This window comes from Solanum pennellii, chromosome 1, assembly GCF_001406875.1.
Source record: "Solanum pennellii chromosome 1, SPENNV200".
Taxonomy (NCBI): domain Eukaryota; kingdom Viridiplantae; phylum Streptophyta; class Magnoliopsida; order Solanales; family Solanaceae; genus Solanum; species Solanum pennellii.
The window spans coordinates 90,444,243-90,516,331 of NC_028637.1; the positions used below are offsets into that span (position 1 = coordinate 90,444,243).

Genomic DNA, 72,089 nt, shown 5'->3' on the forward strand with positions numbered 1-72,089 from the left:
AAGCAAGCAAGATAAATACTGCACTTAAAAACATTATGATGAAATAGGTAATACTAGCGACAATACTAATAAACTAGAAATAAATACTGCAAACTACTAGGATTCAAGCAATCCAACCAGTCTCATTTAGCAGGTGACACCTCGCAAGACTCTCCTGTAAAAGAGATGAGGTCCGAGACAACACGAAGAATTTCATTCACTGCTGTTGAGCTTGCCGACTGAGGGCACCTCCATATCCAACTTGGCCACCATGAGCTCCATTTGGTGGAGCAGAACTTCGTGAGTTATCCCATAGCTAGAGATTCCACTAGCATCAGCATAGCCACTGTTCATGTAACCCTCAGCACCTGATTGCATGTCTGCAGCAGCACCACCTCCAACAAGTGAGTTACCACTAGGAACACTACTGGCACGCAACAGCACCATAACCTGATTGATTTCCAGCATAACCCCCATAACGATAACCTTGATCCCATATCTTGTGGTTCCGGTTGGAGATTGACCAGATCTTACACTAGCAGGTCCACCACCAGCAGTAGCAACATTTGCAGCACCCCCAAGGGGAAGTAAATCATCTACTTCCCTGAATAGTGGACATATACAACCCATTTTACACATGTATAACAGGTATGCCGGTTGTATATATATATATTTTTTTAAACAGAACCTAAAAAGGGTACTTCCAGTTTCATTTCAAGATTTGAAGCAACGTGTACATAGAGAACAAGAAAGAAAGAAAATAGATACTGTAAATCATAAGGTGAATTGAGTTGTCAAAACAATACTAGAACAACTAAGCAAAATAAAATTGAAAGAAAAAAGTTGTAAAGGTGTAGGCTTTTTAGCCAGAAAGATACAGAATAAAATTAGTATCACTTGTTTGAGAAGTAAAGATTTCATTTTTACCAATACAACTTACAGAGTGAGAGAGGCTTAGAGAAATCCAAGAAGCTTTGGAGGGATTGCTTTTTGGGACCTCCTCTTTTTCCTTTGCTACCTTTATAAAGCTGCTATCATGATATGGACACCCTTTGAAGTGAACCAAATGATCAACCTCCAATTATTCTAAATCCCCTGTTATTTTTGTCTCTTTCTCTTTCAAACTCTCATTGCCTCATTTATACAAACACTTGGTGTGCCATTATAAAATGAAGTGTAACTTCAGCTATTTCGTCCTAATCATAATTGCACTCTCCTTATCACGTGTTAATTGTAGGCCATTGATATTAAATCAACAATCTATACACAACAAATTGAGTACAAATAAGGTAATTCTCGAAATCTTTTGCCTTTTGATTTCTTCGCATTCGAATGGAGTACTAAACAAGTTCATTTTTTTCAGGGAAATATGAGCATAAAAGGAGAAAGACAAATGAAGATAGTAGAAGAAAATAGTAATGTGAGTAACGAAGAGATGAAATCGATAGGATCTAGTCCTCCAAGCTGTGACCACAAATGCTATGGATGTATGCCTTGTGAAGCCATACAAGTACCCACCAACACAGGTCGAGTGGGAGTTCAGTACACTAATTATGAACCTGAAGGATGGAAATGCAAGTGTGGCCCTGCATTCTACACTCCTTCCCATTATAAAATGAAGTGTAACTTCAGCTATTTCGTCCTAATCAGGCTGTATATCAACTTCATTTCTTGCATACTTGCTTCCCTTTCACTCGAACAAGATGAAGCTGACTCGATGAATACCTTATCTAACCCTTTAGTGCACAAATTTTAAACATATCCACTACTGCAATATTTAGTAAAATCCCAAAAATATTGCAACCAAAGGCTCCCTAACAGATTGGTCAAAAGGAAATTGATAAAGTAAAATAGTCAGGGTAATGCAATGGTAGTAATGCTAAGGGCTTTTCTTTTAGCAGAGAAAGGGAAGCAAGCAGGTGTTCCTACAGTTGACTTGGGTTGTGAATGCAATAATCCTGACTGGATAATGAAGAAAATAGTAAATAAAAAAAATATTTCGTACTACATAGATGTAGATAACTTTTCAATTCAAACGCAAGAAACCTTAGTATAACTGAAATCACATATTTTAAGACGTGGTGTTGGGATTCCATCAAGTTCAAAGTAGACAAGTAAAGTGAACGGACAGAATAAAAGAGTAAGTTGGATTAATTGATAAGATGATGAAACATTGATATAAGAGCCAGAGGTGAAAATAACAAGAATAATTCAAACACACATCAATCAATTACTAACAGAGAGCTTTTGTGGAGCTTGAATCTCTACTATGCATTCAACATTAATCTATACTATCACTAAATCTTAAAGAAATGGCAACAAAGGAGCAATATGTTTGAAGCAAGAATCCTAGTAGCAGACATAATTCTATCTGTAAAGGATTCTCAATCCATTATATGCTTAAACGAGGAACTCAAACAGTGATTAAAGCACTCAAACCAAGTAAGACTGATAAGCCTATGTGATGAAGATCCACAAACGAGTAAACCAAAATACATAGCAGATTCAAGAAATACTTAGACAAACAGTGAACTAAGACTAAAATTCAAAACGAAGAAACAAAAAGTCATTTAATGCAACATTGATGACACAGGTGAATAACAAGAATAACTCACACACATAGCAATCATGTGCACTCAAAATTAATCAATACTAACACTAAAACTTTAAGAAATGGAAGCATGTTTGAAGCAAAAATCATAACACCAAGAACATACTTTAATCTGTAAAGGATTCTGAAGCCAAAGATTCCATTAATAAATAAAAAGATCCAATCCATTATATGCTTAATCGAGGGAATCAAAGAAAGACAGATCAGCTAAGCAATGAAGATCGACAAATGAGTAAATCGAAATACATGGCAGTTTCATGAGATACTTAGAAAACTATTTGCCAAACTTAAACCAGAAATAGAGAATTAATCAGCGAAAAAATGAAGCAACAAAGGAGAAAAGTGTTACATTTTTTCGAACAGCAATGAAGATTCTACCACTGAAACGGTCGCTGGACTTCGACGAACAAAGAAGATTGATGCACAGCCGAAGAAGAAAACGTTTTCTCAATCAAAAATCCTCAAACCTGAGATGCTTTATTAGCTATCTAAAAACCCTCGGCTCTGTTTTAGATGATGAAGAAAACGGCTAGTTTTGGGAGAAAAAAAACGGTCAGAAATTTTGATGAGAGACTGAAGAAGTTCAAAATTCAAAAAATTATAAGTACAAATTTGAACGGAAAATTGAAGAAGGACGTCGGATTCCTTGTTGAAGGTGTGATTATTTAGGCTTCCAATTCCACTTACTACTATGAATGAAATAAACAATGATATATATTTTATCAAAAATTAAAAATTAAATATAAGATAAAAAAAATAAGAAAAATTATTTATATTCACAATTTATATATTTTCTAAAATTCTTTATTGAAAAAATTATATTCTCTTCGATTCTCGGATACATCAATCTTGCGTGATATATCAAGACACAATGTATTGGAAGTGGTGGGTCTTGTATCAACAAAAGGTAATGTATCGAGACGTTGAGTGAAGTATGAAGACAAGTGTGTCTTGTATTAATAAAGATAATGTATTTAGGATGCGATGTATTGGACGTTGACTGATGTATATGAAATCGAGATGTCAATATACCGGGACATTGAGTAATGTATCCGAAATTGGAACGTGATGCATCCAATGTTGAGTGATATATTAGAAATCCTTAAATTTTAAAGCTTTTTGTAATTTGGAAAAGAGTAGGAATATTCGTGCGACGTATTCCATAACGAGTGATGTATTTGAGCGGCAAGGGTTAGTGTTACATTAAGGTTGCGCAAAGTATCGCGTGAACTAAGCTTTAGCTGGGCAACCACACACGTTACTTCGGAAAACTTTTAGTTTTCTCTTCTTATCACGTTTAAGGAGACATGTTTATGTATTTTCCTCATCCCAAAACCGCAACCCACAATCATTAATTCCTCCACAAAAGCCAAAGTCAATCAGTTTTAATTATTTCAACCTTCTTATTTTTTTTAAAGAAATCTATGCTCAAGAACTTTAAGAAACACAAAATCTAGGGTTTCAAGGTTTCCAAGCAAGTTCTTCTTCGAGCTTCTTTAAGAATTTTGTTCTTCTAGATATTTAAGATGACTCATAGTGTTGGACTAAGTTCGCTCTCAAGTGCTATATTTAAATTTAGTCATAAGTAATGTTTAGCGTTCTAAGCAAAATTTCTTGAATTCTGAACTCAGTTTGTACTTCTTATTCTGAGTTCTGATTCCTTCATCATTGAGATTACAAGTTTTTTTTTGTATTTTAGATAAATAAAAAGAGTAGTCCTTTTGACTTCGGGTTCAAATCAAATGCCTTACATTTATAAAAAAAAAATCGTTTAAAATGTTCCTTTTCTTGTAGAATTGGTATGGCTGCTTTAAAACTTCACCATTGAAATGTTTTTTATTTTTAAGCTCTTTATTTAGATTTTTAAGCCTTGGATGATGTTTTTGATTCTAAACTATTCATTATTACATACAATAGTTTAGAAATTTAGACTATATCTAACATAAGATCATCAACAAATGCACTATGTATTGAAGATCTCACCATATGCGGGCTACTAGCTTCGCCTCTCGAGTGACAACTAAACTCCAAAAAATTTTAAAAAGAAATCCTACTAGCTATTTCTAAAAATGTTATTTGGTTGTTTTTCAATTTCTCATCAAGTACTTGTCACTATTTGATATCTAAATTAGGGTCCTATTTAATTTAAATTTGTATTATATAAGGCTTATTAAGGGAGGTTTCCCAATAGAATTTTTTGACCATATTATGGGCTTTTGAGGTGATTGTTATCGCTGCTAAAGGTCTAGTTTTTTTGTAGTTAATCCTAATTGGTAACGTTTAGGTGGAAGGATTAGTTTCACATGGCTTGTCATATTAGTATAAATTTGGAGCGTCAACTCTTGAGAATATTTGTGGTCTCTTAAAATAACGGCGAGAAAATTCTTTATCCCAAAATGTAATGAAAAATATAAGTGGTCTATTTCACATAATTCAAGGATAATTGATCCTTTTCCAAAAAATAAAAATAAAACATGTTTTGAAGTTTTTTACTTAATTCTAGTGGTTTAGTTCTTCACAGTTTGTATATAGTTATAGCTAATGATGAATCATAAAAGAAATATCATGCTTTGGTGAATGAATAAAATTTTGTGTTTCTTATAAGGCTCGAATAATTATTTTTTTAAAAGCTAATTTGATATGGTATTAAAATATATGCAAGTATCGTGAAAAGGGTGATGTTGAATGAAATATCTCACACTAATGAAGAAATTATTGAAAAAATGATTTTAATATCTCAAAAGGAAGTATGCATATTATTATCTAGATTTATTTCTTTTTGAATAACTGAATGACTATTATTTTTTGTATAAATCTAGCATTTGGCTTTGACAATTGAATTGTATTCTTTACTAGTAAACACATCCGCGCTTCGCGCGGACCTTATTAGATTTATGAATAATCTTTTTTGTTTAAATATTTTGAGTCAAATATTATTATCATTGAATCCAATAAATTATATTTCAACTTATTTCACTATCTATACTTTTAGTACTTTAAATATAGTTGATTTCGTATAATTTATTTGGTATGTTATCTTTAAAAACGTGTAAAGAAAGAAAAATAATTTCAAGATTTTTTTTATTTGTGCGTCTGTATGAAATTCTAAATTATATTTTTAGGACAGATTTAAATTTCACGATGTTCATAAAAAATATTAACGAAAAAAAGTTACTCCAAATAAAGAAAATTTCCATTAATCTCTCTCTCTCTCTCTCTCTCTCTATATATATATATATATATATAAACATTGGTGTTGTCTAATTTACGTGTATTCAGACTGTTCTAAGGTAACATATATGCATTTTATCAAAAGATTTCTAATTTATCCTCACGTGTTTCCTATTGATGATATATTCGATCCGGGTGAATACACGACAAACGATTTTAAAGTAAATTCTTTATTTATTAAATAAATAATATCACTAAAAATTATATTTTCCTGTTAAATTTATTTCAATTTTAAAAGATCGAAACAAACGGAAAGTGAAAAAAGGAAAAAAAGAAAAAAGGGACCTGGCAAGAAACAAATCGTACATAGCTACAAATGTAAACTATTCCCCTTAATATTCTGATTGTCTTCAAGAATCTTTATTTCCATCAGTATATTCGTTGAAAACTATATTGAAATATTTTCTTATTCGTTTAACAGTTACTTTTTATTCATTTTTTATTTGATAATCCCATGACTTTATATGATTATCACAATTTGCCAAGCTAGCAAACCTAAAGTAAAGCAATTATTATCCGCATTTGATATTTACATCAATTTAACTTTAACGAGTATAATATATTTTTGTTGAGAATGTTGTCACGTAATTATGATAAATAAACTTATACCATGTTAATATTTCTGATCATGCTAATTTATTATTATTTAATTACAATAGTAATTAATACAATTTTATTTAAATACTAGGAGTAAATCTCAGTTTGCTTTTCTATTTTTCCTTTTGGAACTGTAGTAGATACTATTTTTTTTCTTTTGCCTAGGAAAGCAACATCTATAATATTTTTTTTTTATATAAAATATTACAACTTTTGTAAGCTACAAGTTAGGTTTCTTTTAATATTCATTGGTCAACTAAAACTCTTGGAAGGTGTAACAAACTTAGATTTAGAAATATAAACCAAAATTTAACAATTAATTTCTTGTTACAACTCAGGTTATATTCAGTTGCTTTTTCCTAAATTACCCAAGATCCAAAAATAGATCAAACTATAATACATACACCTAATGTCTCTCTATGTCATACAATACATGTGCATTATAGGTGTTGTACCTTGTGCTTTAAGCTATGTATGTATTCTATTAAAATTTCTAAATTGTTTCCTCCTTTTTAGTTCTTTTCTTTTTTATGTCCGGAGGGTACGAATAGGAGAAAAATGAAATACTATTGATGAGATTTAAATCATAAACCTTCGAGATATATAGTATAAAGCTAAATTTCAGTCGATGAGATAGGACTTCAGTTTTTCACTAGAAACTAAGCGTGGAGTTGTCGATTAGAATTGAAGTACTTTTGTATGTTTTGTAATAAGCATAACACATAAATATGTCATTTAACTTGGTTTCAGTTGATATCTATATCCTTCATTTTTTGGTGTGCACTAGACACTTAAATTTGTATAAAATTGAACATGTAGATACAAAATTGTCATTGAGGATGACATGTAGGATAAATGTGTCTTTTATACAAGCTTAAGTTCTACTTGTGATCGCTCAAAATTGAAGAACATAAATATCAATTAAAACCAAGATAAATGACATATTTATGTATCATCCTCTTATAATATTTGGGTGACTTTCTTTAGTGGACAAAACTATAGTGAATTGATATTTTTGATTTGGAGATATATGCCCTGCACATATCTTATCCTATTTGAGAGCTCCAACTAACTTGTATATTATTGTTCAACAAACAATCATCTCTTATTTTTAAAACTAAGTCTTTACTGAAATCAAGAAAATCAAAGAAACAAGATGAGCTTAGGGAACTTAAAGGGAATTACCAAAAGTTGAAAGAATCTGAATTCTGAATTGACACCTCAACTTCACCTACTTTGCTTCCCTTTCCATCTAAGCCCCCCTTAGTTTACACTCCTTCCCAACCACAACAAAAGAGCATAAACAAGGCAAAAACACTTGATGGGGTTCTTTCTTTTGCTCTCTTAGTTGAGAAAAATGGAACCTTTCTTGATTCTAAGTGTTAGTAGTTAGTCTTATAGTGCAAAAGTTTGGTTTTTTTTCTTTCTTTTAACATGGGATCTATTGGAAATACTAATCCATGGGCACCTTATGATAGTTATAAAGATTGTTCACAAGGTATTTGTAGTGTTTATTGTCCACAATGGTGTTACTTTCTTTTACCTCCTCCTCCTCCTGATGATGAAGATGCATCAGATGATTCAGCCACAGCTTTCTCCCCTCTCATCATAGCGATCATCGGTATCTTGGCAAGTGCTTTCCTTCTTGTTAGTTACTACACCATCATTACTAAGTATTGTAGGAGGAGGAGGAGCAGAAATGGTGCAACAGAGTTGGAAGCTAATCGAAACGAGACGCCTCAAGATCAGTGGCAACTTGCTGCTGTTGCTGGATTGGATGAGTCTACAATCAAGGCTATCACAGTGTGTAAGTTCAAGAAAGGTGAAGGATTGGTTGAAGACACTGAATGTGCTGTTTGTTTAAGTGAGTTTCAAGAAGATGAGAATCTTAGGCTTTTGCCTAAATGTAGCCATGCTTTTCATCTCCCCTGTATTGATACTTGGTTGAAATCTCATCCAAATTGCCCTCTTTGTAGAGCTAATGTAGTATCTCCTCCTGCTCCTAGTACTACTAGTAGTAGTCGTCCGCCGTCATTGCCTCCTCCTATTCCTTCTCCAATGACCATAAATGCTCTTCAATTTCAAAGACAAAATGACTTGACCTTGTTGGTAGATCATGATCATGATCACGAACGAGTACTACATCGCGATGAGGTTGTAGTCACCATTGTTTGTGATGATGATGTTTCAACAAAGAACAACTCAGGGGAGAATTCTGAATTCAGTGGTAATAACATTATTGGAAATGAATTCAGAAGATCAACCTCTTTAGGTGCATTTTCAAGACAACATCTTTTTGTGTGCAATCCTGTTTCAATGAACAGATCTGTCTCCACAGGAAGATTCATATTTTCTTGATAAACTATGTAAATTCTTCAAGTAATACCAACACATGAAATTTAATGAAGTCTAATTTTCTTTAGTTCTGGTATGATTATCTAATTTAGAGTAGTAACTTATAGTATTAACATTTTTTTCTAGTTAAAGTTTGGATTTTGTTTTTAGAACTATGTCAAATATATTTGTTTTTTCCTATTACAGATTGTTCAAGCTATAGATCTTTCATATTGTGACTAGTAGACCAAATTTATCACCAAGAGTCATAAAAAACATGCCCCCTACTATAGTGTTATAGCCAGAGATGTTCTTATATTATTTGGATCGTTTGGTTCACACATTAAATTATTCAGAATTATAGTCGCGTGATTTTAATTTTTAACTAATTTATTTCACCCGAAAGATGGGATAAAATAGTAGTACCAAGTTGGAAGGGATTATAGAGTTAATAACTTAGATGAGTCACTCAACTATCCATTGTTTTCACATAAAGTCATTCAACTTTAATTTTCAACTCAAAAATCACACAATTATAACTTCTTTGCACAGAAAGTCACTCAACTTTCATTTTCAAATCAAAAGTCACTCAACTATGACTTCTTTGCACAGAAAATCACTCAACCTATTTAATTGTTTTTTCATTAAAATTTAGTGACATAAAATTTTAATTATTAACCAAAATTTTAAGAATCAAATATATACCACCCCCTCCTTGTATTTTGTTTTTTTTTGTTATTAATGATAAGGCCTGGGGGTGTCGCTCAGCCCCTCCCCATCCAAGGGTTATTCAACAAATATACATATATATATATATATATATATATACCCATTTAATGACCCGCTCCATTTAACCCGACTCCTTAAAAATATAATATTGAATATTTTATTTTATTATTAATTCCCTAAATCATTCTCCCTTGTATCCCACATTTTTTAGTGAATTAATGGTAAAATAAAATGTTCAATAGGGAACGATTTAGAGAATTAATGGTAAAATAAAATATTTAATATTATATTTTTAGCGGATTGAATTAAATGGGCGGATCACTAAATGGTTTAAATAGATATATATTTGATTCTTAAAATTTATGTTAATAATTAAAATTCATGTCATTAAATTTTAATAAAAAAATAATTAAATAGGTTGAGTGACTTTCTGTGCAAAAAAGTTATAGTTGAGTGAAAGTTAAGTGACTTTCTGTGCAAAGAAATCATAGTTGAGTGACTTTCTGTGAAAACAATTGATAGTTGAGTGACCATTAAAGTTATTAACTCAGGGATTATAATACCAAATGATCCCATATGGTGTAGACCATATAATTAACAAGCATCACCCCATCATAATTCATACTAAATTACCAATGCTTATTTATGCGCAATATCCTAGTATTTGATTACTAGTTCAACGTAGCCTTTTCTTTATGGATATCAAAACTCCTTAATAAAGTTTAAGATTACCTAATCAAGATTACTTAAAGGGATAAGTGCAGTTGGTAAGCTAATCTACTAACCTCCCTTACCACATCTCGACCTAAGAAAGCCTCATAAATTAGAAGTTCGATAATCTTAATTATACGTGTATCTATATTTAAGTATATCCTACTTTTGATTTTCGTGTGTTTTAGGGATTTTTACGTTGAGATATTAAAGAGGATTGATTAATTAATTAAAGATACCATGATAGGTATGTTCCCAAATCTCATCTTGGGAGGTTTTCCCTGTAATACATGAAAAAGTGTTGTATCAAATTAATGTAAGTAGAAGCATTTCGATATGCCATAAAAGGCTACGGAGTAGGAGGGGTGTCAAAACTAACAAATTCGAAAACAAATGAATTATACTTATGTAACCAAATTTACTATTAAATTTTAAAGTAAAATTATTGTTTTGAATAATATAATTTATAAGCCCTCTGAAATCAAAGTATTCTTTTTTATTTTATAAATAAAATTGGACCAAAATAATCGCGAATAACTTTCTATATATAAATACTAGTAAAATTATTTGTGCTTCACGCGGAAATTTGATATAAAAAAATTTACAAAAGGGAAAAGGGTTTGATATACCCCTCAACTTTGTCATTTAGAGCTGATATATCCCTTGTTATGAAAGTGACTCATATATACACCTACTTATAAGCAAATGACTCAAATATATCCTTTTTCTCTAACGAAAATGAAAAGAAAATAATTTTAATAATTTTTTATTATTTTTTTAAAAAAATATATAATTTCATGTGAGTAAATTTAATCCTCGTCAAACATATATATTTTTTTTACTTTTTTTGTTTCAATGACTAATTTAGAATTATTATTTTGATAATCAAATTTATTTATATTTCACTCATATTTTTGGTAAAACTTATGTTAGATGGCCAAATTTTTTCTTTGAATATAAAAATCAAATTACAATATAGATTAAAAAAAAATACTTTCGATTTTTTTTCTTTAAACTAAGGAATGAAAGAAAAAAATAATAAGAATAAGAAACTCAAATAATTATAAGGGAAAAGGGTCAAATATACCCCTAAACTATTCGAAAAGGTCTAAATATACCCTCCTTTTAAAGTTTGTTTCGCTCATACCCTCGCCGTCCAACTTTTGGTCCAAATATGCCCTTATGGGCGTTAGTTGACATGTTGGACATATCCAACTCATTTTTCATTTATTTAAATGTCACATGGAATTGTCATGTCATTTTGACCTTACCACATGATATTTATATGAAAATGGAAAGATATTTAGACTCATAAACACCGAATCCGACCCATAAATCAACCCACTTTTAAATAAATTATCCGACCGATTTTCAACAATTCTGTTTAATTTTTATTATTTTTTTTGATAAATTTCGAAAATGAGTAATTTATTAATAAAAAAATAGGAAGAATATGAAAAAAAGATAAATTTAACGCCAAAAATTCACAAATAATTATAGTAACCTTAAATTCAATTTAAACACTTTTTATAATTTTTTTATTTTTGTTGATAAATCCCGAAAATGAGTAATTGATTAATAAAAAATATGAAAATATAAATTAACGCCAAAAATTAAAAAGTAAAAACAGTAACCTTAAATTCAACAATTTCAACATTTTCTTAATTTTAATTTTTTTGGCAAATCCCAAAAATGAGTTTATTAACAAAAAATATGAAAAAAATAATATAAAAATTACGTAAAAAATTCACAAAATAAAAAATAGGAAAATATGAAATAAATATAAAATAAAAAAAATTGTTGAAATTATTAAATTTAAGGTTGCTATATTTATTTGTGAATTTTGACGTAAATTTTTTATTTTATTTTCATATTTTCCCCTTTCTATTAATAAAATACTCATTTTCGGGATTTGTCGAAAAAAATAAATTTTAAAAAAATTGTAGAATAAAATGTTACTATATTTATTTGTAAACTTTTGGCGTTAATTTATATTTTTTTTCATACTTTTCATATTTTTTTATTAATCAAATTATTCATTTTCGAGATTTACCGAAAAATAAAAATTAAAAAAAATTAAATTTAAGGTTAATATATTTATTTGTGAATTTTTGCCGTTAATTTTATATTTTTTCATATTTTTCCTATTTTTTATTAATCAATTGCTCATTTTCGGGATTTACCGAAAAAATAAAAATTAAACAAAATTGTTAAAAATGGGTCGGATAGTGAATTTAAAAGGAGTTGATTTCTGGGTCGGATTAGGTGTTTATGAGTCCGAATATCTTTTCATTTTCATATAAATGTCATGTGGTAAGGTCAAAATAACATGATAATTTCATGTGGAATTTAAAGAAATAAAAAAATGGTTGGATATGTCCAACATAACAACTAACGCCCATAAGGGTATATTCGGACCAAAAGTTGGACGGTGAGGGCATGAGTGAACCAAACTTTAAACGAAGGGTATATCTAGACTTTTTTCGAATAGTTTAGGGGCATATTTGACCTTTTTCTCTAGTTATAATAAAAGAAGTCAAAAAATAATTTGTGTATGAAAAAAATTAAAATATACCTTGAACTTTGATAGAAGAATCATATATACCCCTAAATAATTTTTTTTTAAAAAAATTAGAAGTAATAAATATAAATTTAAAACTAATATTTTAACTTCCATTAAATGAAGAGTATATGTGAGCCATTTTGTAACGACAGGGGTATATGTGAGCCGTTTGTATAACGGTAAGGGCATATATAACGAGGGATATATCAGCTCCAAATGACAAAGTTGAGGAGTATATCAAACCCTTTTCCCTTTAAAAATTATTCTTGAAGATTGAGCAATTAAGTTAAGGAATACTTTCTCCGTTCATTTTTATTTGTCATGTTACACTTTTCAAAAGTCAATTTAACTAATTTTCAAACTTAAATTAAAATTACATATTCGATATTTTAAACAAATTTGATTGTACTCCGTGGTGAAGAACAACTAGTTATTACTATTATTGACTAATTGATTGATCTTTATAAATTTTTATGTATTTAAAAATTTTGTAATTACAAAGATTTATTACAAAAGGAACATTAATATAAGTGATTTATCAATCAACATCTTAGGATATTTCAGTATCTTGTTTATAAATTATGAATTATGAATTACTCATTTAATAAGATTGTATAAAAAAAATTAAGAAATTTTGATAAATTTTAAAAAATTTATATTTATGAGTAAAACACAACTTAAAAAAAATACAAACAATATATTTAAATCAGTTTAAAATCAAATTATAATTTTATATCTCCTGTCCAAAACCTATTAGCTAGTATCTATATTCTTAAGCAAATGACCACTTCCCAAACTCCAATGATACAAACAAATTAAAAATATGCACTCTATAGTCTATATAGATACTATATTATATTTATATTAGTAAATATATATTTTAAAGAGAGAGTAATTAAAAATTCACAATCATTCAACATTCTTCATTCTTTATGAGCGGATAGATTAAACTAACAAAAACACATTTCTATCACGAAGAATCAGAGAAGTTGCAATTATAACGGTATGAAATCATGATCAATTATTCTCTAATCTAATCTTAATTATTTGTAGAAAAGTAGCACTAGTTTGGTTGTGAGTGTAATTGTAAACTAATAATATTATTTCAGATGGTATAGTGCGTTGGTTAATGCTTATAATCTTATGCGCACTAATCTTGATTATATAACTAACTCTAAAAGATGTATCCCTCTAAATCATTGTTTTATGCTTTATTATATAAATATATATTATATGTGGAATAATGGAAGATCTATTGATAATTAAGAATAACTTAAAGGACCTCCCAACTGCAAATTGAGTGGAAATTACTGATAACAAATAAATGTAACTAAAGAAAAGATTTTATTCGAATGGATCAAAATTGGAATCAAGTGGAATTTTTAAGAAAAAAACGCTAAAATTCAACCGACCTTGTCCGGCGTGGCGTAACAAGAATTTTGATCGACAGATGTTAAAATATATAAAATCAAAATTGCATAGAAATCAAGAGTCCGGAGCCTAAAGGGTAAAAAATGTTAACAAAAATTTCAAAACGATATATGAAATTTCTTTTTAACCAAAAGGGCAAAATCGCTCGCGAAGTAGCGATTTTGTTCCACTGAAAAAGCAAAATCGCTGCTATAGCAGCGATTTGTTAAATTTCCTNGTGTATGAAAAAAATTAAAATATACCTTGAACTTTGATAGAAGAATCATATAGACCCCTAAATAATTTTTTTAAAAAAGTAAAAGTAAAAAAACATAAATTTTAAACTAATTTTTTAACTTCCTTTAAATGAAGGGTATATGTGAGCTCATTTTGTAACGGTGTATATGTGAACCATTTGTATAACGGTAAGGACATATATGAGCCACTTTCATAACGTTGGGTATATAAGCTCCAAATGGCAAAGTTGAGGGATATATCAGACCCTTTTCCCTATAAAACAATACTTAAAATCTATCGGTTATTAAAACTAAAACAATGTATTGTCTTACATACAAGATTACGTAGTAACAAACATTAATAATGTAAAGAAAAACGACAATTATAACATCTTATCATTTATCCTTCAATTAGTCATCTTTAATTTAATTTTATAATTTATCCTTTTTCCTCCATGAAGTGTTGCTATTTGATATTTTTAGGAAATTAGATGAACATCAACATGAGACATTAAATTTTATAATAAATAAATAATATTTATTTGTACTAACAAATACTTACAACAAAAACTTTATATAAATATAAAAAACAAAGTTTAAAACATGTACTAAAAAACAATAACTAATATTATAAGCATAAATTAATGACTGTAAAAAGATATACCGAGATCTATAACAATAGAATGAAACAGAAAGAAAAAAATTGAGCCTATTGAATGCACAATGTCCCCTTAAGTAAATTATTCTCCTTTCGTACCCGAGGTTTAAAGGAATAGATCCTTTCTGGAGGAACAATTCTATTTAATTCACAAGTGTATTGATACAAAAACATTGGTTTAGTGAGCCACTCTACAAGAGCAAAGTGCACGAATATTTCATTGTGCAAAAGACAAAGAAATTCAGAATTTTTGTTGTTGTAAATTGAGAGGAAATTGCTTTATTTATAGACAACAAAAAGTAGTGTGAACAAATGTTTATTGTGTCTTATCGAAAATGTCACAATACTTTGGAAAAGTTACAACCCTTCGAAAAGCTTTCATAAAACATAATTTTTCATAAAAATTACAACTCTTCGTGAAAGTCATAAGTTTTTATAAAGTTGCATATTTTCATGAAAAAATTAGACTATTTTTGAAAATAAATAAATTTTTAAAAAATTCCAACTTGTGGACTTGTGGTGACGCCACGGAGGTCGACTTAGAGTTCTTTTTTATTTGAATGAGAAACATTAAGAATTTTAATTCCAATTTTGAGGGACTACGGAATTTAGCGGATTTAGAATGTAGATTTTTAACAAATATTCTCTTAATTTTATATTAATTGAGTTGTTTGAGGTGTTTCACAGTCTTTAAGAAAAGAAGAAAAGACATAAATTAGACATAACTTTTCATTTTTATTCTTATTAATTGTCGAATTTATAATTAAAATAATCAAACATTACTTCATAACTAATTTTAATACTAAATAATGAATGATAAAATGGAAAGAACAATTTAAAAATAGAATCGAAGATTGAACAATTAAATTAATTTGAAAAATAAAAAATATTTTAAAAATTCAATTAATATAAAACGGAGGAAGTATGGGTGTTTAAGTAGATGTACCAATTTGTATATTAAACAAATTACGCGTATTTTCCAGCTATATATGTAACACCAGCTACGGCTTTTTCACTGTTCTTCATTCTTGATTTCTCCAAGAAAACGAAATTTGTTCCTCGGAGATGGTTTTACACAATAAGCTTTCTACTTGTTGTATATCTCATGAGTTCTATAAAGTTGCTACGAACAACCCCAACAAGATTGCAGTCATTCAAGCTTGTGGGGGTCTCAAAATCGCCAAAGAATTTCGACTATCTTGCAGTGAAAATGGCGACCAGGATAACCGGGAGAAGTTTCAAGAGTTTGTTTCTTCTAAAATGAAGTCGGTTAATCCCCCGATGTACGAAGGTGATCAGTGCTTCACGTTTTCCGAGATATTGTCCGCCGTTGATTCTCTTAGTTCACGGCTCCGATGCATTCTTGATGGTGGTGATGACCCCAATCTAGTAAAGTCCTCTGCAGGTAACTGAAATTTGTGATTTTAAGTGGGGTATTATGAATTAACATTACGATGAAGAAAAGATGGTGTTAATCAGTGTGAGTAAGTTACTGATGTTTGTGATATTAACTACGATTTTACTGAATTAAGATTAGGTTTTCTTTACTTATTTATTTATGGAGTAAACCAAGATTCTTCTTTCTGTAGTAATTTGTGAACATATGTATCTTGTCTAGTTGGGAGATTGATTCTTGTATGGGTAGTATCTTGAATTTTTATATGTTGTGCGTGTTGTAGCAGTGGTTTCTTGAATATTTTGTATCTTGTGCCTGTTGTAGCAGTGGTTTCTTGGATATTTGATATCTTGTGCGTGTTGTAGACTTGTAGCAGTGGTTTCTTGAATTTTTTTATATCTTGTGCATGTTGCAGCGATAGTTTTTTGAATTTATTTTGGATTTCTAATTTTGCTTTAGATAACTTTTACCTTCTTAATTTTTTTTTGTTGCTTTTAGAATAAGGTCTGTGCTATCTGAAATTGAGCAACTTTGCAGAAAGGTTAATGGAAGGTCCTATCTAACCCGCCATATGGAAAAAGTCTCTTTTTGCCTTTGGTCCTTGATGGAGCTCCCACCCGAGTCTAATGATAGACAGTACTTAAAAGTTGGAACACTGTTCTCTAAGATTTAGGACCAAAAGAAAAAATGGAGGGAAAATTGAGCAATATCAGATGGCAAAAGGGAAAATTCAGATTGTTTCCCTTGATCTGTGTTTACAATCATTTCTAAATGAAAGTGAAAATGCTATATCCATTTCCTTGAATTTTTTTGGTTTTCTATGGTTAGCTACAGAATCCTTCCGGATGTTGTTGATTGCTTTGTGAGTAAATTAATTAGGCATTGCATCTTTTCATGGCTAGTAGTTAATATGCATCAAACTGCAAACGACTGTAGTTCCGAGGACCAGTTACTTCTGGGGTCTTCTGATCAAGGTTTGGAGCAGTATACACAGTTCCATAGAACATATATCCCAAGAGTAATTGGAATATATATGGAACCTTCAGTTGAGTACATTGTTTCTGTTTTGTCGGTTTTGAGGTGCGGAGAAGCATTTATGCCGTTAGATCCATCATGGCCAAACGAAAGGATATTATCGGTAATATCTTCTTCAAAAGCTGATCTTATTGTGGGCTATAAATCTTCAGTTGACAGACCTTGTCACCAGCTTGATAAATTACGATGGCTCATTCATAAAGGCAGTTATCCCCTTTTTTATATGTCAATAGAGGATGTCATGCGAAAAAAATCTGACTCATCGTTAGCCTGGCCTTGTGAAAGTGAAAGGTTGAGATCATTCTGCTACTTGATGTACACATCTGGATCCACTGGAATACCCAAGGGGGTATGTGGTACTGAAGTAGGTGAGTTGTACATCCTTGAGAATGTCGCCGTACAAACTATGCTTTTACCGTTCAGTTTTACTTAGGCATTAGTTCAATTTATTTTATCATACACTTGCAGGTCTTCTGAACCGCTTCTTGTGGATGCAAGGATCATTTCCCTTTCAAAAAGAAGAAATTCTTCTTTTCAAAACATCCATAAGCTTCATTGACCATTTGCAAGAACTTTTAGGAGCTATACTTGCTAATTGTACATTGATCATACCTCCTTTCAATCAGCTGAAGGACAATATATTTTGTGTAGTCAATCTCTTACAGGTATATGTGAACAGTTTATTTACTCTTTCAATTTCTTGTTACTTGGCAGTGCATTTCAAAGGGTGTGATTTTTTTTTTCATTTGGTTGCCAACAACAGTAGGGGATTTTCTATCCATTAACCAGTTGCTTATTCTAACGATTACAAACATAAAGCAAGTATTTCGCTCAGGTGCTGCCGGATGGAAGGGTCTCGACTCTTGAGGGTATTGGGTGCTTCTTGATCTAGTAGAATCTATATCTGAGCAAATGAATTACGGCCTTCAACATCCATGTCACTGCTTTTAGTGATCAATTAACTTCCTCTACAATTTTTTTGGACTTCTATATTTACTATTTGCATGAGTTCCTCCATTTATTTTTACCATAGCTTCTGTATTGGTTGGTGTAAATTCTGCAATAAGCTGAAATACTACTGGACAAAAACCATCACGCTCTCTCTCTCATACACACATACATACACAAACACACACACACTTAAGACGGGGGAGGGGTGCTTGTACAACTCCTATTTTTTTTTCCGATTTTGGTATTATATAATCTAAATTATTGTTATTGGTAATAATTGCATGAAGTCCAAGTGGGTAATGTTCACTTTGTAAATCCATGATTAGAAAATTTTCAAATATTGCAAGAAAAAAGATCCGTGACTATTTTTTGCTGTTTTCTGGACGCCGATAGTGTGTTTTACTGAAAAAATTAAGCTACCTTTATTGGATGGATATCTGGTTGTTCTATACAGGCTCTGGTCTTGGTTGGGAATCTTTACTCTTCTCTTCTGCATTTACTCTGCCTGTCTTGGATCTTGAATCTCTTCTCTGTCTGGTCACTGATTTATCTTTTGCAAACTGAAAATTAAGCCACCTTTCTTTCTCCTTTATGCAGAGAACAATTTTGCCATATATATACTCATTACGGAAAAGGGTCAGCCTAGTCTTTATAATTATTTAAAATTGAGCAACTTTGCCCTCAGTTATACTTTGGGTTTAATTTTACCCCTCCCCCGGTGAAAAGTTTCGTTTTTTCCTGGACCCCTAATGTCGCTCCAACTTTTATCTAATTGGAAACATAGTCGGAAGGGGTAAATTTGGACCTTTTTCTCAAAGTATCTTGACACCTCGTGTCCACCCATTTCATACTAGAGCTCTCTTAATGTCAAGGGGTAATACGAGACGATTTTCTAACAAGGGTGTGAATGGATCCAAGGTATGACGGAGATAGAGTAGGGGGGAAATTTGGACCTTTCTTGTTTTCTTTGTTCTTTTCCATTCTATGAGAGCATCACATCTTTAAAAAATTCCATTTTTTTTTTCATCATTTGTCTTCAGGAATATTCTATTAGCAGGCTCGTGGCAGTTCCATCTTTTATAAGGGCGATTCTTCCTGCTTTGCATAGCATGTATTATCCTACAGCTCAGATCTCCTTAAAACTTCTAGTGCTAAGTGGTGAAATTTTTGATATTTCTCTGTGGAAGATGCTGGTCAAGTTGCTACCGGAGACTACTGTTCTTAATATATATGGAAGCACAGAGGTAGGTTTCTGTCTGTGTGATTTATTTTTGGGTTAGTTATATCCTTACGACTTATAATATTGAATAAATTGGATGGAAAAAGACTCCATGTCCATCGTTGTGAGTTACTTTTTGGTCACTTCTGTTCTGGTAGTTATAATAATTCACTTGAAAAGAGAAACTTTGAGTAATGCTTGCTCATATCAAACAAGATGCTGATTTTCTTCACCCTTTTATTTGTACCAACTTTTGTACTCGATGAAGTCACTTTAGTCTGGAGTTGAAATATGGGAAACTTATGTTCGTTGTTAAATTTTTAGCTTAAATCCAAATTTTTGTGCTTGTGACCATAATCTGTGAATACTTCCCTTTAAGCTGGATGATCTGAGTTTAGTGCTGGCTCTCTACTTTTTGGTTTACATCTTGTATATTGGAGATTTTTCATATTGATTGAATTTTTTTACCTTATCATAAAGATATCTATGATTTGAGCTAGTACTCTCCTTTTGCTCATGCGGTCAACTAATTTGAATTGAAATGATATAGCCACTTTGGTTTAGTCCCCCTTTGTTGAATTGCCCCTCTACCACTACCTACAATCTCAATCTTACCATTAGCTATTGCAACCACTTCCCCGAACCTCCTCTGGATCATGGGGGTGGAATCATTAGCAGAGGGGGGTGGATGCATGCTATAAAAGGAGGTTACAGAGGATGTTTTGGGAATACATAGGAAGAGCCTGGAGACCTTGAAATTTCCAGCTTTATTTAGTTTTACTCCAACCATAGATATGTGCAGTTGGCTTGTTTTCAACTGATTGCAGTTTACACATAACAATTGCAGTAATTGTAGTGCCTGAAAACAGTGACACCCCCCACCCCCGCAAAAAAAAAAAAGAAGAAGAAAGAAGAAAAGATAAACAGAGAAAGGTGAGAATTAGTGAAAGAATTCTTATTTGCTAAGTTAGTTATGCTGGAGTTTTGTTTTCTTCATTTTTAGTTGCAGCTGGCTGGTGCTGCTGCTATGAACAACTTATTGATCAGCATATTGATAACTACACATAACTTATACATTATAGTTAGTATTGCATGAAGTCGATCCTTTCAAACTTAGATGCCATGCTTTTAGTGTGATTATAGATACATGTCTGTATAGTGTACACCGGTTATGTTGGAGCAACTTTATTTGTGAGTTTGATATATGATTTTTGCCAAGCCTATCCACTCATTTAATTTATAGGTAATGTTTGGAATACCTTTGAGGATCCACTGTGTGCAAGTATTTTGGGAAAAGAATAGGCTGCGCAACTTGCAATTTTTTTAAGGAAACTAGTTTGGCATGGTCAAGTAGAGTTGGATGCAAAAACTCTCCAGCTGGTTATGTTAGCACAATAAAATCCAAAAGTAACAGGGAACATTAATTGGATGAGAAACTTCTGAATACTGTAGGACATCTTATGATGGGAGTGAATTGAAGAAGCACTTCATTCTCTAGAACTTAGCATTGTTTGTCTCTCTGTAAATTCCAACAACTAACTATGTCTGAACTCTGAAGTAGACAATTATTTAGAATCAATAAAATTAAAGTTAGTGGAAAGATATTGAGTTTCTATTCTTGAGAGATACAACTGCTTGATCAGTTCTTTTTAGACTAAGACGACCATCAGAGAAAGGAAGATCAAAGCTAACACCCTCTGTGGCAAGTACAATAATAAGGAATCATAAGAAATTCATTGTGGTTTGCTTGGTAGAGGGCGAAAGATATCAAAAAGGCTCAACAGGAATGGAACTAGAGTGTAGAGGGGAAGAGGTAGGCTCAATTGGCTAATGAGTGGACTTGCAAGGGTTATAAATGACTTGATCATTCAACCCCAAACCTTCACGGGATGCCTCTTTGAAAACCCTCACACAACCCATGGGGGACAAGTATAGCATTTTCTAACAGTTTTTGCTCAAGCTTGATTGTGAGTTTACATTGATTACAAGTGTATAAAATGTTTGTATTATTGATTCTACGCACAATTACGGTAATTAAATCTGATGAAATTTACAAATTTATGTAATCTTTGAATAATCCCAGCAATTGCCAAAGCTCGTACTACTAAATTTGATTAGAGACTTTTATATCTGAGTACGGATTATTATGAGACTCGGAGAACTTCTGAGTTTTGGAATTGTTAAATTGCCTTAAAATGACTAATTATTAAGTAGTATTTCTTTAAAAAAAGAGGACATATTATTTAGGTAGTATTGGAATGAAATGGACTTTAACAGAGCAAAATGATACAATTATTAGTCTAGCTGATTTCAACTATTTAAGATTGACCCATGTTTGATTGACTGATTAGCTGATTGTTAATTTTACACTTTCTTCATTCAATAACCAAGTATCATCTGCATCTCGTTTTCTAATTTATGGTGGGCTTGGAGAGCATTATATTTCGTGATTTCATTTCTATTCATGTTATGGTGTGCATTTCATTTTTTAACTGTTGCATTCTTTCTCATTTGTGGGTCTGGACCTGAGTGCATATTTTTGTTCACAAGAGATAATTTAGAAACCAATTAACAGCTGCATACAATTCTTGGTCAGAAGGCTCCTCATTTAGTTCTAGCACTTGAAAACGGAAGGAATCATCTTCTTGAACATCTACATACTATGTGCTCACGAACTTTAAAGAAATTACAGTATTAGTTGACTAGGAAGTGTATGCATGAGCTTCCTCATTCATAAACTTCTTTTCACTCTTATAAATACCCAATATGTCTCTTGCATTTTGAAAGCACAAAGCAACTGTGACTCAAATGTATTTTCTCCCTATCGTTAAAGATAATGATTTAGTTGTTTATCCAGATATTATCACTTAATATTTGTCCTCATATTTTGTAGGTCTCTCCTTTTTTTTTTTTTTGTATATCTCTTGTATATAGACTGAATGACCTTGTTATTATCAATGAAATCTCTTACTTGATCGAAAAAAGAAAAATATTAGTCCTTCATTTCCTGGTATGTGCTTGTATAGATAGGCGCATAATCAGGAAGAGTTGATGCACAAAGCACATACATTTTCCTTTATGTTCTCTTACTGGACACCAAATTCTCAACGAGTCGGTGGTTATGATGCAACCACTTTTTGAAGGAGGATATGGCTGCTACAAGTAACTCAAAGCTTCATTTCTTATTTGGGTGGGGCAAACTCTTCTATTCTGGTTCATGGAAAGGTTGTTAGAATCCCCCTCTTCTAGAATCATTGGTATCTAAGTTCAATCCTGGTATCTGCTTGTATAAATAGGCACATAATCAGAAAGAGTTGATGCACAAAGCACATTCATTTGCCTTTATGTTATTATATGACATAACTTCTGTTCTCATACTGGACACCAGTTTCTCGATGAGTGGGTGGTTTTGATGCAACACTTCTTGAAGGGGGAATTTAAATTCAATCTTGGTTCATGACTTCCGCACGGTGATGGTTATTTGGGAATAGCTTGTAACGACATAGCAAGCTTGATTTTCCTTATTGATAAAAGGAGACATACCGAGCTTTAATTTTATCAATTTAAAAAGCAGTAGTAACAACCTTGATACAAATTTAAGATTGCTCTTAAGAAAAAAAAGTAGCTTACGTCACCTATCACTTGAATTCACTATCTTCTCTGTAGTTTTATTAATATTTTTGATGAACGAAATAGGTTTCCGGTGACTGCACATATTTCGACTGCAAGTGGTTGCCCACAATGTTGGAGCAAGATGCTCTGGGCAGTGTTCCAATAGGCATTCCTATTGACAACTGTGAAGTGGTTCTTATTGGAGAAAATTCTCTTGATGAGGGAGAGATATGTGTCAGGGGAAGTTGTGTTGCTTCTGGATACTTCATTCATCCTTCTATTTTGTCATTGGATAACGTGGAATTACATCAAGAAATAACTGATGGCAAGAAGGATGAAAATGAAGTTTTCTTTAGAACCGGGGATTTCGGCAGAAAGCTTTCAGATGGAAACCTGGTTTATATTGGGAGAAGAGACCGCACAGTAAAGATCTGCGGGCACCGTATTGCCTTAGAGGAGGTTGAAAGCATTCTGAGGGAACATCAAGAAGTAGCTGATTCTGCTGTGGTTTCTCGTTGCGTTCAGGGAGATATTTTATTTCTTGAAGCATATTTACTGCTCAAGCAAAAGGAAAACAATCTTGAGGTCTTCAAGTCCACAATTAGATGCTGGATGGCCAGCAAACTTCCCCCAACTATGATTCCTGCTCGTTTCTACTTTGTTGAATCTTTTCCTAGGTCTTCTTCAGGGAAAGTAGATTACAAGATGTTGGCCACTTTTGCAGCGTCTGAGGCAGGTAACCGTATTGCGATTGAAGAAACTCAAGATATCGATCTCATTAATGTTATACAAAAGGTATTTTACTAGACTTCATTTTGATTAAGGGCTGTGATTCTGCTATGAAATGGTATTAGCAGCAATCTTTACTTCGATTTTCATTCAGTGCAAAGTTTTCCCATGAATGTGATTTTTTTGGTTAAATATAATAAGATATATTTAAGCGCTGCCCTAATTTGGATCATGCATTCTGTGAAACCAGAGTTCATATCTGCATATATAAGTGGGTAAAAGTTGTTAGGTTGTCTTTGGTATTTGGTTTATATATGCTTCCCTTTTCATGAGAGTTTATTCCCTTTTTGAGCAATTTTTAGCCGGTGTTAGAAGAAAAAATTATGCCACATAAACTGAGATCCTAGGGAGTATTATGTAGTTTGGCTTGCCGTGGAAGAACTGACCAGTGAAACAACTATTCAGTTACTCAAGATATTTTTCTACAAAAGGGGGTTAGCTTGGTAAAGTGTATATCCGAAGAGTAATTGAAAAGATATTACACATCAGTGTCTTCTGTCACTTTTGGGCAGTAATGACGTTTCAGTCTGTATGGCTAATGCTCTAATGCTCTGTTTAGAGAACTACCTTTTGTATAAGCTTCTCTGCCTTTTGTATACAACCTGTCTTGTAGGGGTTTCTTAGCATGTTAACTGGATGAAATTTTTTGTCATTGATTTATACTCTTACAACAAGGCAGCTGGCTTGCAACATGGGTAGCTGGGATATAATTTGTTATCTGGCTAAGACTAGCTTTCACTCTCTCGATAACATCATGTTACGATGCATATCACGTTTTCTAAAATTCCTTTATTTATATTTTGAAACAACTTCATTCGTTGGTATCTGTAAAGCATAAATATGGCAAGTGTCCTTAAATTGTAATATGTAAAGGATTCTGAATGCCCAATTTTGTAACTGGAAGAATACCAAAAATAGAAATAAAAATAAAGAAGTACCTGAGGGAATGTCATGTTGGATATTCACAGGAAACCTGTTCTTTTATCCATTGTCTACATCACACCGAGAATGTGTCAAAATATATACAAGATGTGCAAAGGGACTAACCATACATATCCTTCTAGCTCCCAACTGTCTATGCTTCCTTTACCACCAAAAGAATGGATGAAATAAAAAAGGTGTCTTCTACGTTTCTTTCTAAAAAGAAAAAGATGTATTTTACTCCTTCTCCTATGCTTTCTGAATATACTTTTGTTTTCATGGGGGAATTGAGCTGTAAATCCTCTTTTGCTAATTTGAAGTGGTAAGTCACTTGTTCTCTAGTCAGTATTATGTGTCCTTATGGTGATGTGTTTCTTTTACGTCTTCTTTAATTTTGATTGGACAGGCTTTTGCTGATGCTCTGATGGTTGTTGACAAGATCTCCCTTGATGATGACTTCTTTGAGATGGGTGGCAATTCTCTATTAGCAGCTCATGTCTCCTATAATCTAGGAATCAATATGAAGGACTTGTATGCTTTTCCAACTCCATTGAAACTTCAGAAGGCCATTCAACATAAAAAAGTGTCCTCTAGCCGTGAACTTAGAGCTGATGCTTTAGTGGGAGTGAACTCGCAAGAGCAAGAAAAAAGCAAGCTTCCTTCTAATAAATCTTGGATGCCTGGTGTAGATAACAGTACCGCTTTGAGTTTGACCAGTGATTATCCCGTTAAACGTTTGAAAACCGATTCAGATTTGTATATTGATCCCAACGATGCTAATGGAAGAGATATGAATAATTCAACTTCTTCACAGGTTTCATGTTCTTACAGTCGGTGCAACAAAATAAGGCATGATGCTGGTTGTGAGGGTAACAATTGCCACTCGATGCTGTCTTGGGAAGTTCCAAGTGATAAAAGAGGTTTCATGCGAGAACAGTGGGTGGTCAACATGGAATCTTGCGTTGATGCATCACCACTAGTTGTATTTAAAGAAAGAAGTGTGTATCTGCTTATCGGAGCTCACTCCCACAAATTCTATTGCATTGATGCAACAAAGTAATGCCTCATGTTTCTCTAAGATGAATGTGATTGAGAAAATAAGAAAAGATAGATATAAGTGTGTGAAGGACATATTTCTTACACTTGAGTCCTACATCCACTTGGTTTAGCAAAGGATGGGATTTGCTGTCCAATTAGTCTACATACAATATTAGACAATTTTTAATCTATGCTTTGACCCAAAAATTGCCCTCTTTGGATTGGAATATCAGAATATGGACTCATAGACTAAACTTGTAGGTTTCATTGTGGAAAGCTGTTTGCTGTACTAGTGAGATCACCACAATTGTTCAGTAGTATGGCACTGGTGCATACAAGTTGTATGTAATTAATTATTATATACATTCTCTATGCCAATAATTGTGACACTCCTTTTTTGCAACCAAATGTTTGACATCATCTCATATTTATGCAACTTTTACAGCTTAAAAATCAAATTCTTCTAACTGTACTATTTCCCTGCAATTTGTTCAGTGGTCTTGTTTTGTGGGAGATCAAATTACAAGGGCGTGTTGAGAGTTCTGCAGCAATTCTAGATGATTTTTCTCAGGTTATAGATAACTTTTTTCTGTCAAAGTTTTCTAGTTTGTAAGGTTCACATCAGCTGAAAGGGATTTCACCTGCAGGTTATTGTCGGATGCTATGATGGGAACATTTATTTTCTGAATTTTTCAAATGGTATCCCTTGTTGGAATTTTCAAACACACGGAGAGGTATGATTAGATTTACTATGTCAGTAAGTTATAGTATCTTGATTACCTTTTCTATTGAGCTTCTCGATAGTAATAGAAAAATACCATAAAATTAGAATATTAACAAATAATTTTTAATTAAGCTTAAGTCTAAGGCTAATGAAGGACCGAAAGGAATCCAGATTGCATAAAGTATTTATTTCCCTTGAAATATTTCATGTCCAGGAAGTGTGAAGGGATCAAGGAGGTCATATGCCCTGCCAAATTCATTTTTTTTTCTGGGAAACCTGCCAAATTCATTATCTGCGCAAAAATTGTAACCTTCCCAGTTTGTAGTTTTGTAAAGTTTGTGGGTTTTGATTTTAAAAAATACTGGCCATATCAAACTAGTCTAGACAGATGTTTTTGAGGACTGATTAGTTTTATTAGAAAATATATATCATAGTACCAATCTGTAAAATTGTGGTCCTTGAAGTTCTGTAGGGTTTGGAATATGTAAGTTATCTGTGTAAAGGTGTAGTTGATGCTTTGATTCATAGACAATAAACATAGTATGAAATGCTCAGTCCATCTAGCTAGTAGAAATAATTTAAAATGGGCAAAAATTGTATTTAGCAATTTTTATTGCCTAGTATATAGGGGTCATGTTTATTGTTTTCTACTTTTTATGAGTTGTGCACGTAATACACTAGCCTTAACATTTCATGCAAAAATGCATATCATCTTAATGGTTGTTAACTTTTAGATGAAAAGAGAATTAACCTCTTTGCTAATTTTTTAATCTGTTTTCACTTGTACATCCAGTTTTCCTTTTATGAAAAGGAGTCATCAATTAACGCCAAACCTCTAATATGCAGACCAATTCCTCTTAATGTAGTATGATACATTAATTTTTGGTCTTTAGTTATCTACCGTGGTGATTTTTTTATGTTTCTCCTGTAAATAAAAGCCTATCTCAATAATAGAAATTTAATTTTATCGTAATGATGTAAATAAGCTAAGGTTTACTACTATAATTAGAGGATTGCTTGCATTATTAGAGGTTTGACGTCAATTTATGAGTGGTGTTCCCAAAATAAAAGATAAATTAGTGAAAACAACCTTTGAGTGCTTATAAAGGTTAACAATTAGACCCCCAGAGCTTGTTCAACTAGCAAAGATCGAGGAACTTATGACTTAGGTCACTAGTTTGAGTCTTATGTCATGCGAACTAAAATTGGTATTTAAGTGAACAACCATCGAAACCTATCGTTGAGTCCCACATTGGTGGGATGTGGATTTCCTGGTATCCATCTATGGTCTTGTACAATCCTCATCTCTAGAGCTGGCATTTGGGGTTGAGTTAGACCCTGAAAGCCAAACTCATCCCAATTCATTGTTTATCCGATGTAGGGCCCCCATCATATATTGTCCTTTGTCCATGCTGCAGATGACCAGCCGTGGGTGCACGAGGCAATGCTGAGTCCCACTCCCACATTGGTGGATGTGGTTTCCCCGTCTCCATATTTTGTCTTGGGGAATACTTGCCTCTAGAACTAGCTCTCAGGGTAGAGTTAGGCCGAAGGTCCATTTTCAAAACCTATGTGCCAAAGATGCATTTTTTCCTTTAAAATATGTTGGGAATCTTTTGTTATGACAAGAGGTTGCTCTTGATCATCCAGTGGTTATTGTAGATCAATTGAAGATTAATTAAAATAGGTAGTTGATTGTAGTCATGATAGTTTGCTGGAAATTGGCTTTCTTACCTGCTTGCTAGAGTTTTCCATGTTCTGTTGTTTGACATTTATTTTTTTGGTCAACATCCGAAATTTTAAGGTAAAATCACAGCCAGTCATGGACAAGAAGAGGCACTTGGTCTGGTAATTTCTTTTCTTCATCTACTGTTGTTTCACACAGGAAATTTACTTAACTGGTTGATTAAACTTAACAATTTTCTTCTATATCTGAAGCTTGTCTATTTCTTCTCTGGTTTTGGCATGTCAGTGCATATTTATCCATTGTTTCACCTTTTGGAAGGGGGCATAGGAGGGAAAACCATTAAATACAGGAAAAGGATGCGCATTCACATTAGGTTATATTGACTTCTTGATGTCCTTAAATTTTCTGGAGATTTCATTTAATTCTATCTATCATGAAATGCCTCATCTGATATGTGTTCTTACAATGTTGTAATGATCTCATCTTCCAATTTCATCTTGTTGCATTAGCAACTGAGTGCGACTGTCTATCTTAGGAAAGCTGTGGGAATAGAACCAGCTGGGTTCCGTTGTTTCTGATGTCAGCTCATGTTTGCACTGTTCAATGGTCTAAGCGCCAATTAACTTCCTAGAATTACTGGGAGCCCCTGGTGTTTTAAGATAAGTGTTTAAACTGTCAAAGACTACTAGAATTATGGAGGGCTCATGTTGAGGCTAAGTTGTGCCGACTCTTCAATTTGATGCTGCACCCGTGTCGAATTCTCCAAAAATACACTACTTTTGGAGAATCCGGCACGCACCTGTTGACATTTTTGAAGAGTCCGAGCAACATAGTATTGAGGTAATGTTTTTGAATAGTCCAGTACCTGTTGACGTCCTAGAATACTAAGAGTTCCATGAATCTTGAAAACCTAAAGAGAAAGTGAAGAAATTTGGTGCAATTTATTTTCTGACGCAGTGTAGAAGATGGTCCAGCAAAGCTGCACAGTCTGCTATAGCTTATCTTTGCTGCTGTTTTTTTTCTTTCTTTGTTAATAATTATCGTTTTCCAATTTTTTTGTTTTTCCTTTTCTAAACGCTCAAGTATTGCTATTATCTCATTGGTATTTTTTAAAATCATCCATCTTCGGGTAATGATATTTTTTAGAGGTCCTTTGTTTACGGACAAACTTTATTCCGATAACACCAGATATATAATATGGTCAATAACAATCACTGATTATGTAGTGCATATGCATTTATCCTCTAATATTTAGTTCATCATACTACAAACTCAAAACATGTCTACGTCTTCAAATGGGTAGAAATTTGTTTTCTAATAAGGGACAAGGTCCTACTGGATAGACCATTTCGCATAGTTCAGGGAACAATTGATCATTTTTCCTTGTGAAAAATGCCCACGTGTTAGTAAATAAAGGCATATTTGGACCAACATTGTAACAACGTGGTATATTTGGCCCGCCTATTGACGGATGGCAAATTTGGACCATTTCACAAAGTTTTATGGCGCATTTGGATCTTTTCCGCTCTAATAATAAATACTCTTGGAGTATACACCACTCATTTGTTACTGGAATTACTATTGTTGGATAGAACTCTACCAAGGATGTCATAATAACTAGTACACAAATTTTTTTCCTCGCTTTTCTTAAGAAAAATGTTGTGGCACCAAAATAAGTAAATGCTTTAATGATTATTACATATGTACACATTTCAATCTAGAAATGTTAGAAATCTTTCTTATACAATGCTATAATGATTTCACGGGATACCCTTGTACTAAAAAAGATAGCTTACTTAAAGGGTAATCTTTTTTATGTTTTGGTAATATGTGTATTCTTATTTCATCTTGTTTTACGATAGAAAATAGTCCACTATATTATTATTATGCTGTTACTATTTATGTGTGATATATAGGGGTGACAATTGGGCGGGTTGGGTTCGATTTTGCCCCCTCTAGTTATATGGAAATGGTGACAGAAAGCTTGGTTAATAATGCAGACTACTATATAGTATATATTTTTCTTTAATGGATGTTATGAGTCAAACCTTTAGTGTATTTCGAGGATTTGCATGAAACACTATAGCCACGTAATCCCTATACAGTAGGAGCCCATGCAAGATGGTTGCAAACAAGCTCCTATATGGATGAGACTATGAAGCTTTACATGTTGATACTGACGCTCTTATTCCTTTAGAGAAGTCTTTATTTCTCTATTAAGTGCCCATTTAAAATTCAAATATTATAGAAGAGAATAAATAGATGTATGTGTGCTCTAGTGGTTTTTGTTGATGGGTTCCCAAGTTTCTTGACATTTTGGTACAACTAGCATGTGCTTGCTGCAGCTATGTTACTCATTCTATTGTCTCCATATAATTGACTGCAGGTGTGGGTCGCATGACCACAATCTCTATGCCCTTGATTATGAGAATCACTGCTGTGCTTACAAAATTCAATGCGGCGGTAGCATATTCGGTGCACCTGCACTTGATGAGGTGGTTTTGAGTGGCCATCTTTGTGGATAGACTTACTTTTCTTTTGGAAATAATTGGCATTTTTGAAAATATGAAGTTGTGGGCTTGTGGCTGTACATTTCTTGAAGGGATAATTAGCATTAGCAAAACCTTCCTTGCGATCCGCGAGAATGATTTTCCCTTTTGTCCCTCATCTTATGGCTTCCATGTCAGTAATTGATTTTTATCAGATATCTGATCGGAGATTACAATATATTGACTGTTATTTTATGCTTTTGTTGGAACAATTATCCTTGCCAATTGTACAACATCTCAGCTCCAGTCACTGATTTACTGCCTTCATTAAGCAACCATGCTCTTCTTATGTACTTAATTTTTTTCTTAAACAATCTTTTAGGTGCATGAAAAACTCTATGTGGCATCCACTAGTGGCAGAGTAACAGCACTATTTGTCGGGGTAAGGAGTTGTATTTATATTTCTTTGAAATACACTTTTCTATTTTTCTTGTGGAATATAATAATGATGGACCCAGTGGAAGATAAGTAATTTGGGACCCACCTCATGTCGCAACTCGTACCTCATGAAACAATTTGTATATTTTGTAGATGTATAGGCAAATGTTTTTGTTTCCTTCTATAAAAAAATAATAGGCAAATGTGTTTTTCAACATTAATTTTATTTCCTGTTGGTGGTTAAAGAGTTTTAAGTACCTTCTACTAGTGATAGTAACCTTTTCTTTGTGTCCAGAATTCTCATACTATCTTCTTAGTTCCATACACTTGGTCATATGGCCTTACATGTTACTGAGTACTAAGTAGTTACTTGTTTTTGCCATTAAAAAGCTAGAAAGTATATAAATCTAAAAGCAGATAATTTATGCTAGTATTAAGCTGTAGAAAAAAATTGAATATTCTACTGGTTTCATTTTTGGCCTCTGATCTATCTGGTACACTTTGGTCTCATTTTAAGATGTGAGTCAAGACCTTACCAGAAGTAATGCCACCATTATGTGAGGCATTTTGTTTTGTGGCTCTTGGCAGAATCTGGGCTAACGTGATTTACCATTATATAACTTGAAGCTATCAATATGGAGAGATATGTTTCTCTTTGCTTTATAATTAATTTTTCGGTAGAAAAGGGAATATATTAATTTCGTTCCAGTCAAACACGTGTAAAGGAAGGGAAGGCCCATCCCATGCTTTCGCGATTCTCCTCGCAAAAGGTATATTGTTAAGAATCTGAAGATATTGTAGAAAATTCCTTAATAATATGTAATTAGGATAGAAGTATATGTAGTTATAAAGAATATGTAAAAGGTAGAATCATGATAGCACGTGAATAGGATGAAGCTTTTATATTTAATCAAATTTATTATTTCTTCATTTTTCAACACATGAGACCTCGTTTGTTTCTTTATCAGATCAAGCCCCCATTTCCAGTTTCTCCACGTTTGTTTGGTTGACCAACTTTGTTCAGAATCTCAACCAGGGAAGCTATTGTTTCAAAATTTTGAGAACTCGTTTTGGAAAATGTTTTTCAATAACCAGAAGGGCAGCGTCTGTTCCAAAAATTTGATAACTTGTTTGGAGAAGTTCTTCAATCTTTTGCAAAAATACTTTTCAACCAAACAACAAGAGAGAAAAGCTATCTAAATGTCTAAGGTTGTTTTAGACCACAAACTTCAAAAGTATTTCTTTCTTTCTTAAGTTTTGTCCCAAGTCAAACGTTGTCATATTAAATGGGATGGAGGGAGTATTTTATTTTAAAAATAGTTTGCTCAGCTAATGTAACCTTCATATCTCTCACCAAATTCACAAAATGGAACTACCACAACTCCTTCCACTCTGGTATCATCTTCCTATCCAGAGACTCCTCTTCAGTTCTATAAAAAATGACCTCAATCAAATCCCTGCCTGCTAACCTAGTTAATGTTTCTTCCAATGATATAGGTCTACGAACTAGCTTTAGCATAATAATCTCCTAGACCAGTTGAGCTCTTTCCTGATGATCCTACTCTTTCCATTTCTTTTCAACAAGTAATCGATGCACTCACAAATGATTATTATACTTATAATTTCTTGAGTTATTACCATATGTCACCATCATATCATACTAGCGGATTTATTGATTTATCTCAATACAAACTGTAACAAAAGAGGTAACTCAGTTTGTTTGCCATCAGGCTGTGGTTGATGAGATGATTACTCTACATAGTAATGGTACCTAAGAGATAACTTCTTCACCATGTCGTGAAACTAAAATTGGATGTCATTAGATGTTTACTGTTAAAGTATCACCAGACGGGAAGATTGGTCGTCTTAGAACTTGTCTGATTGCTAAAACATATATCAGATATGTATTCGTTGAATATAATGGTACCTTTATCAATTCCCCTTTATCTCTATGGCATACTAGGTCAGTACATCATAGAATTTTTCACAGAATATCTTTCTAACCTTACACCCTTCTTGCCGTCTTTGGTAAGCTTTTCTTTGCCAACTCCCCCATCAAAAAGAGGGTAGGGATGATATGCGTTGCTCCATGGTATCAATAGCATAAGCTTACTTTTTGTTTGAAGTGTCCAGGCATTACCTTCTTATACTATGTAATAGTGTCAATATTTTCTTCTTTGCAAGCCTGTTAAACAATTTCGCTCTGCAGGCTCTGCCATTTGGTCAATTATGGGTACAAGAGTTTGGAGTTCCTATTTTTGGGTCACTTTCAGTCAATCCTCCATCTGGAAATGGTACTTGTTTTGTGTGTCATCATCAAATTTATTTCTAGCTTGTTATATTTTTGTCCATGTCTAGATATTTAGCAGAATGAGTTGATTAAAATTCAGTTCTACGGTAGGTCCTCTGTTAGATTGTTCGGTAAAGATTAAAATTTACTGCAACTTCCTTTGATTATCCTTAGTTGTTTGTGACGGTTTTTGATTTAAGTTGCAACGTGTGGGCTCTTTAGCATATCTACAGTGAGGAGATCTTAGTGTCATGCTTTTTGAAATGTTGTTGATGTTGATAACCTTTGTTAGAGATATACAACATGCGATATCTACAACAATATTCAAAGGAACTTATAAATGCATTAGGCTACTTTACCTGTGCATTAACATATTGGTTGAATCTTCAGATATTTGTTCCATTCTATCAGAGCAATCGTTGATAACCTTATCCTGACACCCTTAAGCTTCCATTTTCGCCATGTGAACCATATTTGGATTACACGTGCGGAGAAGGTTTTGATATACTGAATTCCATATTCACATGTGAGGTCCATTTTCTCACCCATAGTCTGACTTTTAGCCTGCATATCAACCCTACATTGGATTATCTGTGGTAGAGGGTATTAGAGATGTACAAAACATAGGTGTATAAAGGCATCCAGAGCAGTGTATCAAGGTCTAAGGCTACAATGATTGTCTTAAAGTTTTTAATTAAACATTCTGATTTTCTTTTTTCTTATGATTCTACATTGATGATGTTATGGATCATTGTCCAAATTGTAGATGATTGGTAGTATGTACTGTTATGGTGTGTGTTTCAGATTCAATTACATTTTAACTTAGCTTGTCGTGTTGCAGTTATATGTTGCATGGTGGATGGAAGTGTTGTTGCGCTGGATACTGAGGGATCTGTCGTCTGGAAGGTAGAACAACATTAATTTTATTGAACTCCGTGTTTTCCACCTTGTTAATCTGTTAATTGCATATAAAGGAGGGTTTGTTTCAGTGGTAAAACTGAACTTGTTAAAAGCTGCAAGAAAGAGGCAAATCCAAATATAGAACAGTTCTTCCACATGACCAAAACACAACTGGATGATTATTCACATTTAGATTCACCAAAGATAACTCTGCAGAATAATTTTCACCGAATATCTTTTGTACCTTTGTAAACCAACTTTTGTTGTAAAAATTTAAGCTTTCCTTGGCGAAAGAATATAACAACACTTATGAACTCTTGTAGCTTCTTGGGTCCATCCGTTCATCTATTTTCTATGTAGAAAAGCTTGAGTATGATTTATTATCACATTAGGAGGGTACTCTTGAGGTCTGTACCTATTCTCAAGCTCCTCCTTGCTTTTCAGATTCAACATTATGTATCCCATTACCACTTGCCCTCTTCTCCTCCTTGATTTTCAGGTCTGTACTTATTCTCAAGCTCCTCTTTCAGATAATCTGCATCTCACTTAGCTTCTTTTTCCAGTATCACCCTTAATCATATCAAGTCGTGTCTTTCAATTCAGCCCATGAGTCAATAATAATCGTTGCATACTGTCCAAGGAAGAACCAGAAGATGTCCAACACCTTTTCGTTCATTGCAAAGTCGCTGTCAACTTCGCGACTAGGTTTTCAACATTTTGAGCATTAAGTTGTGCATGCCTAGAACTTTTTTGGATTCCTGCTTGCTTGACATAGGAAAGAAGTTCCAACACCTTCCCTTCCTATCTGGAACACCATTTCTGCCACTTTATGTGGGATCTTTTGGAAAGAAAGGATGTTAGGACTTCATTAAAAAAGAACTTTCATTTCAAGAATTAAATTGTACTTAAGCTAACATAAATGTATATTCTTGCTTAGTTTTTGGTGCAACATGGCAGTGGAGAATTTGTTAGAGCCTAAAGCTAAGCATGTTGGACTTTATCTGTTTGTTACTTTCTATGTGATGCACATTTTTTGATATGTACTCTTTCAAATATCAGCTGGCTTACATCAACAGATCTTACCTTATCAGAAAGAAAAAAACTTGTGATCCCTTCCCTATGGAACCTTCGCACTTTGAAGGTTAATTTTCCTCAAACGACCTTACCTCTTACACGATCTGAAACACAATGCTTTAGAGCTGAGATAAGATCATTTTTTTCATTTCCATGATTGGAATATCAGCATCTGTAAATAGGATGATGTGTATGTAAAACAATTGGCGTAAAGCAATCTTCTGGAATATGAATACATAGTCTGATTGATTGAATAAATACGATCTTGAATAAAAATTGGGCATGTGATCTTTAGTTGATGCATATCTGTCCATTTCCAGTAAGATGTCTTTATTTTTTTTCAATTTTCATTATTTATTTATTTATTTATTAATGTATTAAAATTTTGTGGAATAGGTGAGTACAACTGGCCCAATATTTGCTGGGCCCTGCATATCTCATGCGCTACCTTTACAGGTGATTATTTCTCCCTAAAATTTCTTTTACAATTATTAATCAGATAGATCCAACCAAACTTCTATGTTAAGATAACCATCCACAAGGAAGCTTATAGCTCTATACACATGCTGGGATCACTCTGCCTACCCTTTTGATCTTGTGTAGTAGGTGAGATGTACCATACTTTTGGTGAGGAGAACAAGCTTGAAGTTCAGAATGCTGTAGATTTAAAGGGCTTACACGATATCCCTTTCCTTTAAATACCAGAAGTCACATTTAAATTTCCCTTGATGTCCTTCATACTTGCTGCCCAGTGTTCTGCCTCAAATAAGTAGTAGGATGTCTATCATTAACTGAAGGCCTCAGTTTATGAACCATAATCAATTGCTTAACGACTTTGCCAATTTTTATAACCTACTTTTGACTTTTCCATTGATTAGTACTTTCAGTTTTTGTCCACTTCTATTTTTCTGTTGGTGAAAAGATCTGACTACTGCTCAATCATTAGCACTCACCCTAAGGTTTCACTGTTCCAAATGAATATCAGTCTAATTAGGCAGTTAGGCCTCTCAAGTGTATTTCTTCTATGCTAAGTATTCCTTTCTTTTCATTTGCAAATCTTACTTAATTTTCAGTAAGTAGCTTCTCAAAATTTGCAGAATTTTAAGATGAATTGTATAGCTCTTTATTGTTTTTGGTGTAAACAGAAAGTTTTAGTACAGGCAGAAGAACTTTTTGATGTTATAGATTATTTGTGACAAAAAGCACAGATGGTTCAGTCTAGTTTGTAATACTTTTGGAGGGGGCTACTTTGATGTAGTATACCTGTGGATAAATTGGGAAAAACGTTATCAGTCTCAAAAAAAAATCTGAATGTTCACATGTAATGAATATTCTCCTTTTTAAATCTCTCAGGTGCTTGTTTGCTCAAGAGATGGCAGTGTCTACTCCTTTGATTTGGTAAAGATCTTGAACTTCTGTTATTCTTGTGCAGCATTGATTATGACATTATTCACTAACTGTAGAATTCATCCTATGCTAACGGCGCATTCTCCTTACAATGTGTACAATATCCGGAAGAAGTTCTTTCTCAGTCTTTTAAGGTTCTTGAAGACCAAATTTTGGCTGTTCTGTCCAACTGTCAGAAAAAGTTTCTTAATCTCTATCTTTTCCTCATTAGGCTCATCTTTCTCAAAATTCACCTGCACATCAGCCGTTCTTGAGTTTTATTCTTGTTACAAGAATACATGTATTCTGCTTTTAACCTTAAGCTTCAATGTTGGGTACTTTTGGGTTGTTGAATTCATACAATAAAAGTGGCTTTTTTCATTTACCTGGTTGATATTAATTAAGATGCACTATTCCAAAATTAAAGAAGGTATATGTCAGCCGAGGAAGTAAACACGTAGAACTTCCAAGTATTTTATACCGCGAGAAACTCGTAGAAGACGAAACCTCCTTTTCCTTCTATGCAACCAAGCACTAAATTGAAGAGGAACATGAAAGTTCACTGCTAGAGTTAGACATTGCATATTGCCTGCTTTCTTTTAGAACTGCAAACCTTTTTTTTCTGAGGAAGGTAACAATTGTATTCCTATTGAACACAATTTTTTTCTTAAATCATAGTTAGTTCTTTAAACCTCTTGTAGTTATTAGTTAATCTATGGTTTTTATTAAAACTTATAAAATTGACGGTGTATAGTTTGTATTTCTGCCTGTAGTTATATAATTGTGTCATGCACGCCAAATTGCAATTTTTTTTCCGACTTTTCTTCTTTGCCTCCCTGTCCAACACGGGAATTGTGTCTGTGTCTACCCTACATAGTTATCATGCTCCAACATTAATACTCTTCCTCTTTTCAAAGTATGTTTGTTGATGATCCTAGTGGTACCTGGTACCTTGAAATTCTGCTAAACTAGACTTAGTAAGGATCTTGCTTGTATCAAGAAATCTCTCTATTTTGAGTTTGAACTTTCAAGATAAAGAACCTATTTTATTTTTCAAAATGTAGTTATATATTTCTAATTCAACGCTACTCCTCAAATTGGTATCAGCAATCATGTCCAATATGCTGACAAGATTCGTGAGGGTATTTGGTATTTGTTGTAACATAGGAACAAACGACATACAATACCATGCAGATTCTACCTTCTCTTTATGAAATTCTGTCAATATCAATATGCTTAGCTTTGTCATGTTGAACCAGAGTGTCTGATAATACTAATGACTATCTTCTTGTCTTATTACAATTTCATAGGCTAGTCATATTATGTCACAAGCACTTTCAGCCATCTAGTGTATTGCTGTGAGATCTCTTGCTTTTCCATGTTACTACATTGTGCCATACAAATGTTCAGTACCCTTATGTTGAATACCTGTCAACATTGGTTCTACCAGTCTGTAGACTGCATCTCTGTACATCACTCATTTTTGTAAAAACAAATCCTTAACAGAGATGTTTACATATCTTTTAATACAATAGACTGTTTCGAGATTCTCTTTGTGAGGAGAATGCATGCAAATGCAATAATAGGTCGTTTGTGTGAAAAGTGAATTAGCTTACCTACAGGTTTCTGCCACCGTCTTACCTAGATGTGTTCACAGGTTCTCTATTTTTGTCTCTGTTAAATTGTGTGATCATCTCATCTAAGTAGAAGTCGTCCTTGGAGTAAAAGAAAACTGAAGGTAAACAAATCAAGGCTAAATTACTAGCCTCCTGTCTTGTTCTAGATCTTCCTGATTATGGGTTGATGATGCATATCATTCAAGTTGTACCAGCGGATGATGATCTAAGCTATTATTAGAGATGCCAGGCTGGCATTGACCTTTAGACTCGACCAAGAGAAGTAAGACCGATAGCCAATAACTTAGAAAAAAAGGTTCCCCATGTTATAGATTGAGATATGGTCTAATATTATTGGCACTTCATTGTATGAAATCTTTAATCATACAGATGAGGTTTCATGTTCTGCTAGGAAAAGGGTGATTTATTCTGGAAGCATGATGTTGGACATCCAATTACTTCATCTGCCTACGTTGATGAACACTTGCTATTGGCATGTTCTGATTCTTCCCCGTCTCAAAGGTAAATTTATTGTAGATTGATCATGCAATGAATTATTTTATGGATTATAATAAGTCAACAAGAAACTTAATCCCTGTGTATATGTCATCACTACCAGGTTAGTGTGTGTTTGTTCCAGTTCTGGAAGTGTACATGTTCTTCAAGTCAGCTTGAATTTTGACGGAGAAAATCAACCATGTGATATGGTGCGGGAATTCGCTAGGTTTGAACTTGGAGGAGACGTCTTTTCCTCCCCTGTGATGATTGGTGGGGATATATTTGTTGGTTGCAGGGATGACTACATGCACTGTATTAGACTCCAAGAAATACCGATATGAACCTATTACATCTTATCACACATACTCAATCTATGAGAGTATAAAACTCCTCAATATTGAAGCATCTATTATTGGCAAAGGAGTTTCCTGCGAGTTATCTGGGCATTGCACGACAGAAGAATCAAGAGCCTCCTTCTATGGTGAATTTTGAGAAAAGATTGGATGCAGTGTGGATTTTGGTGCACTGTGAGACTTTTGTCAAACACTGCATAGAGAGGCTAAGTGTCTCACTTTGCAAAGGAATGCTTATTTTAACTTATATCGCCAAGATCGATAACAAGAAGAATGTATACCCACTGTAATCTCACAAGTGGGGTTCGGAGATCATGATGTGTATGCAGTCTTATTCCTACCTTGTGAAGGCGGAACTAAGGAGATACTTGATGCAATATCGGACTAAAATAGTCAATCAAGTCTTTTTCAACTGATGCGCTCTCTCAGCTAGCTTCAAGATGACAAAAGGAAGCTCCAGTTTAAGCCTGATGATTGCTTCTTTGCTGAGACAATTTTAATTTATTACTGTTCTGGCAGCACTAAATAACAATCAAGTTTATATTGTAATGTTTTGATGTTTAGATTGTGTTGTATTGTAATGTTTTGATGAAGATAATGTTTAGACAGATTGTATTGTTTATCACCATTACATAATGTAACACGAGCAATTTGTAGAACAGACTTATAGGCTACAGGAAAAGTAGGATACGATAATAAGGCAGGATAAATGATGAAATAGAATTATTATTCTTTGTTCGATAAAATATTCATGCATCTAATATTTTCTTGAATAAAGATTTTTACACGCATAGCTATAAAAATATCCTTTTTAAGGATTAATTCAATCAAATAATCATTTTCATGGAAAAATAAAAATAATTAGTTTATAAAATTTGAGTTTAAAATAGTATGTAAAATCATCATAAAAAAAAAAGAGAGAGAGAGAGAGAACAGTGTACCGACATTAGAAAAAAATTATAGCTAACGTGTAGGCATATGTAATAATTAATGAGACATAAAAATATAAACTAGTTGGGTAAAGGATAAAAATCATATATTTTAAAGATAAAAAAATTATTTTTTTTTATAAGTTTATAATTAAAGAAATTTTTCAAATTAATATAATAATATAAGCATTGATACATTAATATACTAATTTGATGTACATTTACTCACCTATTTGAAGAATCCAAACATAAAAAAAGAAAACATTATTTTTTTTATCATTAGAAAAGCTATATATTAGTTATATAAATTCAAATATCACTTTCGGGTCTTTTTAATATAAAATATATATAAAGAGAGACGTAAGAATACTTTCCATATTATCAAGGTTTTATTCTAATTTCTCCCGTTACAATGAAATTAAATTAAATTTTTCAACAAAAGTATTATGATAACTACTACGCCTTCTATCTATTTTTATTTATCATGTTACATTTTTCGCAAGTTAATTTGATTAGTTTTTAAAGTAAAATTAGATAAAAATAAATTTGATATTTTTTTAAAAAAAATTAGATATTCAAAAACTCTACGAAAAGTTTCATAAATTGCAATTTTTTGCATATCAATATGATAAAAGTATCTATTGTAAAATGTTGGTCAAAGTTCTTATAGTTTGACTCTAAAAAAGGAAACCATGACAATTAATTGTAAACGGAGGGTGTAGAAAAATACTACTATATGTATTATAATTAGGAAATAGTACACAAATTGAACCCATTCGGCAAAGTATTTATTCAAATTAGACTCAATTCAAGCTATTCATCCTGATTGGACCCACTACTCAAACTATCTATTCGAGTGTCACTTGTTCTATTTACTGAACCACTGCTTCTTCATCCTTGATACTATTTAGAGTATATAGATATATGCTTCGATGCTATCAAGTAGTAATTGAGCAGCCTTTGTATTGAAACATTGTCTCTTCCTCCTTGATGTCATCAGAGTATATATATACTCTAATGGTATTAAGGAGTAGCTGAGAAGTGTTCTCACTAAAGCACTGCTTCATCCACTTTGATGGTATCAAGCAGTAAACGTGAATTAGTAGTTCAAAACATGAGGTATGAAAGTAAAGGATAATTGTTTGTAAATAATTTCGACACTAAGAAAGAAGTAAATTTTACATTGAATTTTTAAGTTTTTTGTTAAATGATTTGATATTTTAAAATTTTGAATTTAATTATTCAAAACTTATTATCTATCCATAAGATTTTGAAAACAAAAACCAAGATATGGTATTACAATAAATGGCTAACATTTAATTAATTTGAAAGAATTTTCTTAAAGTTATATAATAATATACTCATGCTCTTTGGATACAAAGTTATAAACTGTGAATATGTATAAATGACTAGTTAAATGAAAATAAAATATTTCGACACTCGTAATGATACTACATAAGAATATCAAAGTTTGAGACAGGGAGAACAAGTTGTAGGATCAGGGCTTTCGACCGTAAAAGTTTGCTTGATAAGTCAACGACTAGTCGTAATAATAATGTTTTCATTGGAGAAAGATAGACGTTTTAATCGGCCTTCATCTGTTCATAATGAGTTTGATTGTTAAGTCAACTGATTGTAATATTAATGTTTTCATTCGAGAAAGATGAAAGTTTTAACCGATTCTTGATTTGTTTTTAAAAAAGCGTATCATATGCCTGAATATTCAATTGCATTGATACGTTATACAAATTTTTTACAACATTGATATACTATGTAAATTTTCTCTATAATAAAAGTTGAATAAAGTAACATTTCATACTTTATATTTTCATCATATCATTGACATGATGACAAGTGGATTTTGGAACGAAGATGTACTTCATAATGATAATAAAAAATGGTCAATGTGTGAATAACATTAGAAAAATTGTGAACATGGAATTAGGGTATAGATTGATCGATTTTACCAGCACAATTGTAATATCTTTACCACATTCATATTTGAGAAGCAATTGACAATATAAATGCAAATCTTTAGTTAGTAATATTATTTTTACTCTTTATAAACTTAAAATTTATTTAAGGTTATCCACTTTGTATTTTAATTTATTTATCTAATTCTAATTGATACGAAATTATTAAAGATGTAAAAATATAAAGATGAGATTATATCAAACATCTAATCACCATTATTTCACTTATTCATTTATTCTACATAAAACAATTATGTATAAAAAGAATTAGAAAAAAACTCAATGGTTGCCAACTTGCCATAAAATTGTTAGTATTATCTTTCTTTGTATTTTTTTCATTGTAAAAGTATAAGAACTAAAGAGAATAATTTCCTCTTTTATATTTTACATATAAAGATATATTTCATCGTTTTTTTTATATATTTTCTTAATGATTCCGTTAGATGTGTTAGAAAATAAGGTTAAATTTTATTAATTTGTTAGCTTTGTAAGGAAAAAGTATAATCCATCCAAATTTAAACAGAGGGTAAAAGTAGATTATAAATTATTTCATAAACATAAAAATAATTTTGGATCTTTTTCCATAAAAAAGTTATGCCAGGTTGTCCTTCCTCAATCTTTACACGGGAAAAGCTTTGACCCAAAGCATGCAAAGTCCATTTTAACTATAACAATTTAGGGAAATTAAGCTTAGTGATAATTATTTAGATTATATTTATCATAAAAGTTATTGATTTAGATACACAATACATATACGTATTAATACTGTATTATTGATATAATTTTTATGTATTTTTAATTGATACAATTGAAATCTGTTGTTTGATATAACTGATACATCAGTCTGATATAGTTTTTCCACATGATACAACAATTGTGACTACATTTTGTAGTTATGCTCTAAATTATAGCTATGGAATTTGCTCAAAAATATATATGAGAAAACTATGACAAGGATGTAGTGTGTGTGTCTATATATATATATTCTTGTTTGATGCATGATTTTTTTTTTTTTCAATTATTTGAATGCTTCAATAGTAATCCATTCCCACTAAAAGAAAAAGAATATCTTCATCTTTCCACCACCAAAATATATTTATAATTTATAATTTAAAAGAAGATGCCAAAACTATTTAGTGTTCCATACAAAATTGCCAGCCTAGTTAAAGAATGCCACATAACACATTTTATATTATATTTTTTTTTATGGATAATATTAAGGACTGGGTTTAAGACAACCACCAAAAAGAAGCCAATAGAAAAAAAGCTACAAATTAGGCGGCTGTAGATAGCAACACAATGAGCAGATTCAATAACATTTGGCTGGCCCCATTTGAAGTCCAGACAATTTTACATACAATTAGAATAAAATGAATTATTATGAAAGAAATAAATACATGTACAAGATAAACCTTGAGTCACAAGTTCTTGTTTTGTAGTGGTTCATGTGCATCCGCCGAACAGTGATTGAGTCAGAATTTTCATATACAATATTAAAGTAATTTAAAGTATAACTAGCTAATATACAAAAAAAATTCGAAAGAGAGATGTTGATTGACTTTTCTTGGACAAGGAGTGGGGGGAAAGTTCGGCCCCTACTTGTAAAATGTGAAATTATGACATCTGAGTATAACTTAATCTCAAAAATTAACTCATAACCAAATTACTAAAATGAGGATTGTGTAAAAAAAAATATATATATTCATAATATGTTGCTCATGTTTTAATAAAGTAAAAATATTTCGATAATCATATTTTTATGTTGAATTAGATAATCGACTGACTTCTTTATACTTAGAGTCTCAATCTAAAATCTGAAATTAATTAAAAGCGAAAAGTTATCACTCATCTCACCGAATACATTTTTGTGATTTAGAGTCTTGGATGATTTGAGATGGAGTGTGTTTTACTTGTTAAAAAGTAAAGCTTCTTAGGCTAATAATTATAATTATATGTACCTTTACATAGATAAAACTAGTTATATGACACATAATAGCAAAAAAAATTATCTGGTTTTGTACATATGTGAATCAAAAAGTGACTCGTGAAAAATTACATCATTTATAAAATTTTGTTATCCTAAAGTTAATTTATCTTGTTGAATTTTTTATTGTTGAAGAGATAAAACATAACAATCATTGCATTTGTGTACTTTGATTATGCTTTAATATTTTTATTTATTAAAAAAATAATGATAGGTATCCTATTCTTTCTTTGCATTATGAATGAACCAATTAATATGGACAGAGTTGTTTAAGTTGGTATAACCACTTTAGAAAGACAACATAAAATTTCCTGGCACATATCTTTTCACTTAATTAATTATTACTATTACTTTAAACAATTTAATTAAAGAGTAGGAAAAAGGTTCCTTCTAAAATAAGTAAATGAGATAACAGTTTTTTATTTTTTTATATAATTTGTGAGGGCAGCATAGGTTTTTGTTTAATTTATTTTGCACTTACAAAAAGCTTTCTCCTTCCTTTTATTCTACGCCTCTTCCATCCCCACAAATAAAAATATCATAATTAATTTATAGTGTAACTTAACACTAAAAAAGGAAAATATATTTAAGAAATATAATGTTCTATTATGTCGTATCTAAGTATCTATTGTTATATTTGTTTTTTGTGAAAAGGTAATATATTTATAAATATCGCATATTTATATTTATCTGAAATTAATATTTTTATACGTAACAATTTAAAAGAAGGATTCTTCTAGATCGTTTTCGGGTGTCTATGTGGTCCTATTTATTAGCTCAATTCAAAGATGAAAACCCAGTTTTTAGACGCTTCTTTAATTTGGATTTCACTTTCTAATTTTATCAACATTTTTTTTCTTTTTCAATTCTGGCCTTATTATAATAAACTCATTTTTATTTTCAATTCTGACCTTTATTTATTTCTTTGTCCTAAAAAAATGACAACTGTTACTGAAAAGATTGAATTTTTCTTCTTCTTTTTTTCTTTTTCCCCAATCAAGTGGCTTGTTTTAAAAAAATATCTTAATAACGACCAAAATTCCAACAATTTCTAGCTAATATTTTCAATAATTTAAAAATAAAAACATTTTTTTGGCTTATGAAATTCAGTGACAAGTTGCATGTAAGTTGATTGTTAGACACGTGGACAGACTGTTCTCTTACGTATGATAAACTTATAAAGTCAAGAGTTATTTATATCAATTTTCAAATATATTTAAGACCGTTTTTTTTGTTTAATTAAGAAAATATCAGTTCAACCAATATTGACTTAACTAATTCCATTAATATTAGGCTCTTTAGACCTAATCCACATGTTAAGTCCAGGGGCAATAACTTCAGCTTATAATACAGCAAGGTTAAAGATTTGTTTTACTTCTATTATGGGCAGAGTTACGATATTAGATACGAGTCTAAATTAATTCAATAGTTTTTATTTAAATTCTAATTGAAAAAATAGCAATTTTTAAATTTAACATAAATTATTAGTTCTATCTATAAATTATTGACAGTCTTAAAAACATTTATTTACTTGACTAATTCAACTTAAATATATTCTTGATCTGTCACATGACATAGCTAGTGATCTTAAAATATTATAGGATAGCGAGAACCTTCATAGCCGATCTGTCATAGCAAGTGACAAGAACATTTTTTATTTTAGTTCAGTAAGTCAACTAAAAAGGATATTCTTAAGACTATCAATAATTCAAAATGAAACTAATAATTTGCGTCAAATTTAGAAATATTTCCGATCCTTCTCTGCAAATATAATGATGAAATGAGTTAAATAATTATTGCTATCATTGAGTTAAAGAAAAATAAATAAAAATAAAAGGAAGAAAGAAAGAATAAGCTTGGAAATGATTCCAACTTTAATGTAAAAAATCATAACACAAATAGACTAATTAGTTGTACATTTGTTTTTATTTCAAATATAAGTATGATTCTTATCTTGTTAATAACCTATGAATTTGTTGAGAATGTAAAATCAACATTTCAAATTGATATATCATAGTGACGTCTGACGTGTCATACACTACACTTGTAAAGGCATTATGAACTTTTCAAAATTAATTTTTTTAGCCTTTTTTATTATTATGAAATTAATTTATTAAAAATAATACAGTTTGATATATCTTGCCGGAAAAGCAACTAACAACTATAAATCGGAAATGCATTAAATAAATGTTATCCAAATATATAATAAGTTTAATAATAGACTACAAAAACAATAAGCAAATGTAATTCCACAAATAAAATAAAAAAAATATAATATATCGAGAATTTAATTTTATGAGATAAAAAATTATTTATTATAGATATTTAATATAACAATAGTAATGTGGCAAGATACACACAACCAATCAAATAGTATGAATAAAAGAACTATTCAAGTAATTCGTAATGTTATTTTAATTTTTTTTAAAAAAAGTGACTAGCTCACTCACGATCTCTCGTATTACTATCACTTGACTATCTATTAATTAATACTTTTTTATTATAATCTTCGTTCTTTAAATATTTCTATCTAGGATCATATATATTCTTAATCAGTTCGAAATATTTAATGTCCAACCAAACCACCTCCTATCACCAATTTTTTTAAATCATAAACTCAAAAAAAAAAATCTATTTAAATGCTTGTATATTTCCAAAAATACCCCTACAAACCTTGTTCATAACGTAACCAACCAACACAAATATAAAATCAAATTTATCCAAAACACCCCTTCTCTCAAAGCACATATAAAAACACATAGTGTGGCCTCAGAAAAAAACAGAAACAAAAAAAAAATGGATTTCATCAGAATGAAAATATGTCTTTCTGTCTTATTTTTTTTCCATGTTTGGTTTTGTAGAGCTTCTAATGATGTCTCAACAATTCCTTTTAACAAAGGATTCAGCCATCTCTTTGGTGATGGAAATATTCTTCATGCTAACGATGATAATAGCCTTCAACTTCATCTCAACCAAAACACAGGTAAACATACATATATAATCAATTTCAAATTTCACTCTGTTTGTGTTTGATACGATAGAAGTCATCAAAAATATTTGTTATACCCATAATATGTCTAAATTTTATTTGTTTTCTTTTTTCTAATTATTATTTGAAATTTATATTACAGGTTCAGGGTTCAAGTCCTCTGACCTTTACAACCATGGTTTCTTCAGTGCTAAAATTAAATTGCCATCAGATTATACTGCAGGAATAGTTGTTGCCTTCTATGTATGTATACTTAAATATTATTTTCTCTTCTTTTTTTTTTCAAATACTATAATTTTTATCGTAGTTTTAATCAGAGTCAAGAATTCAAATCTATTTCCATAATATAATATTTCAACGAAGGGGTTTTCCTTGCACCCCTCCATCTTCACCCACGGCTTTAATATGGGAGTCATCCTTATCAGATATTATTTCTCTGTTGAAAAACTATATTGTATAAACAAATAATTTATTTTATGTACACTTCAATCTCTTTGATGTGTTTTATTTATAATTTATTTTTTTAATGAAAACTCTGACTTTGCTTATTTGGGCGCAGACGACGAATCAAGATGTGTTTAAAAAGACACATGATGAACTAGATTTTGAATTTTTGGGAAATATAAAAGGAAAAGCATGGAGATTTCAAACAAATATGTATGGAAATGGAAGCACACATAGAGGAAGAGAAGAAAGATATACTCTATGGTTTGATCCTTCAAAAGAGTTCCATCGTTATAGTATTTTGTGGACCAACAAAAACATCATGTGAGTTTTACTTGCTTTAATTTATTTTAAGTAACTTCTTTCTTTAAATTTAAGTAAAGTACAAGCATACTTTTAATAACGCGGATTCGTTGAATATAAATTTCTCATTTTTGCGGCTTCTTTTTCTACTATTTTGACCTTTTCGAAAACACCGTTGTTACTCTTCTACTACAACTTTCAAGTATCACATGTTAAATAATATAACTGTTATCGTTTATCTGATTTTAATTTAATATAAATTATAATAATAAGAAAATAAACAAAAAAAGTATAATCTTAGATGAAGTCAAATTTTATTTAATAATCTAATCTAAAATTTATGACGTTTTGTTGGTGAATATTTTACGAAAAATTATTGCATTTTGAATATTTAAAATGTATGGTATGACTTTTTTTTTTTCATTTTATGTGATGATGAAATAGTGTGACTGGTTCAATGAATCTATATATTACACATTTTGTATCTAATTTATTCAAAGTACGACGACGTATAACTGAATTGGAAAAGTCTAAATGTTCCGTAATCAAATTGTAGATAACTATCCTAATTAATCTACATTAAAGTAAATCATTGACAAAATGACAATTATGTCTTAATTCATGATTTGACAATTTAATTTTTTATTCTTTTTTTCCTTTCTGGATGTGAACATGAGTTTTCTTAATTACATATAAAATATGTAATTATAATATTTTTAAAGAAAAATAAATTTGAGAATGGGAAAATATATCAAAACATCTGATTAGAATTTATCGAAAACAACTAATCTATTTTTTGATTAGATAAGATTGAACTCTATGTAATCATCACTTTCTACATACCCCACTTGAATTATTTTTCATTAGAAAAAAGGTTCATATATATGATATCAACAAACCCACATTAAAGTAATTAATTAAACGATAATATCGTTTACAATATTGAACTTAATTATTGACAATTTAATTTGGTTGTCTTTTTGGATGTGAACGTCAAGAGTTTCTTTAATCACATAAATATCATATGGCTATAATATTTCTTTAGAAGATAAATAAATAACGAAAAGAAAAAAATAAAAAACAAATGATATGAGATTGAGATCAGTATGAATAATCGAATAAGCATCACTCTCTTCAGATTATACTGAGATCGGATATATTGTAGTTGTTGTTTGTTAACCTATATTAAAGATCCTCTTTTAATTCCAACCAATATGCTGCTATAGTTTAACTACTTTGTATTAGATTGAATTGACTAATATAAATTATTTCTCACAATATAGTGTAACCACTTTGTATTACATTGAATTGATTTAACATTATCAATTATTAATTTCTTAATTAGAAAAAAAGGTACATATAACCTAATCCACATTAAAGTAATTAAATGATAGATATCTCTATCAACATTTGAACCTCTCAATTATTGACAATTTTTTATTAATTATAATTTCAATTTTGACAACAGATTTTATATAGATGATGTTCCAATTAGAGAAATTGTAAGAAATGATGCAATGGGTGGAGACTACCCATCAAAGCCAATGGGCCTATATGCAACAATTTGGGATGCTTCAGATTGGGCTACTTCAGGTGGAAAATACAAAACAAATTACAAATATGCACCATTTATAGCTGAATTTACTGATTTAGTACTCAATGGATGTGCAATGGACCCATTGGAACAAGTTGTAAACCCTAGTCTTTGTGATGAAAAAGATGTTGAACTCCAAAAGTCGGATTTTTCAAGGATTACATCGAGACAAAGAATGTCCATGAAAAGATTTAGGGCGAAATATATGTACTATTCTTACTGTTACGATTCATTGAGGTACTCAGTGCCACCACCAGAGTGCGAGATTGATCCAGTTGAGCAACAACGTTTTAAAGAGACTGGAAGGTTGAAGTTTATAAACAAGCACCACGGACATCGTCATCCTAAGAAAACAAAAAGTGAAGTTCTTGATGCTAGGAAGTATGGAAATGAAGATGAAGAGTGATTCAAGTTTTGTTTACTAATAGTAATATTGTTGGTGTGTATATAGATAAAAGGAGGGAAAGAGTGATTCGTTTATTTTTCTTGGATTATAGATTTTGTTATAGGATATATTGTCAGAGTGAAGGGTGAAAAATGATTATATATAAAGTGTGAACACTGATTGAGTTATATTGTAATATAAATAAAGAGATTAAATTACGTATATTGAATTACTATTAAAGACTCCATACATTTCTTTTTCTTCAAATTAATTAATCATAATTCATGTAATATCATGATCTGATGAACTTTAATATATCATATATATTTAACAATGTGTCTTTTCTTTTTTGAACTATTCATCCTTGTTCACAGGGGAGACTCTATGTACAGTTGCGAGGGTGCCACGGCATTCAGTGACCTCGGTTAAAATTTCATTTATGTATGTATATATGTATCGAATATCTATAAATATTAAATTTGCCACCCAGAGAACAAACTGAAGCATGGTTCCACTGGTGGCAGGCTGAGTTTCTTGTCCCAAATATTAACATGTTCGGAAACAATTTTATTGACTTTTTTTTACTTTTTTATTTTAAACATAAAATATCATTCTCTTCAATTTAACTTATGTGATACATTTTCTTTTGTAGATTATTTCAAAAGAATATTACTTTTCTACTATCAAAAATAACTTTAATTTGTAATTTTTCTTTTATCCTAAATGAAATAATTTGTAATATTAATTTTTCGATTCATTTGTCTTTATAAACTCAAAAATGAATAACTAAACAACAGTCCCAAGTTGCTATTTAGAAGGACAAACTAAATTAAATATTTGATCATGTAATGAACATGTCGATTTAAAAGTGTAATAAACATGTCAATTTAAAAGCAATATGACACTCACAACCTTTAAATTCTGAATTCGCCTCTGCTCGTTCATAAATTAGCTTCAAGGTTGTTTGTTCACTCCTTACATGGTCCCAAAATTAGGCCCTTGTTGATTTTCAAACTTACCTTAGAGTTAGGCAAGTTTTGTCATAGAGAAAAAAACAATATTATTACTTTGTACTCCTCCGTCTATTTTTACTTTTTTATTATACTATTTTGAGATGTTTAATAATATTTGTCTAGTTGATAAAATTAATAAATAATTTATCATGTTGGATTTATTTTACCTTTACTATTAAATATTTTCAAAATTTAGATAATTTATATTTAACAACAATAATTTGATAAAATTATCCCAATCATTTGCTGCTTAGCTCGTTAAGCAACACAAAGTGATGATTGATTAAAAAAAGACTAGATAAAGAGAGTATTTTTTTCAAATGTCATGTACAATATGTTTCATATCTTTATTTATATACTGTTCAGCAAAAAAAATACTTTATTTATATACTACTATAAATAAATTAAAGAAAATGGTTACACTTTGCCTTAAACGTAATCATACAGCAAAATTAGCAGCAATAAATATAGATATTAATAAAGAGTGTTAAAGTTTTTATTGATATTAGTTAAGTTCCATTAAAATCGATATCGTTAAAGACTTTAATAACATATCCAAAAAATATTAATTACCATTAATGATAATTTTTTATGTAATGAATAATGATAGTTGAGATTATGGAAAGATGATGGAGGAGGTTATGGAGTTACAACCATAATGGTGTAGTAGGGGGTATCTACTAAAGGGAAAAGAGGGGTGAAACTTACTCGCACAGGATGTTTACACCAATTCAATATATACATATTACGTGTTTAATTTACAGTTCATTTTATTCAATCTTAATTAATTAACATATGTTTTACTTTATTAAATCACATAATAATGAATTTTGGTGTAAACACCCGGTACAAATAAATTTTTTTCCAGAATAGAGTGGTTAACATCCACAATAACAAATAGTTACTTCACTTTTAAAAATTTCCAGTAATTAATAATGTGTTTCGTTATAAGTTTTACTAAAATTTTAATTAGAAAAGATTTTATACATGTATTGTAATATACCTTATCTTCCGCTTTGTTAAAAACCTTGGTAGAAAAAATTAGTAGAGTGAATCTTAGCTAATGGAAAAGGTTATAACATGTATTTTACTTCTCTTATTGAAAGTATCATTTTATTTATCAAAACCAAATTTCTATCTAGTATATCAACTTTTCAAAAATTTTAATGATCTAATATTTAAGTGAACATATCCATCAAATTACCAGTTGAACAAAATTTTGTTGAGCATTTGTTCCAATTTTTTCCTTTTGATTACGAGAGAAATTTACAGTCGTTATACCTTAGATGCACAGAAGATAAAACAGGAAAGGTAACTTGTACTTGATAAGTCGGATGCTACGAGTTTTATCCAAAAAGCAAATCTCTTACTTTCGGTGACATAAAATTATAAATTTGAAATCTCTAACATAAAAGTTCCAAATCCAAATGACTGTGCCACTTTAAATAGTCTTTCTTTTTAAAATCACGGTAGATTTTTTTTATTGTTAAAATATTTTTTATTTTTTTAAAAGAAAAACTACACCTCGTAAATATATTAAGCCAACTACAATATTCTCGATTTGCTCAATGAATGACTATTACTTTTGCATAATTTAAATAAATAGTAACTATAATTTATATGTGGAGTGATATAATGTATATAGTTATTATTCCACATGAAATAAATAGCACATGAGCTAGATCTTATGTAAACCGGACAAACATTGTGTTATTGCATGACAAATTAATTGTTATTTTGATTCATTTCAATAAAATAGAGATAATTATTCTTTTGGATTGCTCAAAGATATAATAATCATTAAATATAAAAACATATACATATTATATAACATAAATATACAGAATTAATATATATATTACGTATATTTTGACTATTTTTTATAATAATTCGATCGAGGAATCACAAATAACAAAATATCAATAAAATAACCCCATACTAATAGTTCCTCGAAGTTATTTAAAGATATATTTAATATCATTTTAGTGTTTTCGTGTAGGAGAAAAATAAACTATCAATATGCGCGTACAAAAATCTTGTCTTTTCGTGTACTACACAAGAATTAATTGGTATTTCAACTGCACTAAGATATAAGTAATATTTTAATATCAATAAATTCATTATTTATATGAAGTCAAATTGAACGATTTTTTATTTATATCAAATGATTTTACAATCATTAAAATACTAATTAAATGAGTTTTATCCGCAAAATTATTAAAGGATCTTTTAAAGAATGATAAAAGTCCACATTGATGGTTAATGAGATGAGTGGTCTGAGTAATTTTCCTTCCTTTGAACTAGCGTTTAAGCTGTAAGTTAGGCCAAAAATTATTTAACAAATATATATAATTGATCGAAATAAAATATTTCATATGCTTAATTTGTGCGCTAAATCAATATTTTATTTCCTCAAAATCTTTCATTTCAATTTTATTTTCTTTATATATTCTATTGTTACCGAAAGTTTTTCATTAGTTCAAATCATATTAAAGTCATCAACACACAAATTATTATGATAAATTTTGAAATCAGTAATTAATTTTTTTTTTGTAAAATTATTGAAATAAATAAAATTATTTTTGTATCCTTTCTAGTGCTAATAAGACTTTTAGAATTCAATTCGAAAAAATTCAAAATTGTATTTTTTTAAAATATAAACACAATTTCCAACTTTGACAAGTCTATCATATATGGTAAAAATTATTGGAAATAGTTAAAGCAGAAATTTCATATGTGATTGTAAATAATATAAATAATTAAAATATAACACAATTTAAAATTACATAAATGTGAAGAGTTATTATCAAAAGTTCATTTTTACTTTTCTTTGAGTTGACATAATAAAGTTGACATGTAACTAATTTATTTAACCTTGTTCTATTACTAGTATTAAAATTCTAATTTTCTACAAATAATTTATGATATATATAATTTTATTAGATGTCGTATATATTTTATCTTCTCCTCACTTTCTTAAGAGGTTTCTCTTTATCTACATCTCCTTTGAGAATATTTTCTTTATGTAGAATTATTTTCTTATTTTTACGTGTTCAAAATTATTTCTTAATTAAATTACATAGATTTAATGAATCGGTCATTAAATTAACAAAGAGAAGAAAAAAGAATAAATGAACCTTGCGAACACAATAATTAATTAAGAAGTATCACCTAATTAAATTGACAAAGAGAAGAAAAAAGAATAAATGAATCTTGCGAACACAATAATTATTAAAGAAATAACACATAGATAAATTAATCTAGATCATCTTTAGTTATACATTTTTAACATTTATTACAACATTCACAAGGTTTATGATTTATTGAGATTAATTTGTATAATTAAATAAGATATAATAATTTAAATAATTATCAATCTTTTATTATATATTTTAAATGTTCAATCAAAATATATCATAATTATTTGAAGTATAGATGAAGTCTGACTCAAATACTATAATAATAATTTAATATTTTATAAAAAAATTGAAGGTGATGTCGACGTGAAATTTTTTTCAAAGAAGTTAAACATAGCAGTTGACTAAAACAAAGATCTTTTACATTTCATTTTTTTTTTGTTTATTTTTACCAAACAACGCCTTAACAGAAGTATAGACTAAAACGTTACAATCACTAAGACGCACTTAAAAACTCCTTCCCTGAGCTGGCCAGTGCCACCGCTTACCGGAGATCCGATCAATAAACTACCACTCCGCCACCAACACTCGCCGCAACAATGACGGAATTCCTTGAATTAGAAACACAAGACGCCGTAAGGATGCCGTGGAACGTATTGCCGGGAAGCAAATCGGAGGCTGCGCAATGCGTAATTCCCGTTTCCGCCATATACACACCGTTAAAACCCTTCCCTGACACTCCTACTCTTCCTTACACACCACTACGTTGCCGCAATTGCCGATCGGTTCTCAATCCTTTCTCCATCGTTGATTTCTCGTCTACTAAGATCTGGATCTGCTGTTTTTGCCTTCAGCGTAATCACTTTCCTCCGAGTTATCAGTCTATATCGGAGACTAATATGCCGGCTGAGTTGTTTCCGCAATATACTACCATTGAATACGAAACTCCTTCGGAAAAAGCCTCCTTGACGAACCCTGTTTTTCTTTTCGTGATCGATACCTGTGTTATTGAAGAGGAGATTGGTTACCTGAAATCATCTTTGCTACAGGTTATGTGCTTTTTCTTCCCTAGTGTTTAGAACTGTTTAGTTTAATACAGTGTCGTTAAAAGGTCTTCCTTTTTTCTACTTTTACTTGTTACATTTATTTGTCGGGGTACCAGTCCTGTTGCAGTCATGAGATGGAATTAGTAGAGAAAGTATCCACATAGGCGGTACTAACTAGTCATGATTAACACTTAGTAGCGTTGATGCCAGTGACAAAATCAGAATTTTCACTAAGAGTTCCAAAATATGAATAAGTAAATACAGCAAAAGCCGAAGGGGTTGAAGCTTGGCTCTAGCCGATAGGCTAGCAGTAAGCTCGGCTACAGCGATGCGCTTACCAAGCACGAACGGAAGGGCCTTGACCTCTGAGATAGCTCCGTAATTTAATAACTTATATTAGACGAGCCCATTATCCTAATGTTCCGAACTTTCTTCTTGGTACAAGGGGGTCTTTAGAAGTTTAGAAAGACTTATGAACCACTTAGGTAGGATAAGAGCCGTAGCTGTTCAACATCTACTATGTATACATAAGTAATTTTAATTTTAATTATGCATAGACAATGTAATTTTCCACCAAAGGGAGGTTTGTGTGACATGCCTCGAGCCTACCTAGCTCCAACCCCTTGTTGATGCAGTTACATTAAGCAATTTTAGCTTGTTTTGAGACCCGTATGCTCAGTGCTGTATGTCACCATAAATGTGGAGATCTATTTTTAAAGAATCATGTATCTGAAAAGACAAATTCTTGAGTATTGGAATGAAACGGGTTCAAATGGAGTGGAATAGTAATATTGTATTACCTATGAATAAACGGAGTTGAATAGTATTGAGGATTCAACGAATTCAACTAGGATGAAGCGATGCAAAGGGAGGGGTCACCACTTCATGGGTGATGCCATGCGCTTCACATGAATGTGAGCTGTATTTCAAAGAGAGACACTCAAAGTGATTCCAATAAGTAATAGTGATCCTTTGATTATCAACTTTGAGGAGTTTTGATTAATATCAATATTATTGTGAAGTGAATATTGACATCAATTATTTTAATTGAAATTTAATTATTATTGTACTAAATTGAGTTGTCTTTTATCTTTTATTTTTTGTAAATAATGCGTTTTACTTCAAAGAAGCATGCAGTTGCCTTCCTGCTTCAGATCTAATGGACCTTGTCTATCCTTTGCACTTATCGCTTTTAAAACACTGTTTTTCGGGAGCCTTTTATGTCAAATTTTTGTGTAGAACATCTCTTATGTAGGCATGTTTTTGTGGAAAATAGTTTTTGTTTTTTCTTTTTGATGATGTAAGTGGAATATCATTAAAGGCATCCAGGGGAAGCAAAAGTTACAGAAGAAGAGTTGTCTTTACCTTATCAGGAAGAATACAAAAGAGGAGCGCTTATCTCAAAAAACACAAAAAACTGATAGAGCTTAGGAGCCGACAAATTCCCAAAAAGAGATCTAATAAAGGGAAGCGGTTAGCCCAACTAAAAAGGGTAAACCCAACAACTAGCCTTTAAGAGTGCATATTTGTGTTGAACCCCATCAAAACATCACGTGTTCCTTTCAAACAAGATATTGCATAAACTATATGAATGAAAAATAGTTTATTTTCTGCCTAAGTTGATAAGTAGGAAGTTTGCCTTTTAAACGGTCACATATGGTGATTGTGAGGATACACATAGGTTAATTTGTAACAACTAATGAACATGTCTGTCTTATTGGCAATAGGAAAAGATGTATGGTGTATAATGCGTCTTATGCATGCCCAAAGTATATTACTGTGGTTAGTGACTTATCGTTTCGTGCTTTCCTTCACTGCCGATCATATGGGCTTGATTTATTTGCAATATTCGTGCATGTCATATTGACGGCGTATGTTAGATGATGTACCTGCAATGGGCTAGGAGTAGAATGTTAATAACATGGGTGGAAGGGCAAAATAGGATGCATAATATGTTTTCGGATCACACATCAGTAATAGGACCAAGGACGATGGAATCGGATGTGAGGCAGATGTAGCATTTCGAATCGTGGATGAGGTATCTCACCCGATTTACCTGAAACCACTTGTTTATCTGCACATTATATTGCAGTTCTCTTCATTTGGACGATGTCTCCACACCTGTCTATTACCATAGCACTGTCACGTACTGGCTAACGAGTATGTTACATACTAAAGGTACATGGGAGCTTGTGTTGTTGCCTCTTGGCAAGACTATCGTGAGGTGTCGTTTGGTATATGCAGTGAAAGTGTCTCTTAATGGTACACTTGACTAATCTTATCTTGTTGTTAAGAGTTGGCGAGGTTTATGGTCCGGATTATGGGGATACACTCTCCGGTAGCTAAGGTTGTGTTAGTTTATCTGTTCCTATCACTAGTTTGTATTAGCAGTGGCAGCTTGCATAGTTGAACATCAAGAATGTACTTGCATAGTACTTGAAAGAGGATGTTTACGTGGTGCAACTATTAGTTTTTTTGATCAATAAATTATACAACATATCCCGTGTAATTCCAGAAATGGGGTAATTTACCAGTTTCATAAAAAAATAAAAATCCACAACTGGGGTAAAGTATAATTATTTTATTTAAAAGCTCTTTATATGGCCTCAAACAATCTTCTTGAACATGGTTCATTCACATAAATTGAACAATTCTTAACTTTGGTCTCATAAGGAGTCGTCAAAATATTTGTTATTCTTCCTACACTTTGATGAAAAGCATATCATTCTAAATGTATTTGTTGATGGTATTGTTAGTACAAAAGATAATGAAATCTATATCGACCTATTAAAGGCCTACTTGCACTTGGCACTAAGGTTGACCCATAATGCATTTACATATCATAGAGAAAGTATGTGTTAGACATCCTAGAAAATTAGATTTCTGAGTGTAAGCTAAGGACACGACAATGGATCCTAGTGTCCAACTGGTATAAGAGTAATGTTAGGAGATGTTGTTGATTCGTTGGAAGATTGAATTATCTTTTTTTTATACCATGGTGTCCAAGCCATCGTGTGGGCACCTTGACTAATTCCACAGAATACCTTCCACCTGCACCAACAATGTGAACTCTGTTTACCAAGGGTAGAAGATATGGAAAAAATCACCTCATGTTTTTGTTGGAATTTGAACCGAAGATCTCATGGTTCACAATTCATTTCATTGGCCACTAAGCCACACTTTTTAATTCAAATTGATTTTATCTTACCGTCACCCAATCACATTTTTCTTTTCCCGTGAGTATTGTAAGCCAATTTTTGAATTTTCTAACTATGACTGATTGCGTTGTGGTGATTCAATTATGAAGTATCTTCAGTGTGCCCTAGGGAGAGGTTATGCCCCGAGGAGAGGCTTACTATATTAGTGATAGGGTCATACTGAAATAGTTAGACATATTAATGTTGATTGTGTTGGTGGTGCCTCAGAGAGGAGGTCCATAATAGGTTATTTTGTATTGTTTGGAGGAAATCTGATTTCTAGAAATAAACAAAAAACGAAATGTGGTTGCTTGGTCAAGTGTCAAAGCAAGGTTGTGGCCTTCGCGACATGCAAATATGTATTAGTTGAAGAAGTTATTTGAGGAGTTAGGAGTACAACAATCTCATCCTTTTAAGTTATATTGTGATAATCTGGCAGCTTTACACAATGTCATCGAATCCTATGTTTCATGACAGGACTAAAAAATTGCAGTTGGTGGTTTACGTTGTTCGAGAAGTTTTGATTATCAAGAAGCTTTACAAATCGTCATCGAGTTCACGTTTTCATGAGAGAGCTAAACACATTGAAGTTGCCTGTCACTTTATTCGTGAAAATATGCACTCCCTGGATATTGTGATAGTCTTTGTTAGGTCAAATGATCAATTTACAAATATTTTCACTTAACTTTCAGATGTCCTACCATAGATTATATATGTAACCAGTTGGATATACATGTCATATATACTCCTGCTCGAGGCTGAGTATTAAATGTGGATATAAGTAGAGTTAGGACGTTAAGGTAGACAATGTTCTGATTCCACTTCTTAAATATACTTTACCTAATATATGTTTAGTGTGTTGAGATTCAACTTTTAACACAAGTTTTTCCCAATTTCTTTGCTTTACACCACCCCAAGCCACTCAAGGAAAACACTGCTCCAACGTGTTGAAGAATTTTTTATTCTTGGCATCTCCGAATCTTACATCTAAAGGTCAAGTTCCAGCGCTCTGCAGACCATACCTCCTTCAGGGGTACTTGAGTCCAAAATTAGTTAAGGGGCCTCAATGGAACTTTTCAAAATGTCCTAGGGTTACCATATTTATTTACTTAGTTTCTTATAACCTAATAAATACTTCTTTTTTCTGTTGGGGTCTTTTCAAGACTTCCAAGTATATAAATGGGTATGATCTAGGGAAGATGATCTGGTAGTGAATGGCAGTATCGTCTTCCTTCCACAAACTGAAGCTTTCTATTTTTAGTAGCATTTGTGTCTGGTCCTGGGTTCAAGTTGGAATGTGATGTATTGGGTATAGAACATTTCTGCTAGACGTCCTTCCTCATTGTTATACAAGTGGGTCTCATTGAAAATAATTATTTTTTCTGTTTCTACTTTTTGTTGAAGTCACAAATGAAGATCCTATGCTTTTTTCTCCTTGTAGTAATTTTTCACTGACATGATTACTTCTGTTGATAGCAGGTAGTGGGCACATTGCCCGAGAATTGTTTAATTGGCCTTATCACATTTGGGACCTACGTGCATGTTCATGAGCTGGGGTTTGGGCAGATTCCAAAGGTTTATGTGTTCAAGGGGTCAAAGGAAGTTTCTAAAGATCAAGTGTTGGAGCAAATGGGCTTCTTTGCAAATAAGCTTAAACCATCCACAGGTGTCATTGCTGGGGTTAGAGATGGACTTTCTCAAGAGAGTATTTCTAGGTTTTTGTTGCCTGCATCTGAGTGCGAGTTTACACTCAACTCGGTATGGTTTCAATCATGCCTTTTTATATGTAAATACTGTTTTATACATTTTACTCATTTGTCAGAACTTGTGACATGACGTGTAAATGGGAAAAAGGGAATGCAGCTTGTAAGTCTTGTCTAGATATTGCATTTATTAGTGGAATGGATGCATTTGAATACTACTTACCCCCTCACCTCCCCCACCAAACCCAAAAGAAATGTTTCATTTTACACCTTTGAATGTGGCTGAATGCGCTCCTCTTGGTTTCTATGATTGTCCCTTTTTGACTTCATTTGGGTTTGCTGACGTACTATGTTCTAAATATGCTTCCTCCAGTGCCTTCCTAGTTCAATGACAGTTTTTATAAATGAGACATTTCATCTATTATTCTGTGCCATAAAATGGGTAATCTTATTCCACCTTTATACTTACTGAAATGTGAATAAATAATAACATGGTGTTTATTCAACATTCCCCTCAACTTAAGAATACTTTACTCCAATCCAAAAAGTGACTTTTTTGATTTTTTTCCCATGAAAGTGTGAAAGGTCTAATAGGATATTTCGTTCTAAGTGAATGGCCTTGACAAGCCATAGATTGTAGTGCTAGTTTTGTTACTCCATTTGTGATTTGTATCTGACTTTCATTTTTCTTCTAAAATTCTCTTTTTTTCAGATATTAGAGGAGCTTCAAAGAGATCCTTGGCCCGTGCCAGCTGATCATCGAGCTGCACGGTGCACTGGTACAGCATTGAGTGTGGCTTCTCATTTGTTGGGTATATGTGTTCCAGGTTCTGGGGCCAGAATTATGGCATTCTTAGGTGGGCCCTCAACAGAAGGGCCAGGTGCTGTAAGTCATAGCTCTTTGTTGAGAAGGGTTGCTTATTGCACACTCTCTGTTAAAAGTCCACTATTCTTTAGACTCTTTGATGTTGGAAGGTTGTTTTTAGGTTCTCATGTTAAAATCATGGCATATCATTCAAAAACTAGGATGGATAGCCTTACATTTTCCTTTGTTATCTTTTCTCTGAGCGGATGGAGGTAAAACTTAGTGTTTCTTAAAGGCAAAAACACATAAAGAACGAGGCTCCTAACAGTGAGAAACAAACCAGAAGATTCTTTGAATTGAAGAGCAGTCTTTATAGAAAACAAAAGTTGCATTATATTTATAGAGCACCTCTTTTTTATAATATTTTGTTCTCAGGAGTTGACCATATTTGTGTGTATGTAATTTGCATCTCCTTCATGCCTTCCTAATACAACATCTTCATAAAAAATAAAAAAATGGCGGTGTCCATGCCAGCTTGTGCATACCTCAACTGTTCCACCGAGTGCCCACCCACAGCTTAGGCAGATGAGAAGAAATTACCTTTTTTTGTCTCGGTTGGGATTTGAACCCTAGTTTCCAAAGTTTGCAGTCACTTCATGGCCCAAAGTTGGTATCCACTTCATGACCACTGGGCCGCACACTTGGGTGTAATGTATGAATTTAGCATTTATAATGTCAAAATAGCAACTGACATTGATACTAATAGTATCAGCTTCCAAAATACTACTCCCTTCGTTCTAATATTTTAATATAGTTTATCCATCACAAAGTTTAAGAAAGAAATGAAAGCTTTTATAACTTGTGGTCTTAAACCTACCATAGGATTTGTGTGTTCATGAACTTATTGAAAATTGTGGCCTTAAAGTTTAAACATGCCATAACATTGTGTGTTATAAAAACTTCTGATTAAAGGTAAAATGAGAAGTGGAAATTATTTACTTCCAAATTTAGAATTGTGTTAGTCTTTTTTGAACATTCAATTTGTGTCGCATAAACAAGAATGGAGGGAGTATAATGAAAATATTAGTTCCAAGTTCCAAGTTCCAAAATAGGTATTACAAGAAATTGTAATTCTACGATGTTGGAGGATATAATTGCAATCAATTGATTCTCAGTTTCCAATAATTAACAATAAAATTGTAAAAGATTTATTTTTATAGCATGCAATGGATCTTTTTGTTTCCAAATAATCAGCCGATAAATCAAGAATAAGAGAAAGGAAAATGTTATGGAGGAAATACAATAAAGGGAAAAAGTTGATGGTAAAATGCATTTGGCTTTTCTATTTTTGGTGCACTAAACTGTATTCTAGTGCCATTGAATCAGTGCTAGATGTCCTAGGCACTATCTAGGATTTGTTTCATATCTGGTACATTCTGTATCTACTCCATTTGTAGATTGGTTTTTTGAGTGCTATCTAGTGCTGGTTTTAATACAAAGTTACCTTACTCAAAAAGAAAAAGAGAAGTCCAGATTCCAGAAGCAGGAGCAAAAAAAGAGGACTTGCATTGTTGCACACCAGGAGGGAAAGTAGTCACCTTGAAGAAGAAAGAAGTAAATCAAAATAAGCAAAGTAATATATTTCGTAGAAGAAAAAAAAGTAGAGAACAGGCAAAGTATATCAAGAGCAGTCCTAATAGATAAAATAAATATAAGTCATATATTTCCTTTTTTTCTTTTTGTTCTTCATCGTTTTACGGATCCAAAGAAGCAATGGCTTCTTGCTTAGATTCTGATTGCTTTTTCCTCATTGTTAGAATGATTCTTATCACCTGGATTGAGAGGTTTTCAACTTCTTTATGATAAAAGTTAAAGTAACGAGCCAATAAAATATTAAGCCTGTCTATAGCAGATATCAAATCTGTATCACGTGCATGCTATACCTATCTTTGGTCATTTTCGTTATCAATTGCCACTCAACATGTTTGTACTTGTGAGTGATTTTTCTTATATTGAATGAACACTGCAGATTGTGTCGAAGATTTTATCTGAGCCCATAAGGTCTCACAAGGATCTGGACAAAGATTCTGCACCATTGTATCATAAGGCTGTGAAGTTTTACGAGGGAATTTCAAAGCAACTTGTGCATCAAGGGCATGTGTTGGATGTTTTTGCTTGTGCACTTGAACAGGTAATGTCAAATAATATTCACCAGAATTTGATATAATTGCTTTCACTTATTTAATCAGTTCCAAGTTTGTAATAGATGATTGAAAGTCACTTCTAGGTTGAGTGCTTAAGTTTCTCCTTTCATACCTGGGGATTTTCTTTTATAGAGAGTTTTGGTATTTATACGACCATGCTCTTATATAAACACAGTGAAAAAAGAAATACGTTCGATCATTCGTAGATAAAAGTATAACCAATTGATAAGAGAGGATTACAACTGTAATGACACATGTATTTTGTGAGTAAGAAGAGAGTTTGAGAGAGAATACATCTTGATAACTCCTCAAGCTTTTGGGGTTTAAATAACGAAGTATATTTTTTTTGGTTTCCTATATGGTGTTAAGTACATGCATTAGAGCCCGACTAATCCGGATTTGCGTTGCGGAGGTCCCATTCGGGGGAGTGCTCCGTAGTTCGTACCGAGGATTTTTCCATAACCAGGCTCGAACCTGAGACCTCTGGTTAAGGGAGGAGCAGCCCCATTCACTGCAGGACATACTTTGATGGTGAATAGCTAACTACCTTACATGCTCTAAAAAGAAAAGAAAATTACTACATAATTACAATAGGAACAAATCAAGCTATCTACTATATTTACACTTACTATAGAATATTCCTAGGATTCTAAAACTCCCCTCTCTCTGGTGGTGCATACAAATCATACGTGCCAAGCTTGCTACATATATAACTTGATCTTGGACCGGAAGGACTTGATGAATATGTCTGCAAATTGATCATTTTACGCACGAACTTTATGACAATGTCTCTTGATAGTACCTTCATTTCTGATGAAATGACAAATCATTTTCTGTGTTTGATTCTCTCGTGAAACACTGGATTTGATGTGATGTGATGTACAAAATCATTATTACACAAAAGTTCCCTTTTTTCAGTATCTCCAAATTTTAATTCTTTCAGTATTTACTTAATCCATATTGTGTTCATATGTGGCCACTGCCATAACTTGATATTCTACTTCTTTGCTTGATCGCGCAACCACATTTTGTTCCTTACTTTTCCACATTGTGACCCTTTGCTATTTTCTGTTTGGCTGTTTTCTCTTACTTATATGGAACCTGTTGCATGCTAGGTCGGCCTTGCTGAAATTAAAGTTGCATGTGAGAAAACTGGTGGACTTGTTGTTCTTGCAGAAAGTTTTGGCCATAGTGTTTTCAAGGATTCTCTGAAACAAGTTTTCCAGTCAGGTGGCAATGATCTTGGACTGGCATCAAAGTAAGGTTTAATTGAATATTCTTTGGTTTGTTGCTTCCCAACCCTGGCCTCTTAAAAAAAGCAAAAAAAAATTTCCAGATGAAATCTAGGACTTGAGAACCTCTAATTTCTGATCTAACTTTTGGATAATGTCTCTTTGTTATGTTTTGTTCTACTTCTATACCTCAAATGACATCTCATTGTCATTCCGTCATTGCCAAGTAATTATGATGGCACTAAGCCTATTAATGTGTTTTGGTTTCTCTTTCCACTTTGACAATCACACAATGCAGTATAATGACTCAATTCTTTGCCAATTCCTTTATGAATCTTGATGTTGTGATTTTTTGTGAATCTGAAAAAACTTATTTCTTACTTGACCTAGTTCCGATCAATCTTCATGGCCCCCATCTGATGAATTTCTTTTGCTCATCCATCTTTGCAAATTTGTTTGTAAGCTTTACTTCGTAAGAAACTTAAATATCCCATGTAGGCTACGTTTCAATCGTTTATTGCCACATAGTCATATACAATGGTTTATTTATTACAATTGCTTATTTCTTTTTTGCTTCAGCTTAATATATAATGCAAATTTACCCCAACTTTGCATTTTAAAAATTTCTTCTTTAAATGCCTTGAGAAATATTGGAAAGGAATATTATTGAATTGTTTTTATCTACATTATTACTGTGAGACCATATTTATAGCACTACAATAGACTTCTTTTCCATCAAGGACACTACAATACAATCCTTTTCTAAGTAGGACACTATATACTACTGCTATTCTTATTCTAAGTAGAATTATATATATATATATATATATATATAATTTTTTTTTATTATTATTTTTTTTAAAAGATTAGTAATGTTGTATTCTTCAACATTGGGAATGCTGGCCACCATCAGAAACACGTTACATATCAAATAGACTCTAGCTTTACAAAGCTCCTAGAAATTCTACTAACTCCTCTATTTCCTCTATACAGTTCTGTTTACACCAAAAAAATAAAGTCTCTAGGAAGTTCCATTTCACATCATGTAGATTTTGTCTTCAAAACACCTTCCGTTTTTCTCCCACCAGACTGACCACCATATGCAAGAGGTTATTATCCTCCACCATTTTTTTTTGATTTTTACTTCTCCCCTCATTTCATCCAACAACTCATTAGATCGGCTGTATGTTCAAGCATTGTCCACACCGTCTTTGTGGGACTGAAAAACATGTTCCACAATTGGGCAGTGACGGTAGATATATATGATACTATTCTAACACTCCCCCTCAAACTAGTGCATATAAACTATATGTATCTAACTTATTACAAATGTAATTGATACGAGGACCGATGAGAAGTATTGTGAAAAATATGCAAGTTGATCACTCGACTTACAAAATTGATAGTCAATCTCGATGTGCTTAGATTTCTCATGAAATACTGGATTGCATAATGCCGATAAAACACAGAGTGATAAATTACAGTGTTGAACTTCCCAAACCAAGCTTGCATAGAGTGTTCCAAACCATAGAGTGACTTGCACAATCGAAATGCAGGCTACTAAACTCCCCCTGAGCAACAAAATTAGGTGGTTGCTATATATAGATTTCATCACAATGTAACAGCTGCCGGAAAGTGCTCAAATCTAGTATAAAGTATATGAATCATGTTGGAATCAATAGCCGAGTCGATATTAAAGAAGAAAGTCACCGAAAAAATTGGCTTGAACATGCTCATATGTCGGAGTATTAGATTTAATCTCTAAAAGTGGTCACAGTCTAACAAATAATATTATATGAGAAGGGTCGGAATGATGACACGACCAAAATGAAAAATAGAAATTATAAAGGCAAGGTCGAGTGACGACATGATCCTATTAAAAATGAAACAATATGGGTAGGGTCAGAGTGATGGCACACCCCTACTGAAAAAGAGAAATTATATGGGTAGGATTGGAATGATGACACAACCCTATGCACACAAGGTTTGAGTCACTAGAAAAACGAATGAAACTATGCAAATTAAATATGTGGAGTCACCGAAAAGACACGGTCCTATGCAACTCAGATATGAGAAAGTAGTTTACGTAGATTAAATATGAAAAGTAGTTCAGAGAGGTGCACAATGTTATGCAAATCGGATATGCAAAAAAAAGTAGTCATCGGAAGGATGACACGGTGCTACTCAAAGTAAATATGGAAAAGAAGCCACCGGAATGATGACACGGTGCTACACAAATTAAATATGAAAAAATAGTCACCGGATTAATAGCGTAGTGCTACACAAATTAGATATTAGAAAGTAGTCACCAGAATGATGGAGAATATGAAAAAGTTGTCACGGGAAAGATGGCATGGTGCTAACTCTTCGGGGTGACCCAGTGGTTTGGGCTTGGGACTTCCATGTTGAGGTCTCATGTTTGAAACCCCTTCCCAGCGAAAGCAAGCGGTTTGCCTTCTGGGTCGAGCTCGTCGCACCAGGCTTGCCTAGTGTGGGTTACCTCTCATATATGGTTTGCGAGCTATTGTATGGGAGCGGGGTTTTACCGTGTGTGCACCCAGAAGGGTAGCGGCTGCGGGTTTCTCTTGTCGTAAAAAAAAAAAAAGATGGCATGGTGCTAGAAATACCGACTGAAATTGGTGAGCTGGCTGTCTGAGTTTTCTCCCCCCGTATAGGTCCATGCATACATCATTGACCCTACTTTTGTTAACATAATCATTGGCCAAACGGCAGTATATATGGGTAATATACACCCGCCGATTGCGGAAGCTCTTTAATTCTCTACCAAGTTCGTAAAGACTATGTGAGAAATATTGGAAAAGAATGTTATTGAATTGTTTTATCTACATTATTACAGAGAGACCATATTCATATTTATAGACCTACAATAAATTCCTTTTCTAACTAGGACACTACAATACTATCTTTTTTTAAGTAGGACACAATATACTATTCCTCCTATTACTAATATTACTCCTATTCTAAGTAGGAGTGTATATACTTATAACTTTTCTAACAAATGCAGTGACTACTCGTTCCAATGATTTGTTTCTACTGTATACTTCTTTTTCCAGCCAACTTGTAAAAGAATAAAAATTGACTCGAACTCCATCATTTTAGCCAAATACAATTAGTTTAATCCGAAATTATGAAGTATCAACTGTGTATTTTTTCTTTAGATGCGATTGCTATGTATTTCAATTGTGTATTTTTTTTTTTCAGACCAAAATCAATTTTAAAAAAACTTTAAGTTCCATTATTTTTAGTCAAATTTAAAAAGGTTTTAACCAAAATAATGGAGTTGGGACTTTGTACTTCTTTTTTATTTCTTCTTTAGATTCGATGACTATTGGTTTCAACTATTATATTTTTCTTCTTCCGACCAAATCTATAAAAGAACTACTTGGTTAGAGTTTGCTCCTTTGTTTTCAGCGAAATAAAAAGTTTTAGCAAAATAATTAAGTTCCGATCGTATATTCTTATTCTATCTTATTCAGATTTATGACCATCTGTTTCAACAACGTATTTCTATTTTTCTGGTATAATCTGTTACAAAAGAATTGACTGAAATTAATTACTTTTAGCCGCATAAAAATTTTCGCCTGAAAGTGGAGTTCTACCCAAGTTATTTTACTAATTTGACCCAAAAAAAAAATCTTAAAAATTAATGAGTTATAAAAAAAGTATTTTTTCAATGATGCTAAGTGGGCAAAGAATCCGCATAGAAAAGAAGTGTATCTCCCACTCTCTTAGGATGAGATCTTGTGGGGTAAAGGTTATCAATTAGCCAAGTTCAGGGTGTAATTAAGACGACATATAGTTTAAGTATGTAACTAATAATTCATACCAAGTTCAGGGGGGTCCTTAGGTATTCTGCCAAAATATTTAATTTGTTAGTCTGATGATATGGTAGAGAGAGATAAACTAGATGCAGTTTTTGGTTGAGAAAATGATGGGCAAACTTGAGCAATTAGAGAGAACAACATTCAAAGGCTATGGTAGTGGGATAAAGATGAATATGGGCAGTGGAAAAAATGTGTTATCACAGAGGAAGTGCTTGCTGGCGATAGCACAATTCAACCAAGAGTTCGGAATGATGATGCGAGTAACCAGAGAAGGGGAGGGGATGGGGGGTATAGAGGGGGCCTAACTGATTTGGGTAGTTTAGTGCTTAGATCAGCTTCTAAGCGAAGTCACTTGGGCTTGACAATATGAGGTGATTTGATTAATTGACGGTAACAATGAGCTCTCATACACAGCCTGATGAATTCAACTTAACTATGTTACCATAAGTCTCTTTATTTTGATTGCAAACCATTTTGAGATCATTGATTGGAACTTTCTTTTGTTACTTTTGTGTCGATATTAACATGTTATACATAATTCTGCACAAAATTCCACTTCAGATGCTGATGAGTGGTCTGAAACATTTTCATTTAACATTGATATGTTATCAAGTTCTTACTCTGTCTTACAACTTAGGTAGTATTTTTGTTTGTCTGCAGCGGTATTTTTGAGGTAAATTGCTCAAAAGATATCAAAGTTCAGGGAGTTATTGGTCCTTGTGCATCACTTGAAAAGGTATGTTTTACTTATTAAACTATTTAAGTGCTTTCTCTCAAAGCTTTTAGCGATACTCATTAATGGTATCTTTCTACAGAAAGGTCCTTTGTGCTCTGAGGTTGTCGTAGGTCAGGGAAATACAACAGCTTGGAAGATGTGTGGTCTTGATAAATCTTCAACGTTTTGTTTAATATTTGAAGTTGCCAAGAAGGAGAGCCCAGATGCTATTGCTCAATCTGCAAATCCACAGTTTTATTTCCAGTTTTTGACATAGTATGAACTTAGCTTATTATTTCTTGAGAAGTACTGACCAGTTTGTTTGGCTATGATCAACCATTTCCTGACATCAAAAATATTCTTCTCCAGTTATCAGCACACTAGCGGACAAATGAGACTTCGGGTTACCACTCTTTCTAGAAGATGGGTTGCTGGACCTGGAAGTGTACAGGCAAGGGTTCTTTATGCACTTTATGCTGTCTGTTTCTGTTTCTGGTGCTCTTTTTTGCCTTTCCTTTAGTCTTTATGCTTTTTCCATGTAAACAAAAGTAAAAACCCGATAAGTTCAGTGGTTAATTCTTGAAATTGAGGATGCTGGGATGGTTTAGATGGATAAGAAGACAGATGGGAAAGATAGTTGCTCATCAGATTATAATAACCCGAGCTCCTTTCTCTCCAACAGGAACATACAGTACTCAAATATCCTCTTTGGGAATGTAATAGGACATATTTAAGTTAAATAACTTATGGATTGTTGATTTGGTAATCATTTAAATGTAGGCATAGTTGATCTAGGCTTGTTAAGGCGATTAACCATTCTTTGGCCACTTCAGTTTACAATACTTATGGTACAAAGTGAGATATGTATGCAGATGGTAGTTTGGGGAGTCATTAGCACTATTTGCAGTGCATGCTAGGCTCGTGCTTTGCTTACCCACCTCAAATTTCTTGGAATCCTTTTGGAGTGTGGATATCTACTATTGTGAGTCTCTGAGATCGTTGCTTTATCCTTAAATAGACCTAATATGATACTGAATTAAAGGTAATGATGGTTTTTCGCTTCACACCCTGTTGGTCCCCAGAGGAGTTTTAGTAATCTTTGGCCCTTGAAATTAGGTCGTTAGATAAGGCTCTCTGCAGTCATCTAATTGACCATTTGTCTCCTGTTACTCCACTAGCTTTAGCAGCAACTTGTAACCCTCTTTTGTTACAAGTTCATCAATAAGTATCAACAATGTAAATACTACGATCTAATGGTTGATATCCTTTTAATTTCTGCAGTCCGACATCATCTTTTTCCTTTTATACTTTAGGTTGTCCTGAAATGTCCACTTTCTTTCCTTTGAAGCCTTTTCTCTGCATTTATCAATACTCATCTAATGTTTTATTTTTAAGAAGTAATATGGGATCATTATATATAAGTACTTCGGGATCAATTTTTTTTCTCTAAAGAAAGTATTCAGATTAGTTGAGAAGTCAACTTTTATCTTTTCATTTCTGCCCATTTTTATTTAGCTACAATAAGAAGTCAACTATTATGGTCCCATGATATGGATCTGGTTATGGGGCGCTGTAGTGTGATTTTCTTCCTACCGTCCTACGACCTGTGGTGTTGGTTCGTTAAGAGAGAACCTGCGATCTATTGAGTTCTTCGAACTTTATAGTGTGAAATCGAATGTTATCTTCCCGAATTTTGCATAACATTTCATTGAATTCAAATATACTTTGTGAGAGCATATTTTGTGGAGCTGTGACACCAATGAAGGCTTGTAAAGAAATTTCAGGTTGATCTGTATTAGGATTTGTCTCTTGTTCCAGAGATCTTCCTCTTCGTCTATGGAATCAATACAAAATAAATTTCTTGCATTGATGGCCCTGAGTGAAGACTTCATCAAAGTTGAAGCAGAGACCCTTAAGCCTCTTTTCATCCATCTCAGATCTAGTCAATTTTCTTGCAAATCTGGTGTGCTATGGAGGGGAGAAATATGTTGTTTTGGATCTGCGGGCTTCTATAGTTGCGAACGAAAAGGTTGTCCCTTGCGTTCATTTAGCCAGGATAACTCATTTTCGCAGCCAAATCTAGAGGGGTTATGCAACTCAACCTCAATTGCTATATAATCCCAAGACCCCTAATATAAAGTTTAATCTTTGAGATTGTGTGAGTGTACCAGCCCGGGAAACTAACTACTCAAACTTTCTTGGTGATCTGTCACGGACCCAATCTGTGGCAACTTAGCCAATATTCCTAACTTTTGACTTCTGATTGGTGGCCCAAAATGAAGGTTACAATAACATTTGAATTCATCCCAGGACGGTTGAAGCATATCTATCTCTAGTTGAAGAAGCCAAAGTTGAGCATTCCCCTCCAAATGAAAAGAAGCAAGTTCAACTTTTCTTCCTCTGGAGTTTGTTGGTGTTGAAAGAAGTGCTCACATCTGTTAACCTTGGAAAATCAAACTTTGTATACCTAAGAATGATGGAACTTCATCCTGCATTTGATCTTGACCCCCTCCTGCCACTCCCCTTTTACCCTTCAACCCCGATTCTGATTGGTCTGTTCAGTTGATTCAGAATCAACCTTCGAATGTGCTAGATCCTTTGTGAGTGCGTTTAAGCAAGCATTTATTGCCTCCTGTCTCGCTGTATTGGTTGCACACTCTTCTTGGAACAAGTTCACCAATTGTGGCTGATGTTGAATTTGATCTCCCATAACAAACACCCATCTCTAATATCAAGTTGTTATGGTCCCCTGATATCGATTGGTTATGGGGGGCTGTAGTGTGAAATCAAATGTTTTCTTCCTACGACCTATGGTGCTGGTTCTTTCAGAGAGAACCTGCAATCTCTTGAGCTTGAAGTACTCAAAGAGTTTGTAATTTCTGCATAACATTTCACTGAATTCGAATACACTAAAGGGTCGTTAATATCAATAATGCATGGATTAGTAATGCAAGTATTATTTTTATCAAGTGTTTGGTTCATTGTTTCTTATCTAGTTTTGTGTGTGGTTTAAAACTCCACAGAAAAAATTCTTTCCTATTTTTGTCTTTACCTAGATTAGTCCCATGGTATTAGTTCTAATACCACCAAATGGAAGGTATTAGTAATACACCCTC

At 32.3% G+C, this 72,089-nt stretch overlaps 4 protein-coding genes across 40 annotated transcripts in view; all 4 read left to right on the top strand.

Annotated features, from left to right (window-relative positions):
• Positions 1 to 7,467: 7,467 nt before the first annotated feature.
• On the top strand, positions 7,468 to 8,840 carry LOC107015168 (RING-H2 finger protein ATL51). Its single transcript, XM_015215354.2, has one exon. The coding sequence runs from the start codon at positions 7,853 to 7,855 to the stop codon at positions 8,774 to 8,776; it is 924 nt and encodes a 307-aa protein (XP_015070840.1). The 5' UTR covers positions 7,468 to 7,852; the 3' UTR covers positions 8,777 to 8,840.
• Positions 8,841 to 16,033: 7,193 nt separating this feature from the next.
• Positions 16,034 to 40,134, top strand: LOC107007647 (putative acyl-activating enzyme 19). Of its 37 annotated transcripts, none has more exons than XR_003576888.1 (18): positions 16,035 to 16,464; positions 17,358 to 17,858; positions 17,959 to 18,155; positions 19,482 to 19,685; positions 23,357 to 24,067; positions 25,389 to 26,038; positions 26,516 to 26,591; positions 26,668 to 26,754; positions 28,549 to 28,592; positions 30,818 to 30,926; positions 31,303 to 31,362; positions 33,568 to 33,652; positions 34,490 to 34,554; positions 36,019 to 36,078; positions 36,976 to 37,020; positions 38,666 to 38,746; positions 38,831 to 38,907; positions 39,015 to 39,148. XR_003576888.1 is itself a non-coding variant. In XM_015206344.2 (17 exons), exons 1-17 carry the CDS (start codon positions 16,125 to 16,127, stop codon positions 39,461 to 39,463), a joined length of 3,564 nt encoding a protein of 1,187 aa, XP_015061830.1. In that variant the 5' UTR covers positions 16,037 to 16,124; the 3' UTR covers positions 39,464 to 40,134. The 37 variants fall into 37 exon arrangements, 18 of the variants coding, with proteins under 18 accessions (XP_015061921.1, XP_015061884.1, XP_015061888.1 ...); XR_003576889.1 differs by having other exon boundaries at positions 39,037 to 39,146; XR_003576883.1 differs by lacking the exons at positions 38,666 to 38,746; positions 38,831 to 38,907 and adding an exon at positions 39,244 to 39,282 and having other exon boundaries at positions 39,015 to 39,146.
• Positions 40,135 to 47,084: 6,950 nt separating this feature from the next.
• On the top strand, positions 47,085 to 50,308 carry LOC107008493 (probable xyloglucan endotransglucosylase/hydrolase protein 30). The gene is made up of 4 exons (XM_015207553.2): positions 47,085 to 47,344; positions 47,493 to 47,593; positions 47,910 to 48,118; positions 49,566 to 50,308. Exons 1-4 carry the CDS (start codon positions 47,158 to 47,160, stop codon positions 50,095 to 50,097), a joined length of 1,029 nt encoding a protein of 342 aa, XP_015063039.1. The 5' UTR covers positions 47,085 to 47,157; the 3' UTR covers positions 50,098 to 50,308.
• Positions 50,309 to 54,677: 4,369 nt separating this feature from the next.
• The window catches only part of LOC107007983 (protein transport protein SEC23-like), a 20,885-nt gene continuing 3,473 nt past the window's right edge, over positions 54,678 to 72,089 (top strand). The window contains exons 1-8 of the mRNA XM_015206856.2: positions 54,678 to 55,275; positions 59,949 to 60,227; positions 60,885 to 61,058; positions 63,007 to 63,168; positions 64,297 to 64,439; positions 68,919 to 68,994; positions 69,074 to 69,249; positions 69,343 to 69,424. Of these exons, the coding sequence (XP_015062342.1) occupies positions 54,826 to 55,275; positions 59,949 to 60,227; positions 60,885 to 61,058; positions 63,007 to 63,168; positions 64,297 to 64,439; positions 68,919 to 68,994; positions 69,074 to 69,249; positions 69,343 to 69,424 (1,542 nt within the window). The 5' untranslated portion in view covers positions 54,678 to 54,825. The remainder of the gene's footprint in view (positions 55,276 to 59,948; positions 60,228 to 60,884; positions 61,059 to 63,006; positions 63,169 to 64,296; positions 64,440 to 68,918; positions 68,995 to 69,073; positions 69,250 to 69,342; positions 69,425 to 72,089) is intronic.

Coding starts and splice junctions, on each gene's coding strand:
- LOC107008493 (XM_015207553.2), top strand. CDS start 47,158: ATGGATTTCATCAGAATGAAAATATGTCTTTCTGTCTTATTTTTTTTC. Junction 47,345..47,492: donor TCATCTCAACCAAAACACAG/GTAAACATACAT, acceptor TTTATATTACAG/GTTCAGGGTTCAAGTCCTCT. Junction 47,594..47,909: donor GAATAGTTGTTGCCTTCTAT/GTATGTATACTT, acceptor ATTTGGGCGCAG/ACGACGAATCAAGATGTGTT.
- LOC107007647 (XM_015206344.2), top strand. CDS start 16,125: ATGGTTTTACACAATAAGCTTTCTACTTGTTGTATATCTCATGAGTTC. Junction 36,079..36,975: donor CTCATGCGCTACCTTTACAG/GTGATTATTTCT, acceptor TAAATCTCTCAG/GTGCTTGTTTGCTCAAGAGA. Junction 39,147..39,243: donor GATTCTTCCCCGTCTCAAAG/GTAAATTTATTG, acceptor CATCACTACCAG/GTTAGTGTGTGTTTGTTCCA.
- LOC107015168 (XM_015215354.2), top strand. CDS start 7,853: ATGGGATCTATTGGAAATACTAATCCATGGGCACCTTATGATAGTTAT.